The sequence below is a fragment of the Polyodon spathula genome, chromosome 3 (genome assembly GCF_017654505.1).
Source record: "Polyodon spathula isolate WHYD16114869_AA chromosome 3, ASM1765450v1, whole genome shotgun sequence".
NCBI lineage: Eukaryota > Metazoa > Chordata > Actinopteri > Acipenseriformes > Polyodontidae > Polyodon > Polyodon spathula.
The window spans coordinates 14,897,290-14,969,378 of record NC_054536.1 but is presented as its reverse complement, the minus strand read 5'-3'; the positions used below and the strand labels follow the sequence as shown (position 1 = coordinate 14,969,378).

General features: G+C 37.9%; 2 protein-coding genes across 2 annotated transcripts; one reads left to right on the top strand and one right to left on the bottom strand.

The window, feature by feature from the left end:
* Positions 1 to 11,948: 11,948 nt before the first annotated feature.
* On the bottom strand, positions 11,949 to 42,274 carry LOC121312748 (glutamate decarboxylase 1-like). Its single transcript, XM_041244478.1, has 15 exons — positions 41,874 to 42,274; positions 34,440 to 34,595; positions 32,017 to 32,259; positions 29,595 to 29,685; positions 29,322 to 29,434; positions 28,608 to 28,723; positions 24,003 to 24,082; positions 23,396 to 23,450; positions 22,253 to 22,369; positions 20,829 to 20,893; positions 20,414 to 20,492; positions 20,014 to 20,163; positions 19,350 to 19,457; positions 18,836 to 18,925; positions 11,949 to 13,188 (listed from the first exon to the last, which is right to left on the bottom strand). Exons 1-15 carry the CDS (start codon positions 41,887 to 41,889, stop codon positions 13,015 to 13,017), a joined length of 1,653 nt encoding a protein of 550 aa, XP_041100412.1. The 5' UTR covers positions 41,890 to 42,274; the 3' UTR covers positions 11,949 to 13,014.
* A 25,150-nt stretch (positions 42,275 to 67,424) lies between these two features.
* On the top strand, positions 67,425 to 69,280 carry LOC121308181 (melanocortin receptor 4-like). The gene has a single exon (XM_041240457.1). It carries the CDS (start codon positions 67,587 to 67,589, stop codon positions 68,715 to 68,717), a length of 1,131 nt encoding a protein of 376 aa, XP_041096391.1. The 5' UTR covers positions 67,425 to 67,586; the 3' UTR covers positions 68,718 to 69,280.
* The last annotated feature ends 2,809 nt before the right edge of the window (positions 69,281 to 72,089 follow it).

Sequence of the window (72,089 nt, the reverse complement as noted above, 5' to 3'; positions counted from 1 at the left end):
GTTGGCAGATTGATAAGAAAAAAATCAGGACAGTGTCCTAGACAATGGGAATAACCATAGGGCTGGAACTGTGGGCAATGGAATCGCTTGGATAGCTTGTCTTTTCTGAGAAACATTACATACACTTTCATGACAGCTTCATTTCAACTTGTTATCACCTTTAAGGTTAGATATTGAGAGGTCCTTGTCCAGTGTATTTTTGCTGAGGAAGGGGTCTCACAGCCAAAGTATTCACAATTTAATGAACTATCCATACATTTTAAGACTACAGATCCTTATTGCAATTTTTTTAAATTAATTTAAATGGTTATATTTACCTGTATATATTTTAAAATATCGAAAGGAATAATAATAAAAAAACAAAAAACATCAAGCAATGCTTGTGTAATGCTGAGAGAAAAACAGAATAAGAAGCCCTGTGTAATCTGTAGTGAACAGTAAACAAGCAAAAACAAGCATATGGGCACTTACAAACTGATGTGATTCCCAATGTAATATTAAATAGGTCTCATACGGTATATATTTTTCTCATAAAATAAAATTAAAAAATCAACATCTCACTTAATGTTCTAACACTAATAAACAGAAGTGTGTCTGTTCCTCTTTTTTTCCCTTTTAAAATAGGAAATCAAAATGGCTACCAAGTTATTGTATACAAAGAGTAACGGGCAGTGTTGTATGTTACACTGCTGTTATGGATTCGGTTGACAGTCGGAGCCCGGCTCTTTAAGATGCTGACTGGAGGTGTGCAGGGCTGCCAATTCACTTCCAGTCTCCGCTCTATTACAAAAGCCACATGCATGTGCTCACCACACACACTCACAGGTTTGCAAGCAAGCTTATGCTTATGATTGCATAGTATTTCAGTTAATTATTTACTATACACAAGTTGGGAAGTGATACAATGGCTCTCAAAAATATTCACCCCCCTTGGACTTTTCCACATTTTACAACATGGAATCAAAATGGATTTAATTAGATGTTTTTGCCACTGATCAACACAAAAAAAGTCCATAATGTCAAAGCGAAAAAAATATATACAAATTGTTCTAAATTAATTACAAATACAAAATAGAAAATAATTGATTGCATAAGTATTCACCCCCTTGAGTCAATATTTGGTAGAGGCACCTTTGGCAGCAATTACAGCCATGAGTCTATTTGGATAAGTCTCTACCAGCTTTGCACATCTGAGTACTGCAATTTTTGCCCATTCTTCTTTGCAAAATTGCTCAAGCGTCAATTTGGATGGGGACCTTTGGTGAACAACAATTTTCAACTCCACATATTCTCAATTGGATTGAGGTCCGGGCTTTGACTGCGCCACTCCAGGACATTGACCTTTTTGTTTTTAAGTCACGCCAGTGTGGCTTTGGCTGTATGTTTGGGGTCATTGTCCTGCTGGAAGATGAATCTTCTCCCAGTCCCAGGTCTCTTGTAGACCTCAGCAGGTTTTCCTCCAGGATTTCTCTGTACTTTGCTGCATCCATTTTGCCCTCTATCTTCATGAGCTTTCCAGACCCTGATGCAGAGAAGCTTCCCCATAGCATGATGCTGTCACCACCATGCTTCACGGTAGGGATGGTGTTCTCAGGATGATGTGCGGTGTTAGGCTTGCGTCAAACATAGCGCTTAGCGTTTTGGCCATAAAGCTCTATTTTCGTCTCATCAGACCATAGAATCTTCTTCCACTTGGTCTCAGAGACTCCCACATGCCTTCTGGCAAACTCTAGCTGAGATTTGATGTTTTTTTCAACAATAGCTTTATTTTTGCCACTCTCCCATAAAGGCCAGTTTTGTGAAGCACCCGGGCTATTGTTGCCATATGCACAGTGTCTCCCAGCTCAGCCGTGGAAGACTGTAACTCCTTTAGAGTTGCCTTAGGCCTCTTGGTGGCCTCCCTGACTAGTGCCCTTCTCTCCTGGATACTCCTTTTTTGAGGACGGCCTGTTCTAGACAGATTCACAGTTGTGCCATATTTCTTAATAATGGACTTTAATGTATTCTGGGGGATATTCAATGCCTTGGAAATGTTCTTATATCCTACCCCTGATTGGTGCTTTTGAAGAACCTTATTCCGGATTTGTTTTGAATGTTTTCATCTTAATGATGTAGTTTTTGTTAGGAAATGTATTAACCAACTCTGGGACCTCCCACAGACAGGTGTATTTAACCTGAAATCATGGGAAACATCTTAATTGCACACAGGTGGACTCCATTCAACTAGTTATGTGACTTCTAAAGACAATTGGTTGCACCAGAGCTTAATTAGGTATGTATTAGCAAATGGGGGTGAATACTTATGCAATCAATTATTTTCTGTTTTATATTTGTAATTAATTTAGAACAATTTGTAGATTTTATTTTTCACTTTGACTTTATGGACTTTTTTTTGTGTTGATCAGTGGCAAAAACTCCTAAATAAATCCATTTTGGTTCCATGTTGTAACACAATAAAATATGGAAAAGTCCAAGGGAGGTAAATACTTTTGAGAGCCATTGTATATGTTTTCCCTCACCTAGCAATTCTACTACGTGTATTATTTGTGGAGGTTAAATACTGTAAAACATTATAGAGTGGGGCTCAGATCTTTTTAGATCAACTAATACATTTTTTAGTTCTGATTAATTAACCCATTACAAAGTGTACCACTTATAACAAAAGAACACTGGGGTGAACAGGGTTACAGTAGTTTAATCTTAATGCATGCTATGTATTCGGTATCTGCATAATAGCTCATATGACAGATGGGAATTATCCTTGTTGTTGCCATGGTGACAAGTCTCTTCAGACAGGTCCCTTTGTCATTTGACTGCTGAGGTGTCGGGGAGAGAAAGCAAGGTTGATGGGAGGCTTACATTTTATACCAGTCTCACTCTTACTACAAGATGGCTGAAACACGTAGCATATACTGTTCTGCAGATTAACCCCTTCACTGCCACACAATTTTACATTTTTTACAAACCACCACATCAAATTATAAATATAAACTCAAGAGAAAACACTCCCATTAGTGTCCCATTATTTCCCATGGAGCTCAAAATGAAAGGACAGCAAAGTAGTTTCCCTGGCTATTGGAGAGCCGCTCGAAGTGGGAGCAGAAAGCCTCCCTCAGGGAGGCTGAAAACAGGTGGAAAGTAGAAGGTTAGTTAGGACATTAAGCGCTAAACACATAGCGGAAATAGGAAGAGAGAACTGAACCTCTGATTTAAGGTAAGTAATAGTGCATGAGCTGTGAAAGGATAGGTGTGGCCGGGGGTCCATGTTGACTCATATGATAAGAACACACCTTATCCAAAGGCAGAGGTGTCATAGCCTTACCCAAAACCATGCGACAAACAAGAAAAAGAAACAAGTACCAATGCATAAGAAAAAACACAAGACAATGATAAAAGGGGGTTAGATAGATGTATGGATTATGTGTATGTATAGCTATACCTATATTTCTCACTCAGTGGAGAGGAAAATCCCCATTCCTGGGAGGAATAGATAGCCCCCACTCAGGGCAAGCTAGCAATACTTTGTTGAGCTTTCTAAATATCAGAAATGGAAAATGGCCAAGTCAACTGCTGAAGAAGACCAGCACCCTAGACTCATAATGAGATGGTGGTTGAATCTTACCTTGGCTGCTAGTATTGTTGCCCCAATCCTGAAGGAGTGAGTGGTGTAGAACTGCTGTGGGATGCCTGCCTTGGAGGTATCTAAACATTGAGCAATAAGTGCAGAGAGGAGAGTTCATCTTTGACAGCTGAATAAACTGGGCTTGACAAAGTTGATCTGTCTTGGAAGTGCGTAGTAGGAGGATGAAGTGGGATCTGGAGGCCAGTGAGAGGTCGCAGGAATGGATGCCAATAGAGGGAAAACTGGCGATTAATGGAACTGTGACTCCTGAGGAATCTGAAAACAGAGGTTAAACACATTGTCTCCATGCATAGGTCACTGAAAGGATTGAAACAGCCATTTTTGAAGGATTTGTATTGAAGTAAATAAAATGTCCAGCGATGGGGAAGCTGGGGCTATGCTTTTAATGATTCCTCGCAGTGTCGTACGGACTGCCGAAACGGACAGAAAGATGGGGGAAGAAACTACCAATGAACGATAGTGATACGGGATACCACTGATGTATGATTTAATTGTGCCTGGAGCCAGATGGAGAGAGTCCCTTGTGTGTGCGATGAGGAGAGGTGTGTCTTGTTTATAGTTATCTTTGCTGGAACTATCTATGATTATAATATTACATGAGTACATCCGATAGAATTTACCTTAAAGAACTCAGTTTCATGGACCTCTATATAGTGTAGTAGGACTAAAAATAAACTTAAGTAATACAGTAATATCCCAAATTGTTCTGCAACCTTTTGTACAGCATATTGTTTTACAAGAATAAGCTTGCATATGGCCCTACAAAAAAATTCTGTTTTAAATAAAAGTCTATTTAATCTACATTATTCCATCTTAACTGCTTCCTGAAAACTGTATTTCCCATAAAAATTGTGCTAACACTGAGAAGAAATAAAAGTATATAAGCCATGTTAAAGGAGAAGAAGAGTCTGACCTAGAAATGAATAGGACAAACAGATAAGGATCAAGGCTTGGGTGCCTTGCCTTGGGCTAGAAGAAATAACAGAAATATCCAATAAAAACAATTACTAAACTCAACTGGAACAGCAAACTTTTCTTATGTAATGGGAAAGCACTGAGAGAGGATTTGATTAGTCCTAACCCTATTTGCTCTATAAATAGATCTCAGTTAATCTGTTATCAAAATGAAAAAATCCCAGGACATATCCCTATGTTAAAACATATATGCATGCATTTTTTAATTCAGTCTCTTTAATTATGATAAAAGTTCAAGTACTCCAGATAACTGTTAACTCAAATGTTTGCTTTATCCCTTGCAAACATGCACTTTCCCCATCTGGTATCTTGATAGCAAATGAGATATTCTTTCAGGTTCTGGGGTACATATTTCTCCAAAAATGTATTTCGGTTTTATTCTGGAATTATTCTGGTTTTCTAAAAGGTATTGACAATGACAACCCAAGGGACTTTTTTGACATGAAAAAAGAAACAAAGACGAGGGGTCACAAGTGGAGGTTAGATAAAGGGGCGTTCACAACAGAAAATAGAAGGCACTTTTACACAGAGAATTATGGGAGTCTGGAACCAACTCCCCAGTAATGTTATTGAAGCTGACACCCTGGGATCCTTCAAGAAGCTGCTTGATGAGATTATGAGATCAATAAGCTACTAACAACCAAAGAAGCAAGATGGGCAGAATGTCCTCATCGTTTGTAACCTTTCTTATGTTCTTAATTAAGATTAAGAATGTAAACCACCTGTCCTGTCTATTGAAAACATGTTTTTTCTCACTTAATTACCTCTTTAGTTGTGCTGCAATACTTAACTGTGTTGAAAAAGTGCTGTTTTTCTATTGTATATGTTGCTCAGGTGTTGCTTTTGTAATCTTATTATTTTGTAACATATTTTCTTTAACTCAATGTAAAGGCAAGCATGTGGAAAGTTACTGATAAGGACACATTCTTTATTTGGGTATAATATATGGAGGTTGTCAGTCTTGTAATCTTCTTTACCAAGGTCTGTGACTTTTAATCTCTCCCAGTAATGTATCTTATTAGCACGGTGTGTGTGTGTGTGTCAAATGCATGGATTGTGAGTATGTTTACCTCAGAAAATGATAAAGACAAGAGAGAGAAAAGATACCAGAGGACACCAAGCTATACTGAAGAACAGTTACAAAGAGAAAGAGTTGTTGACGAAAAAGGCTTTTTTAGAGCTATTATCTTAAAGCAGAGAAGACTGCTATCGAAATTGGTAATTATGCCCTTTTCATGTTGTATGGTGTTCTGTCAGTCTGTGATGGGGTACCCCCCCATCCTCCTGATTACACCGTGTAACAATTTTTTTTTTTTTTGGTTCCTGGGTAGTAAGTGTTATTTCCTAATTGCTTATGCCTCAAAAGTATAGAAAATGACTATTATTCCCCACAAACTTTTGTGACCAGGACAGTGATATTTTGAAATTTACCTATTTTCCAGAACATTCCAGATAGATTCAGTGCTGAGTAAACTTGGAGTAACTTCTAGAACTTTCTAGAACTTTCCAGTAATATAAATAGTAGTATAAATACAGGGGCCTTAAGCCCACCAGTTCAGTTTAGTTCCAGCTGCCTAAATGGATACATATCTACATTTTTCTGAGATGATATCAAGAGGCTGTAATGGTGGCATTCCTGATGGGTCTCCAAGGCGGTTTTACCAAGTTTCCCTGCTGTCTTTGCCTTTGGGACAGCAGGGACACCAAGGCGCACTACCACAGGCGGGACTGGCCACAGCGGACCGAGTTCTCTGTGGGGAGGAACAACGTCAAGTGGGAGCCACTGGTGGACCCCCGGAAGGTGCTGATGCCACCACTGCACATCAAATTGGGCCTTATGAAACAATTTGTCAGAGCTCTAGATAAGGAGTCGGGAGCCTTCAAGTACCTTCAAGACTTCTTCCCTAAGCTGTCTGAGGCAAAGGTCAAAGCCGGTGTCTTCGTCGGACCACAGATAAAGAAGATCATGGAGTGCAATGAATTCCCCAAGAAGCTCACTAGTAAGGAGAAAGCGGCTTGGAACAGCTTTGTTGCAGTGGTTCGGGGCTTCCTGGGCAATCACAAGGCCGAAAACTATGTGGAGCTGGTTGAGACTCTGGTGAAGAACTACGACACAATGGGCTGTAGGATGTCCCTCAAAGTCCATATCCTTGATGCTCATCTTGATAAATTCAAGGAGAACATGGGAGCGTACTTGGAGGAGCAAGGCGAGCGCTTCCACCAGGATATACTGGACTTTGAACGCCGCTACCAAGGACAGTGTAACGAGAACATGATGGGAGACTACATTTGGGGGCTGATACGTGAAAGTGATTTACAATATAATTGTAAATCTCAAAAAACTACTCACTTCTAAATCTTTTGTAGTCATTTTTGTATTACTTTAGTATAAATACATGTTAATTTGGATTATGGTTGTTTTTTTCTGACTTTCTGTGAACGAAAAGACACAAATTTGCCCGTTTTCTCATTGGAAATAGGTAAATTTCAACATATCACTGTCCTGGTCAGAAAAGCAAAGTTTGTGGGGAATAATAGCCATTTTCTATACTTTTGAGACATAAGCAATTAGGAAATAACACTTACTACCCAGGAACAAGAATTGTGTTACATAGTGTTAGCAATCTAGTCCCGGCACAGCTGTATATAAAGAGGCATGGATTGTTCATTCTGGGTTGGGTGTTCAGAGGCGGAAAGTAAGCTAAAGAGAACTAAAGCATTCTAAAATAACAATTGCTACTTGTGCTGGCTTTAAAACCAGCATGCTTGTTGTTTGGTTCAGGGTTTTGTGTTTGTCTGTTTGTTTTGGCCAATGTGCCGTTTTCTTTTGGCTCAGTGTTTTGTTTTATGTTTAAACATTTTGTTTTCATTAAATCTGCACACCAGCGCATGACACTCACAATACTGTCTCTGTATTTTCTGGTCTGACATCACCCGCAAGCTATCCTTTCCATAAAGTCTAATAAAGTATTAGTATTAAACTGAATAATTTTTGTATTGAGTGAATCATTCTCAGTTAGTCAACAATATAAGACTTACACCAGTGAGCCAGTTAACAACTGTACGTGCTTATTGTGCATAAAAAAGTGGCTTTATAAAACAGAATAAAGTGTGTGATCTCAGCATTTACATGATGAGAACTCATCTACATTAATCATGTCAGAGTGAGGTCATTTTATTTGTAGTGATGCATTTCCACAATCACTCAACATATGTCTCAGCAGATGTTTTGCTCTAAGACCAGGTGGAATAATTGAAAAGTAATAATCATACAGATGAAAAAAGCTTAGTCTAATTGCTCAAAATTATACTTGAAAACATGATAAACAATGCTAGTCTGGACAAGCTACTTTATAATTAAAACCTAGTTTAAACTAAGCCTTATATCAATACATATTATAACAGATGTGTGGCAGGGCAGGGCCTGCACCTGTAAATAATACATTTTTGTTTTGTTTGTAAATAGAATGTGTTTAATTTGAAGTTTTTTTCAAATAAAGTTTGTGTTAAATATGGCAGGGCTAGGAGGTGAGAATTCCCTCCCTGCCTAATTCAAACTCATGTGTAGCACATGGCCAGGTGTTGATTGACTAAATGATTATCAATTAACCCTGGCCACATGCCTTTAAAGCAGGGGTGTCACACTCCAGTCCTCGAGGGTTGCAAGGTCTTCTGGTTTTCATTCCAACTTAAGCTGTCAATTAACTGGTTTTAAAAATGCACTTGATTCAAGGTACACTACCTATGAAACATTTTGAGGCTTGAAGAGAAGTGTTAAATGTGTCCAGTTAATCAAATAATTAGACCAATTAAGTAAACGAGAGCTCGGGTGGAACGAAAGCCAGAAGACACTGCGGCCCTCCAGGAACTGAGTTTGACACCCCTGCTTTAAAGGGATGAAAAACCAGTCCTGGGTTGTTCTTTGTCTCAGCAAGCTGGAAATGAATTGACTGGGAATCCTCATGACTATGTGTTTGAGCAGGGTTAGCAAACAATGCAACCCACCACTAGAGTTCACTGTGTGTCTGCCAGGATTCTAGTGCAGAGCAAATGGATTTAATTTAGGGGATTTTAATCCCACCCTAGTTTATGTAATTATGTGTCAAGGAGAAGGATTTTGGAGCGGGAGGCACCACAGCACTATTTTCTAGCTTTTGGAAAAGTGTTTTGTTTTGCATTTTTGTATTTAGCCTAGTGGTGGCCACCAACCACAGTAACTGTCTGAATTAAAGTTAATTAAACCTGAACACCTGAGTGTCGTTTCAATATCAACCTCTGTGTCTCTATCAGCAGATGCCCGCATTCGTACCAGAACACCCTTGTTACAAGGAGTAAAACTAAAGGGAGGGCAGAAGGGAGATTGAAAACAATTTATATTCAACATGTTTGCCATTGGATATATTATTTTTATTTTAGTATTTATAGAGGGGAGCAATGGGGGCATATTCCAACACATAGACAATGCATTTGTCACAGAGTCTTTCTATCACATATCCAGGGAGATAACCAATCTCTGCCCTGTCTATAAAGAATATCAGGTCTCTCCACTTCTAGAGCAGGGGTAGACACTCAGAATCCAGCCACCTTAGCTGTGCATTTGGCAGGTGTAACCAATATAGCTATAACAATACATATATGAATAGATGCATTGTGTGTAACAACAACAAACAACATGAATCAATTAGAACTTGGAGGTATACTCTCCAAAAGCTGGTATGGAATGGAGGAGAAAATGCATTACTAAACCAGCAGATGTCACTGTTGAATCAAATGTTGCACCAGTTGCAAAGTGCAGACCATAGGCACAGATATTCAGTGTATTTGGCTTTTTAGAAACACTGTTGACAGTGTGTTATACACCACCAAAGTTAGTGACATGAGTTTAGGAGATTTAAGATCATTACCTCCTTGATAACTGAGGTAGGGTAATGCATTTTTTTTATTTTTGCTTTGTACTAAATTAATCCTTATGCTCCACTTGCTGCCCATTTGAACCAAGTGTGACGACTTGTTTACAAAGTATATGGTTATCCCAGAATAGATCAGTTTTCTCTTCAAATCTGTAAAAGTATATGATGTGCAGCAGGAAGTTGTGGTTGTGGCTCAATAGGGGGCGCTTTTCCCTTGACAATGATTACAACAGAAACAGTGCTACACTGAGATGCTTGTTTTTGGAGAGTTTACAACAAACCTGTCTGTAGGTGGGCAACATGGTATTTTATTGAGGTGGGGTTATGCTAAAATGGTAAAGATTAATGAAAGTTAAAAAAAGAAAGCACTACTAGGACATATGGTTTGTCTTCCACTCAGTGTTGGAGTCTCCTTTGAAATCTTTTAACAGGTAGGATTCTGCCTATCCTGTAAAGCTGCAATGTTGGTGCAGTGGTAATGTAACAAATTTGTAAGGTAACTACCCCATAGTATGTGAATCACATCTCTTTTTTTCTTTCTTTTTTTTTAAACCAATTTTAACAGGCTATTTGTAACCTGTTCTGTCAAATAAGAACAAAATTACTTTTTTAAGGGCGAAAAAAGTCTGCAAATGATTTAAACATTATACAAAATGATGTAGCACTAGATATTACAGAACTAAAGGTAGAGCTCCATTACCTATCCCTCCAGGAACACATTGGCACACGCCTTCAAGGTCACCGGGAGGACTGAGCGCATCTCAGAAAGTGCTTGTGTGTACTCCCAATTTATACAGACAAGCAAGCCTATGTGCTGTGCAACAATGACCTGTGTCTACATTGTACCTTCCCCTTTCTCAGCACAGCCGTTTTCATAGAACGTCACCCTCATCACTCTCACCACCTGATATTCCATCAATTGTTGATTGTAGTCAACAGCAGTGTTTACTGTGTAAGCAGGCAGGTGTTCTTGAGTTCAACTAAAGTACACCCAGTTTAGAAGTTCTGTCTTGCTAAAATGTGTAAACATAGCCAATGTTCTATGTTTTAATGGATGAAACATAATGCCTGACTGGTTTGTTTGGGTGTGTCTGTGAAGGAGTATCATATTTGTAAAGAGAGAATATTTTTGTTCAGCTCTGCTTACACTCTGAAGGATGAATGTAGAGATGTTTTTAATGGTCTGTTTATATTAAGATTATCACAAAGCACTTCATGGATGGGCTAATTGTGAGCTTTTAATTCAAATTTGTTTTTCTTGCAGTCAGTTTCATTTGACATGCTTTCATTTCAATTTCTTGTTTGGATTGATGTTTTGTTATAAGCTTTTCAATTGCATCTATTCTCTTTCAGTACATGAAAGTATGCAGCTCCTTCATAATTCTGATCTTTTGCAACCAAAAAGCTTTCATTACAAGTTTAATATACTGTAAATCACCTTTCATAAAAACAATGTTGGTGCAGGCTATAGCTACAGGTATAGACTGCGGCCATGTGTTCTTACTTTTGGATTTAAAAACCTGACTGTGGTGCAACTCTCTACATTGAGGGTTTCCTTCCCTTAATCAGAATCTATGTGATGCAGATGAACTAGATATGAACAGTTATGCCCAACATGAACATGATAGCCAGCAGATACATAATATATTCACATTACAATTTGGTCCATGGCCTTATCTATTGGAGCTCGACAGCCACTCCATGCTGGCAGAGCTGAGATGAATGCAATACAATGATTAAGAATGGCTTGGCCAGCGGGCAGGACCAGTGGCACTTTTGGCCTCCTCCCTAGAGGCAAGCTGCAGGGTGAAGGCAGGGAGGAGGAGAACCAAACAAAGAAACGACAGGTGTTTATGGGCAGAGAGACCTATTTAACTAGTTAAACTGGTAACGCATGAAATTGATGGGTGGAGTCTCCATTCGGAAAGACAAGTTTCCAATTACTGTATTGCGAGTTGCTGAAATGAACGAGGATTTATTTTCAAGTTTATCTCACAAATATCTTACTCAACATGGCAAAATATACCACCAAAATAAAAATGTGGCATGTATTAAGGCCTACAGTAGAGGATCAATCCAGCAAGAAGGTAAAATGTAATGCCATTTTTAAATTAATAATGTATATAATTTATACTAGTTATTTGCATTCTACACTTTAAATGAAGTCACTTCAATGGACTAATAAATGATACACTGAAGCCCAAAACAATGTACAGTGCTAATAATAATTTTGCATTTATTGATACATGAAAGTGGGGAAATGACAACTGAATACAGTACACACTGAAGTCCAAGTAATAAACAAAAGCTGTTTATCAGTGTACAATTGTTGCTGACAGTGTACAGTTATGGTCAAAAGTTTTGCATCACCTAGAATTTATGATTAACACATAATAATAATAATAATAATAATAATAATAATAATAATAATAATAATAATAATAATAATAATAATAATAATAAAAAACTACAAAATGATATTGCAGAAGTCTAGTGGAAGCCATATTAGCAGTTCAGTATTTCATGTTAGATTTTGAAATGTCCAATTTTTTAATTTGTATTAGTGTTTTGTTAAGCATATGGAAAACTGCAAAGTGGTATGTAATTAAATACGTTAATGCAACACTATTCAGCAGGTTTCATTTGATTTTTCTGAAGTTAAATGAGTTAGTTCTACAGTGATGCAAAACTTTTGGCTATAGATGTATGTTAGACTGTGGTTGTCACACTCAGCTAAGGTTTCACAATATTTCTGGCTAATCAGTTGAGACTCTTATGATGAAAATGTTTATCAAATAAAATATTGATTTATGGATTCGCAAAGGGCACAGTTACTGCATAATTCAGCATAACTAAGATGTGGTAAATCAAAGTGTAATAACTTTGTAATAATAAACAGTAATAAACTGTAATAACTGCTTTATTACACAGCAATGGTAGCGGCCTGGACCCTTGACTTCTATCAGACATACAGGTTCTTCTTTATCACACCCTAACTCTGTTATGATTGTTACAGTACAACAGATTTTCAGACCAATTGCAATGCATGTATATAATTTGTAAACGAATCATTTATTAAAATGCATATAGATCCTTGATGTGCGTTACCATTTCTAATCAACTTTGCTAATGTAATTACAATACATACAATATGTGCAAACTGGAAGATTATTACATCAACCTCCTGGAAAAAGTGTGTAATGTTGTGCACCCATCAGTAAATACGACCCTAAAAATATCTTAACTGGAAGAAAGTTTAGTTACAAGTTAAAGTTACTGAAACTTGACCCCCAAGTGCTTACCTATGCAATGTCACGCAATGCATTTACTGCACAGTACCTTTAACAAACATTTTGAACCTACAGACTTGTTCATTAAAATGATTTCTGCTTATCAAGAAAGATCCCATAAGAACATGCCCAGTTAAATGCAACGGGTATCCCCATTGTCAAGCAGAATCTAGAGGCTCTAAACAGATGCTATCATTCACAGATCGTTTCCCAGCCTCACTATTTCCTCAATGAGGAAATCAACATCTGCCTTGCTTGTAGCTGGGTTGGAAAAAACACACCTGAAGAAATTCACATTTTCTCCTTGTGGCTGGTAGCCAATCATTGTTGTTCCTTCTTCCATCATCTTTGATTTTATCCTTGGGGCAACCTATTATAAAATAGACCAAAACCAGTTTAAGTGTCATGTATCTGGATTTCACTATATATCTTATCTGGCATCAAAGACTTAATCAAATCAGAGGCTACGCTGTAAATAATGGCTATAAGACAGGTTAGGTGAAATGGGCCAATGAGTTGTAGTGAGTCAAAAGAGACTCAAACATTATTTTAGTTGTTTTACATTGTATATTTACCTTACCATGTTATGATTCGTAATAATCTGAATGGTTCTGATTTCTTGCTCCAGTATCAAGAGCGCTAATGAGCAGATTTCATCTGTGATCTGAGTGAGCAGAAAAATTCTCACTCTGAGCTACTCAGTTACTTAACACTCACTGACTGTTGTTTAAGGGGAGTCAGACAATAAGACTCAACAGAACACATTTTTAAAAAACGTCAGTACGTTGACATCGTTGTCATTGCTATGCTCAAACTACTTTTTTTTTTTTTTAGTTCTTAAAAAAATAGACCATCATAAAGCTTAAAATTGTAAAGTTAGAAAAATTAAGAGAAGCAACCAGAAAATTTACCTCATAATTTTTTTAAAACAATTGTAGGACAGAAAACAAGTCATTTGTATTGGTTAAACTACGTTTGAAATGTGTGTCTACACCTTCAAATTACAGTTTTAAATTAATGCAGGTTGCCTTTTATGTAGGGGATACAGGAAGTGACAATAAGAGAAACCTGAGTGAGACTTGCACTAAGTCTAAAACAGCTGCACGAGTGAAGCTGCACTAAGTCTAAAACAGCTGCACTCTCTATTTTGTTCTGTGTACACATCCTCATACCCTGCACTTTCCCAATAAGCCTTTTGAACCACCTATTGTGTATCGCAAATTAATAAACATGCCTTACACAACCTTTTCAAAGACAAAGGAATTTGCTAATAGAAGCCACCTCAGAAGAACAGCTACTGTTTATTTCTTTTGGGGTTGGGTAAATTTAGCAACGGTTGTTTGGTAATGGAACATAAAATATCACAGAGCAGGTTGACCTTTCTGTACTGCTAGTAAAAGGCAGTTAAATACATGTCCCACAGGAACACATTATCAAGGAGGTTATGTGCAATTACTTGTCCTGAGTGCTTTTTAAAAATGTATGTATTTTTTGGTTGATCATAAGTGTCTGTTGTTATTGCCTTTTAGTTATCGAGAATAATAGAAACATGTTGTAAACGGAAATAACTGATTTTGCAGGGTGGCAGATGTTGCCACTTGAGTGCTGTATCAACATCTTTACTGTACTTTCCTATTGTTTTGTACTTTGTGTATTTTATCCTCCCACTGGAAATTTGACAGATCGCACTCTGCGTTGGAGGATGGCAAATGGTGAGGTGATGAAGATGATGGAGGGACATTGAAATTAACGAATGTGGTGATGATATATAGAGTGGATGGTGAAGGTGCATAGATGAGGTGAGGTGAGGATTGTCGGGTCTTGACTGACTATATGGAGCTGTCAAGTTGCGATTGAAATTGAAATAGGTGGATTCCCTCTGCAGACTGGATGCCAGGTGAAGTTGTCAGAGAATACGTCTATGTGGGGATATATAACCTTGACCGAAAGGCTTAACATGGAAGGCTAGATTGCAGTTGCCAAATTAAACTTAATTCTTTTAAAGAAAACAATAAAGAAAATTTATGTAAGTGCTTTAGCTTAAGCACTTAGTTTCTCGTAGCAACTACCAGCAACCGATCGCTGCTGCCCTGCTACACTCCCTCTGTCACTCTCTCAACTGTCAGCCAGGGTTGCCAGATGCTGCTCATAAAATCCCCCTATTGGTCAACCAATTTCACCCCATTTTTAGACGTTTCTCCCGATTTACACCATACCTGTATAGGAAAGGGAGGGTTTCATAGATAGTATTTACTGTCAAATTTTCAATTTAATAAATTCTTTGGTGCAATATGCATGGAAGTGACAGAAATAGAATGATCATCGGTAGTAAATCTCCTTCCCGACCTGTGAGGGCGCTAAGTAACGAGAACAGAGTACCCAGGATTGTTTGGCCTGACACTTCATTCCTAGGGTTAAAAGGAAATCAGTCATCTAGAAAGAGGTCGGAGCTTTGGTGCACTAACTCATCGACACGAACTGGAGGAGTGGCTGCAATCGTTTACTAAGTTGTCATGTGTGACGGTATAAATAGTGGATGAATCGACATACTGTTTTTTGCTGTGGTTATGCAAAAGAACTGAAAGGGCCAGTATTCTGTGTTAAAAGAACATGTTTTGGGGCTCTCAAGTGGCGCATCCAGTAAAGGCGCTCTGCGTGAGTGCAAGATGCGCCCTATAGCCTGGACGTCACCGGTTCGAATGTGGGCTATTCCACAGCCAACTGTGCATGGGAGTTCCCAGAAATTTTCTCACCCGTACTTTCTTTGTCTGTCATTTCTTGTTGGATTACTGCACTGCACCTGCACCTGCACATACCACTTTGCCACAATGGGCATTTATTAAATACTGAAAATTTTAACTAAATAACTTTATTAAAGGTGTGTGTCTTATTGACCAGGCACCCATCCCAGGTAAGGGCACAGCAGATGAATCAGCCAGTCATTCATGGCTCTGATGTTTAGAGGATCGGTTCAGATGAGGCTTTAGTCCACTGCACAATTAGACTATTTATGAAGGTGTGCAATAGGGGCGTTTAAGACAGGTTTCATGTGTACGTAAAGGAAAACAGGGGGATGTTGCCAAGATGCTTGCAGGCACAGTCCATCTGACATTTTGCATCCATAATATGCATTAATATTTCATTTCAAATAATGTGTGTAATTATTCTGTTAAGGTTTGACTTTAGTTAAAAAAAAAAAAAAAAAACACACACACAATGTGCTCTTTGAGGGCTCTAACGTCTGCAGACTGAAATATAAAATGTGTGGCTTTCAAAAATGAAATAAAACATCAGTCTGGAATACAAGTATGCTGGAGGCTATTATTGTGCAAAAAAATAAATGATATAGATGACATACATTAATTGTGTGAAATTCTGTTTTTTGCAAAAAAATAGTAGAGCAATAAAAATGATTTAAAATAATTTTGGTGGCGCTGTAATTAACTAAAATAGAAGACATCAGTAAGAAGGTTTTTAAGGCAGTCCTTGCTGCTAGAAATGTTGTAAATGTGGCTTGTGAATTTTTGGAGCATATGTGTGGTTGGCTGAAAGGTCCTACAGACTTGGCTCTTCCACTGCAAGCCATATTTAACATCCAGAAGGCTTTCTAGTGTTTTACTTTTAAGCCGATTTATCAACTTTGTCTTCATGTTACTGACACTGCTGAATGTTTTTTCTGCTGTTGCATTAGATATGGGTAGCGTGTCAGCATAGCCAATGCAAGTAAAGACACATGACAGAATCTTCTGTCTCCTGCAGCATCTCTGTGTTCAACAAACCAGAAGGATTAACCTGTTGCTTGTTTCTGGGTCTTGTTAGTTAAATTTCACATTTTGAGCATAAATATAATTTACATATTGCATACATAGAATTTATAAATGCTGGAAATGGTTTAAATGAATTTAAAAAGGTTAAATGTACTACTAGTAATACACTGTAAAAGCAACACCCACTACCTGAAGAGGGTAAATATTGTCTCAATACTCCACTCTACTGTAATCCATTATTATTAGTGTTAGTAGTAGTATTAGTATATATGTATATAGATTATATGTTAAAAACTACATAACGTAGCATAACATTTTTCAGATTTAATTTTTTAAGTAAATGATGAGGCATACAAAATCTGTATTTTGCCTATCTACAATTTTCAATAGGGTAGAGAAGTGCACGTGTGTGGACTGTGGAGGAGTCAAGTGTAAGTTGGGATGTATGGTAAAAGACAAACACTATTGCAGTAGTCCATCACTGTCAGAAGGCGGGACAACTATGTTTGAAAGATCACGAGAATACTATGGGAAAGTATTAAGGAGCTCATTACAGAGGACATAAAATCCACCAATTTTTAGCTAAAGCCTCCCATTAGAAAAATATTTCCCCCTACGTTTCGCCCCATGCAACTTTTCCCCCTATTTCCCCTACATGGATTTCGACCCCCCCCCCACATATTGGGGGGGTGTTACCCTCAATCTGACAGCCTTGATGTCAGCTCCCCACCTCACCTTGAGCACAGCGTTGCCTTTGATCTCTGCACTTACCATGCTATCACACCACCACTCTCGAGTAGAGATCTAATTTAAACTTTTATGATTTCCATTACATGAGAGTAGGTGTTACAATTTCATGCTGATATTAGACTCGGCTCTCGCCAAGATAAGCACCAACTAAGACAATGCTTATTTTACTGTAAACTAATGTGATCCATCTGCATTTCTAATGTGATCCATCTGGCTGAAGTGTAATGCCGGCTTCACAGATCAACCTATTTTGCCTCCCTGGCGCATCAGCACACACAACGGCACAATGTTGGCTCCAGGGATCAACCACAGTGCGGCCTCCCTAACGAATCAGCATGAGCTGAATAGGGTACTTCTCTGTGGTCTTCAAGTGGGCACCTTCCATCCTTGGTATTTCGTCGACTAGCCCATGAGACCTTAAGAGGGCTCGACAGTGATTCTGGTGTCCCAGCATCACCCTCCTCTGTCCCCCACTCAGCTAATCCCAGCTAACTTACCTTCCTTTACATCAGTGTTGCTTTCTTTCTACAATGCTTGAGGTCCCCAACCAGAATCTTTTTGTCTCAACCAGAGCCAATTGCTGCTCCTCTCTGCTGCTTCAGATAAGTTATTCAGTTATAAATTATCACACTAAATTACAGAATTGGGAACCACTTTCTCTGAGCTTTCAGACAATACTCATTTTAAACCTGAAAAAGCCAATACAACTATTGCTGGGCTTCATGATTTAATGGTGGCAAATTAAAACTACATTTTGTTTAAAATAATCAATATATGATAAAAAAAAAAAAAAACAGGATTCAATTATTAAACTGCTGGTGGATAATGCACAGTTATTGTTTTAGAAGACAAGGGACGATTATATAATTCCTAATAAGAAATAGTTATAGACCATGTTTGTAATTAAGTAATTAAAGCTATGAATACATTTACAATTCATTTTAAAATGTTTTGTAAAGCTGCCAGGAGATAATGAAGGTGATTGACTTTGTGAAATTGTGTACACACGTGAATGAATCACTGACAAATATAGCCACTTTATTGTTAATAAATAAATGTTGGTGTAAAAGAAATCTATTAACTTTTAGAACTGAAAAGAAAAACAAACATAACAGGTGGTAGTAAAGGGGTTAAAAACAATTTCAAAGCCTGAAAAGGCTGATTTAGAGAACAATTTATATATAATTCAATACTGGAACAACACAGTCCAGAACCACCAGAGTGACTGTGAACAGAATACAATAGTAAGGAAAATGAAATACATAACAATGTAAAATAAAACTGCATTTGAAACAAGTCAGCACAATGCTGTATGCTGCCATATGTACAATGCTGTATGCTGCCATATGTACGTATGTACTGCATAGGTAGTCTTTTGAAGGTCACATTTTCTACAAAATTAACTGTAAAATAATAATAATAATAATAATAATAATAATAATAATAATAATAATAATAATAATAATAATAATAATAATAATAATAATGCTAATGTCATACCTCATGAAGTCTCTTGCTTCTCTCTTGGCCATTTGGCAATTCTCTCAGACTTGGTGGAATGTACCAAAAGCAAACATTGCTATGCTCAGGCTGAAATTAGACAAACATTTCAGGAATCATTTACTTATAATGATAAACTACAAATGTATATATCCAGCACACAGAAATTAAATGGGTGGAAACCAAATGTGCTGAGGTTTTTAGTTCTTTAGTTCCAATCTTTAGTTCATCGTGACTTGATGCCGGACTGTACAGTCGAATTAAATTGATTTACAGGTCCCGCAAAATTATGCAGAGGGGCAGGATTAGACATGTTTTACTGTGCTTGATTAATGTGGTTACTGTCTCTTTAAATAATGAAAAGTAAAACAATCTGTGTATTTTTTTTATTTTTTTAAAAAAAATTTTAAACATTTTGTTAAATCATGTTAGTATCAAAGGCGTGTTATACTAGTGAAAACAGCTGCCACGTTTTGCTTTCTGATGGTAGTTAAATATCTTTAAAGAAACTTACTTTGCCGTCAAACACAAGTTTAAAATCAACTTTCTGCTTCAGTTTGTTGTACAAGTACTCAGCATTATCCAGACACTTATTGACTTGTACTTCAAACCCTGCTGCACCCTGTAAAAGAAAACAAATGCCTTTGACAGCAAACTCTCAATTTGCTAAACAAATAGAGGTGTCAAGGGTAGTGGTATGCAATCTAAGGTCCTAATGGCTTAAAGCACAAAATAAAAAACGTATCTTGAAGAATGACAATCTGGTACAGTGCAAGGTTAAATACTGTCTGTTCTATGTTGGAGTCCTGCTGATGTACAATACGGGAACTAACATGAAATGTGCTTTTGTGTTGCTTTATCCAATTATGGCACATTCACTGCAACTTTAAGACAACAATTATATAGGTGCGGTTTGTGTAATTGTTTGGCAGAGGTTATTTCTTTGGATGTGCCTGACCCCTAAAGCCATTTAATCTTTCTCTGCTCACATTACTAGTTTGACCTCCTATGACATCATTGGCCTTCTATTTATGCCACAGGCACTTGTCATGTACCATCATGCACAATATTGGGCCCCATTTACAACTTGCACTCTTGTCAGCAGTAACCTGGTATGATAACATTAACAGTAACATTGGCCTGCAGAGATCTGTGACCTCCTTTCCCTCTGTTCTTACCTTAGCCTTCCACATTAACCAGAATTTAAAGACGTCAACGTGCCTGCCGCACTGAATGGCCTTGTCTCCAGTGTCATAGGAAACATCATAATGTTTGTCAGGCTGAAACAGGTAGTCTGCACAGAGCTGGTTACACATCTGGAGGAGACCCTGCAATATAATAGTTACTGATGACTGTTCAAAATGAATTGGCACTGTACACATTCAAAAAAGAAATCAGTAATGACAATGCCAGACTTCATTAAACACTTTGCTCTGCTATATTTTTGTAAAATATATTCAACAACTTAACAGTTCGAAGCATGCAGACTAGGGTTTCACAGATGTTTTTTTTTCAGATTCTAAATGGACATTATATATACTTTTTTCTTGAGTTGAGACATGACAATAAAGCCCTTACCTTTTCTCGAATGAGTATGGCAGAACACTGAAGTGGAGCACCCATGAGTTTATGAGGATTCCAGGTAACAGAGCTAGCTCTGAAATATAAAACAATACGTGTGAATTATCTCAGCAAAGCTAGCCATAAATGTACAGTACACAGCAGGTCTCAGTGCAGTACCAGTAGTGTCTGTGTTATTTACTTGCTATAAATGAAAGGGGATATGGACTCGATTTTTAAACACAATGCTACACGTTTAGAAAGTTACCTTTGTCTATAAAAACATGCATTTATTCATTCAAAAGACAGTAATAGAAAACATAGTTGGCTGGTGATAATGTTTCTTGTGCTAACAAAATATATTTAAATCTTTTATCAATACTTTTAAGTATTGTTTGTGCATCAATAAATTGTGCCTGCTATGTTTAAGTACCTCTCTATTCCGCTGAGTTTCACAGAGTGCTTTCTTGACATCAAAAGACCACCACCCCATGCTGCCTATAGAGAAAAAAATATTCTTTTTTATTTGTTGTGCTAAGCTCATGTAAGATTTTTCCACATAATGTTGGTTTCTATTCTGCTTTGTTTCACTCTCCTTATATCTTATCCATTTTCATCTTTAACTTATATGGCAGGATTATTTCCTAACAATGCAGTGCAATCCAATGAACATTTAATGCAGGGAATTGCAATGTGTGTATTCCTGTGCAGTATACATACTATCCCTAAAATTAAGTACAGTAAACGCTTTATTAAGAACAATTTCTGGATTTGTATGTACGAAATATATTATACAAACAGATAGAAATAGCGAAAGGTAGTAAACTAGTTAACTGAAACTTACTGTTAAAAAGTAATTTAAAAATAATATTCTATATTTGCTGAAGCCAACATTGATTCCTTTCCTCTCCCTTTTTTCTTTGTATCTGTAAATGTCTTTGGTTATATACATGTAGATTAGTAAATAGGGAATCTGATATGTGTTGTTCAATATTACAGTAAGGGCAATCTTTTTTTTTTTTTTTTACTGTTTACATGCAACCAAACACGTGCTAGTGTTTTTCTTGTATTTTGAGGCGACCGGTATTGACTAATTATTTATTACCTTTCTTACAAAATGTGATGAAATCTATTAATGCATATCTATTATTACATAGAAACATACCACAACAATACCATTTATTACTATTATACAACTTTTTCTTTTATGTTTGTATTTTTTATTCTGGTAAATTACATCACCAATGATTTAACCATCCAAACTAACGAATCTAAGAAGAGTTCAGAAAATATGCTTGAATGTTTATTTAAATACAGTGATTTATTTCTGTCTGGCTTCCTCTAATTTTCTGTAATCAATATGTTTAATGGCTCCTGTCAGTTTTATAGCTATTCATACATAAACCTCAAATTAAATGATGCATCTCATACAATGTGTGATACACTGCTGGGTAAAGATAGGGACTAATTAGGCTACCTAAATACAATCCCAGCTTGATAGATGCGCAGGAGGACTAGCCTGCTGTTAAATGGGAGCATTCTCTAGTTTTTCCAAATTGAAGGTCAACTTAGTTATAAAGGAGTACACTATACATATTCCCTGAAATACTGCATGTGAACGTGGAATACTGCATGTGAACGTGGAATACTGCATGTGAACGTGGAATACTACATGTGAACGTGGAATACTGCATGTGAACGTGGAATACTGCATGTGAACGTGGAATACTGCATGTGAAATGGAATGTAATATTACTGAATCTAAATAAAAGTTAAGCCAGTTTACGATATTCTATTTTGCATATCCCTAGTATTGTTTGACGTAACATTTAGTAAAGCTCTCTTCAATGTTCTTACATCAACATGCATCCACAGTTTGTACTTCTCGCAAATGTCTGCAATCTCACTTAGAGGATCGATTGCTCCATATACTGTAGTACCAGCTGTAGCATTCACATAAAAAGGAACAAAACCCTGCTTAAAAAAAAAAAAAAAAAAAAAAAATGGAGAAAGTTATTGCATATATTAGCTTTATTGGGCCATTAACATTCAACTCATTGTCTAGGGCTGATGCAGAAAAGCTTACACATGCCTTTATTTCATCAAGACTGGATTATTGTAATGCTCTTTTTGCAGGTATCTCCTCTAAGGTTATGAACAGGTTACAATATGTTCAAAATACTGCTGCCTGTATTCTCACTAAGACCAAGAAACATGAGCACGCATGCTTCTCTCCACTGGCTGCCAGTCAAGTATAGGATTTTAATTTTATATAGATTTTAAGGTTTTATTACGAACATATAAATCTTTACACTCAAGGTCCTGCCTATCTTAGGGATCTCCTTCAGTACCACATACCTAAATGAAAATTGAGATCTGGCACAATGTTCTTTTGTCTGTGCCTAGGGCTTGTCTGCGCACTGTGGGTGATCAGGCTTGCTGCTCTTTAGCCCATGCCTATGAAATGTCTGTTTTTATGCTGCTTTGGGAAGTGCTTTGTGATTTTTAAATGAAAAGTGCTATATAAATAAAATATATTGTTATTATTAAATTAAAATATTGCAATGATACATATAAATAAACTACTTACCAAAATGTAAAGTGACATTTGAAAGTTAGAAGAAGCACACCTTTTGCAAGATTTATTTACATCAAAACACCTTAATAAAACACACCCCTTGTACAGTACTTTTAATAAGATTTGATTTCAAGAGTAGATAATGACATGTTTGTCATCAACAGACTTGTACTATTTTTTTGCCATTCTGAGGATTATTTAATTACCCAATACAGTCAGAATGTCCTTGATTCTAATAAATCTAATAAATTCTACACAGTACAAACACTAGAAGAAATGGAGGTGGTTTTGTGGCTGACTATATCTGTATTACATAATGCATACACACAGGATAATGGAAGAACTTTTTAGAAATTATGTCTATGTAAATTAAACAATAACAACATTGCCATCCATCTAACCAAACCAGAAACAGCACGTGCCTTCATTTCAGTTTCCACAATTTTCGATTCCAGTTCAGAGGGGATCATCTTTCCCCCTTAAAAAAAAAAAAAAAAAAAAAAAAAAAGCAAAAATAGAAAATTGTACATTACATTTTTCTCTGCTGTGATTTTTAATTTCAGCAACTGATTTTTTTGTGTTGTAGTTTGGCAAGTTAGGCCTCACTCCTGTTAGTTACCCAGCTCATATGTTAAAATCCAAACATGGTTTACAGAACATACAGCACATGATTTGTACAACTTATAGGGAGATTGATCAGCTTAAAAGATGGGATCAATAAATGCTGAATGCTCTACAAGCCAGTATTACCCAGCAAGTGTTATTAATCACTGACAAGGGTGTCAGAACCCTGTGTGTTACACCAAAAATATGATCTGTGAAGTAATTACCTCTGGTCTTTGCTAACTATTCTCTGAACTGTTAGTTGGTGACAATGGTTTGTGGGGATCTAGTCACCTAATTAAAAAGCAAATTAAGACTGTAGACAGAATTACATTTTAGATGAAGCTCAGTTTTTTTTTTACTCATCTTTGTGCATTACTACATCAATACATGTATTTTACAAACAACTTTCACTTTAAATCTTACCTCTCGTTACATTTGACCAAAATAACATTTTCTGTTCCAATTCCGAGTACTGCAGCAGCCTTTTTGATAGAATAGTGACTCTGAAATCAATGAATACATGTATATAGCAACAACCAAAAAAGAAGAAGGAAATCCTCAATATGAAGATTTGATATTTATAAAGTGTTTCTATTTCTTTGAGTTATCCCTATGTTTTACAACATGGACTCTTTTGTACATCTTTACATGGCTGATGCCTTTATTCTACTTTGTTCTAATTAATATTACTTGGAACTGTCAATTATAGGGAAGATGTCACAAGAACACAAAGGGATTATGGAGTTATTCACGTTTTTTTTTTTCTTATTTGGACTTTTAGGAAATTTAGGAAAATATTTTTAGGAAATATTTACAGCAAAATAAGAAATTCATCCATACTTATACTGTGCAGTGTAAAGAAACACATTCATTTAAAACACAAGTAATAGATTTGGTTAAAGAAATCTGCTAGCTTGTGCTTCCTTGGTCATTTAACCTTGAGTGTAATTGGCTCTATCACTTCAATGCCTTCTTTCCTGTCATTAACCAACCAGCCCCCAGCCCCCATGCTTTGCCTCCAGTAACTTGATTTTACCCCTGAAATGACCTTAGAAATGAAACATTAACAGACTGCCAGAAAATAAGTCAAGAATGTATTTCGTTTTTTGCCTGGATTCTGCACACATGGTTAACTATGCACACATTTTGATATGGCTCTTGTATTTTCAGTTTATGTAAATGTAGGTACAGTATAGCCCCCAATTAGTTCTTGCTCATTGCCATGAATAACAGCTGCTTGAATCTCTTTCCCACAATCCTACCAGAAAACAACATTGTAGTGAGGTCGGGAGTTCATCTCTAGGCATGTGCATTCTTACACTTTGTATGTAAAACCAGAACCCCTGCAGTCGTGAGATGTGAAAATGACAGCTCACAACATAGAATATAATGGCCTTTTGAAAAGTATTGAGTCACAGTGAAAACAAATCTGATTCAGGGTTTCACACTGGCTGAATTAATTAATTAATTAATTAATTAATTAATAGCCGGTTTCAAGACAAACATTTTGCCTAAAGAGCCAAACAAATTGGTCACCAAATCAAATTGCTGGAGCCACTCCAGGACCAAGTTGATTGCCATCATATTCAACTGCTTAAAATACAACAACTTGCTAAGATGCTAAAGTGATACTAAAACAGTAACGTAACGTCTGTACCCATGTGTTTGTTGTCACATTGTACTGAATGCTTAATCTATGCAGCTGATGACTGAAATGAACTAAGCATGTTTATATTTGAAATATTTAGCAAATGTTGTGTATGGAATTGGTGACTGCGCCTTTAATTGTGTACAGTTGTAATATGAGAAATAGCAAGCTGCAGCTCCCATGCTCAGTATCAGTCCTCATCATGTTACCGTTTATTTATTAGTAAAACGAGTTTAACTTGCAATGAGTTTGTTCTACTATTTATGATATTAAATACACCACAGCAAGCACAATGTCATATATTTTTGATATTTTCATTAGCACAACCTGAGAGCTAAATTTAGTGAATGGCAGCTTTTTATTGTGTTTTTTTTTTTTTACTGCAATCAAGTAGGCTGCAGTACATTTCATTTTAATTCCCTAAATGTTATGTTGTTTTTCAGCAGTACGCCTCCTAGTTACATTCCCAAGCTTTCTGCTTTCACCAAAATGGTAAGTTTCAGAAATGAACTTAATTTCACCTGCAACAGCTGATCCTGCTTTTGTTCAAAACTCACACTAGATTACTGTTTTTATTATGGTAAAATGCGCTTGCCACCTTGGTGCACTGACCACAGATGTGCAACCATTCTCCAGCATATTGCTTACTGCATGAAAAAGAGCTCTTGCAGTGCTGTCAAAACCCAGGGACCACACATGGTTATCATGCTGGATGAAGCTACACTACAATTAATGTGTTGTGCTCTAACTTCGCTGCAGTCTTGAGAATCAACTTCAAACCCATAGTGTGGAAAACATTTTCCTGGGTCTCTTAGAAGCAAAAGACAGCAAGAATGCTAAAGGCATAATGAGCACTGTGGAGGAGGAGCAAAGCCAAGCTGGCTTCCAAGAAGATTGGCTGCAGAAGAAATGAAGGCACTGATAAGCCTAAGTAATGATAGGGCACAAGAGTGGATTAGCTGCTTTGTTTAAGGAAAAGTATGACAAAAATATGTATCCATTCCATTGCATGGCCCACCGTGTAGAGCTTGCTGTTGATGATATCCTGAAGTCTGTGACCAATTACTTCCAGGCCTTCGTATCAAAGCTGTCCTCTCTCTACAGTCAGTCACCGCAGATTCAAAGCCAGACAGACAGACTGATAGAGGCTGAAACTCAACTCCTCTCGAACAGTCCTGTCTTTAGCATAAGATGGGTTGCAAGCAGTTTCCAATCAATATGAGCTGTTTGGGTAGACTTTCCTGCACTCAGCAGACACTTCACAGATAGCGAAGCAAGTATGCAGGACTTCACAACAGTCTTGCCTCAGTGTAATTTAGCTTTTTTGATTTGTCTGATTGGCATACATTACTTTCAGTCAGTCGCAATTTATGACAGATGATCGTTATTGATTATTTGTGTTTGCACACTGTAAAAGTGGCTAATTGTACAAATACTTTAAAAGCAGGTTTTTTATTTTTCTTTAATTTAATCAAGCTAAATATTTTAGGTTACCTATGTGTTGACTGTCTTTGTCTTCTGGAAGAAGAAAAAAACACCAGCATAAGCTACAAGCACACGTACAACACTTCACGTGGCTTTAAACAGCCCTGTTCCAGTACCTGTATCATTCTTTGCACCATCAATACATTCCTTATACTATCCCTTGTCAACTGGACCTGCCCTGTTGTGTCAAACAGATATTTGTGGTTACTGTTGATAAGAGTATGGTGAAGTTATATTATGGGAAAACCTTCTCTTTTGTGTCCTAAACCCAAACAGACTTAAAAAAGCTATCATGAAAAGCTTCTAAAACAAAAAAAAAACTTGCAGTTGTATTTCAGATTTATAGAAGACAGTAACTATAAAGCACAAACAAGCTCACACCATAATATTTCTGACAGTCGTCATCTGATCTCCATGTTACGAGACCAGGCAGGTGTCTCCCTCTGTGCTGAACAGTATTGGCAGTTTTTTGCTCTATATTATTTTGTATAATTTCAGAAATTAATAGATATATTGTTCCGTCTTCAATCAGAAAGTTAAGTATTTCCAATTGTTTACAACTAGAATAAAAAAAAGCACTGTTATTTATCAAAAATGTAAAGCCAAACCAGAATTTGTGTCTGAAGACATTCACCCTTTAAAATATACCTTTGATTTTAATAGTAATTTAACTAAGTGATGTTGGAATACTATGTTTGTATTTACGCAAAAGCACAATACACTATATGGGACGAAGTTAATAAATGTTTAACTGAATCTGCACAGCATGATTTTGCCATATTTCCCCAAAATCTTTCACATATTAAAGTACAGCTACCAGTTAATTATAATGAGGTGAACAACCACTGTCTGAGTTTGTCTCACAGACCATTTAGGTCTTTAGCCCGACTCCACCACTTTTTTTGGTTATGACTGGTTTGACTCATTTGTGCAATCCGATGAACAGAAATAGGTTGTGCCATGATACTAGTGGTGCTTCATGCATGACTGCTGTGTAGGTTTTTTGCATAAAACCAGACACATTAGGATTTCCTAAGTTTGATTTTATCATTTTATTCCATTGATTTGCATTTAGGTACCAAACGCTATTTGCATGCTGCATTAAGTTTGGCACAATTGACTATCCGTAAATTGTTGACGGCGTCATGCAGAATTTTGCATCCTGCTTTATTTTGAGATATGCGCATGGCGTTTCATTTAATTTTGTCCATCTGTTTACTTATGCTATTATTCATTTACTCACCGCCGTGAATTTTCTTTTGAACTCTTTGGTTATCAAAACAGTATGAAAACATCAAAACACATCTCAAAATAAATGTAAAATTCAGCATGACACCATACTTAATACTTAGTTTTAGAGGTGTCGTGAGTCAGCATTTACACACAGAGCAGCTTAAGATTCAATTACATTAGAATAGCTAGAAAATGAACAACCCTGAAGTCTGTGCACAGAGAGGTATGGAAATATTACGGTTTTGATGTGGATGATGATGAAATCGTAAAAGATAACACAACCTTGTTTTTCTCCATGGATATTAAGAAGCAAAGCAGCAACACTGACTTCATGTAGTTTAGTGATTTTTATATGTAAATAATTGGTGAATGTCTGCACTATATTAATGTTTATAACTTAATGTATATATTTAATATTGCAATTGTGTGATCATATTTTTCTGTGTTTCAGAAGACTTCGATATTATCTATATTGAAATTCATGCACGTTATCGATATAACATTTTTATATCGTTGTCCACCACTGTTAGCAGGTGAAAATTCGTCCACTAAATAAAAATATATATATATATATATATATATATATATATATATATATATATATATATATATATATATATATATATATATACAACAACAAAAAAAAAAAAAAAAACACACACATGTTCAGATGTAAATAGCACCAGTCTGGGGACAGAAGCCATTCCTTTCATCTTCACCTCAGGAAACCGGTAATATCGAGCCAGCAACACACTGTAAAGATTAGATATGGATCCACCTAAGAAAATCAAAAGAACAAGATGTCATTCTTTTAAAGCTTTATTAAGAACTTAATGACATTAAAACTTCAATTACTTACAATATGTATATTTAAATAGCACAGAAAAATAAATAATTAAAAAAAAAAAAAAAAAACACACACTTGACAAAAACAAACTATTTATTTTTGTTTGTGTGTGGTCTGAATCTAATGCCCTATTCATGGACATATTGGAAAAATGAGCAGGATTCAAGATGAGCTTCATGCACAACTAATTTCTAAAGCATTTTTGCACAGACAACAAAACAGTGTCTTTATCACAACTGTATAAGAATAGTGACACCATAATGAGAACCATAATAAATTACTAATTAAAGAGTTGCATTTCTTATACCAAAAAAGATCAAACATCTCTAGTTTAGACTACATTAGCGGTCTATCATGTTGATTGTTATCTCTCCAAACCTGTGATCGCTATAGGCAGTTTTGTGTATTATTTTGGCTTTTGAACCTCTTGTTAGTTTTTAATTATTTTTATTGATTTTTTTTAATTATTTTTGCATTGCAATAGGTCTGCTTACTACAGTAGGTTGCTTACACACAATGGTCTACTAACCAGGTGAGAAAATGCCATCTCCCTCTTCTGATGTCCAGCCAATCTTTTCATACATTTTCTTGAGGAGGATTTCTTCCACCATTATAAAAACTGGTGATATTTCATATGTAAATCTGCAAAAGTTGCAAATCAATAGACACAGTACCTTCATATAGTACATTTATCCTTTTTGGCTTTTCTGTTCTTTCAAAATGCCAAACTGTTCCAGTCAGTCTGTACATTTTGTCAGGCAGTTAGCCAAAAATGTTCAAAATACAGTACAACATTGCTTACATGTTTGTGTTGGCAGTTGCTGTCAGCCATTCACCAGCTAATCCAATAACATCAAGCCCAGTTGACAGCTGGTTAAAAAAACGAGGGTGACCTGCAGAAAACAATACATAGACAGAAGGTAACAATGGAGCTAATGTTATTGGGAATAAATGGGCACTGTAAATCAAATGGGCCGATATAAAATTTCCATGTTGTGATAACCGTCCAAAAAATACCTTGGTAACCTTAATATCATGGTATACAGTCAAAAACTGGATGAGGTTATAAAAAAGTTGTATTAAAAAAAACAAAAACAAAACTGTGCTATGAACAAATTATACACACATTTTCAAGTTAAACAATGCACAATAGTTGATGATATAACCCTTTATATTTGTTTTATGTAACAGACCCTGGTTGATCACCTACAGCAGGTCCTGCCTATGCCACATTGATAGCAGTGGATTAGAATATATACCCCTGTCCTTTTTTTTTTTTTTTTTTAATCTGCAATAGTCTGTTTGCTTCTATGTTTAGATTAATTACCATGCACTATTTCAGGAAAAAAAAAAAAAAAAAAAAAAAGTTATGAAACGCCTTATCAAAGCTGAATAAGAGGACGTGTAGTGGAATTATGTGTTATAAGTGTTAAATCTTACACCAATTTTTCATCATAGCATGATTCCCCCCCCCCCCCCAACACTTTCTGGCAGTCAGCTTTGAGAAGTATTTTCAGAACATTTTTAATACAGATTTCCTACTCAGCATGGCAAATACTTACATTATTTATAAAATTGAAACGTTCCAGTTTTTACTCGATTTCATAGGTTAAAATAAACAAATCCTAGCTCCCGTTTTGTAGCGCTAACTAAACTTAGCAGGATATGTAACTTTCAGACGATATCCGGCTTACTGACTTAAATATCTTATTCACAAATGTAATATACTTTGATTGAACCTACACAGTATTGAGGTCTATAGAGGAGACCAGGGTTGGTTGTCACACGGGTTAGTTTTCAAAGTGCCTATAGCTTTAGCACTAGATTGTGCTCGCTAATGGGATGTGTGTTTAGTTGGACGGAAGTCCACAATCTTTTTGCTTTGGCAAGAATAGCATATTAATTTCAGCATAGTATTTAATTGGCATTGGAATATCACATAAGGTATAGGTATATGTCATTCGAGCTGATTAGGAAAACCAAAAAGTAATACAAAAATATACCGTCATTGTATTTCAATTAGAAAATCACAGACATTTTTTATTTACAGGTATAGGGACAGTGTTAATTGTTTTTTTTTTTTTTTACTGACTTTTTTTACTGAGGAAGACAAAGACATTATAACAGCTCTGGTCTGGCTTTACTTGGTTACAAAAGTAGTCAGTCAATCCTTCAGCCAACACCTCAATTACTAGAATAATTATTATTGTTTTTGTCTGGAAGAATAAACATTTATTTAGGAAAACAGCCATAATGATAATTCCTGTGGGTATGTAATGCATGGGGAGGGAACAATACACTGATGTGTGATTTAAGACGATCAGAGTAGTTTTAAATTCTCGTCTTGGCACTTCTGCCTCTGTCCGGCAACATTTATGGTAAAAAAAAAAAAAAAAAAAATTTTCCCCACCCAACTATTACTTATATTCCCCTCATATATTATATTTTTATATAAAAAAAATAATATAAAATTGGTTGTTTAAGTTGTGCTGCATGTGGGCTCATTATACATCATGTTTAAAAAGAGTCTGGAAAGTGTGAAGTTCACCTGCATTTGTATCCTGTGTTTATGTATCTGTGCAGGGGTGCCCCACCCCTGTGTGTATTTTGTGTTTTATGTTGTATGTGGGATGTTTCTATGTATATGTGCAGTAGTGCAGGAAGTGAGGGTTATGTAGCACAGGTGATTCAAATGTATATTTATATTTAGGTACGGGATTGCACAATCACTTCACGTGCAGATTAAAGTGGGTATTTGAATGTGGGCAAGAGGAGTGTACAATTAGTTCACATGCAGACCGTGCCGAGATTCAGTTGAATGATTGATTAGCAAAAAAGTCTCGGCACAGCTGCATATAATAGTGAGTGTTTCACACACACAAGGTTGGTGTTCAGTGTGGAAAGAGAGAGAGAGAGAGAGAGCTGCATGTACACGCAGCCAAATTTGTGGACATATTGATCTTACGCAGGTCAATAAGCCATCCACTGGCTCATTTCGAGAATATTTTAATGAGTTTATTGATGTGACGAGACTGCTTTCCAACAGAATGTACCGGCATCAAAATAAGTCCCAGTCAATAAGTACGGATCACAGAATTTTACTCCTGGTTCCAGACCCTTCTTTTATTTCAATAAAAGGGAGTCTGGTTTGATAAAATTGTAACAAGTTCTCCCCAGAAGATAATTATATTATTACTATTATCATTTATTTGTTAAAATCATACCTGTTTTAACTCCATATTTTAAGGTGTCTCTGCAGTCCACAAGAAGCTGTTCTAAATTTTCAGGATTATCAGACAGCTCCAAACTAAATCCTTCAAGACCGTCCTTGAGCTGATGTGGGTAGTGGAAGTCCAGAACTTTGGTGTTTCTGTCAAAGGATTTGCTGACATAGTTTAGGAGTATGTGGACCACTTCAGAGAGGAATTGCTTAGTGTTTTCCTCACCATTCTTTGCTGGCAACAAGTCTATGGAAAAGTGTAAAAACAATTTAATAGGCAGGAAACATTTGAGCGATAAATTATCTATGCAGAATTCCAGTTCCAGTAACATTCTGAAATACATACAGCATAGTTATATAGACTCCCTAGCACCTGCCTTAATTGTCTTCCACACTATTTGCTGTAAAACAGTGTGTACTGTATAGTGGAACATGATGTGGTGGTAGTATGTTTAAAATACTCATTTTCATATTCTGTTTGGTCATGTCTTCTCGAACATTCAGGCAACTCATCATATTTAAACTATGCTACGTTTTACCACGAGTTCCCCTGCACGCATAACATTAAATGTGAGAGCTGGTATGAGACCAATGCTGTCTAAACAAGGTAGTACATGTGAAAGCCGATATGGCATCAACTCAGAACTATTCCTACAATGTAAGACAATTAATTGCCCAGTAAGAAGAGACACTGTTCATCTGGTTGCCTCAACTTTCTTCAATATAATTTTCTGTGCATGGTTGTGAGGTATATTGAAGCAGTCCCTGAGGTTCAGAATGCAGAACTGGCGAGCATCAGGGTGCGGAAACCTTATGCACAGGGAAAGATTGTGACTCTGTGCTAACTGCTTACTAGGCTAGTGTCTTACCACTGTACCAGCTGGTCTGGATTTTAAGAGTAGTTTTGACAAATCGTATTTGGGTTTCACATGCAGAATCTCATTTTAAAAACTCTATTCAAATATCTACATTTTTCTGTGCATTTTGAGCATGGTTGAATATATAATAGATTGAATTGCAAGAATACAATAACAAGAAATGATCATAAAGAATATAAATTCAAACAATAAAAAGCAAGGACCACTGGTTTTAGGTACTTAAAACCCCTAGCAGTTATTTGTACACCAAATTTGATGACCAAACAAGGAGACTGATCAGAGAGGCTACCAAGAGGCAAGTGGCAACTTTGCAAGGGCTACAAGCTTTTATGGCCAAGACTGGTCAAAGTGTGCAATATCGCAAGCACTCCACAAATCTGGCCTGTATGGTAGGGTGGCAAGAAGGAAGCCATTACTCAAGAAAGGCCACCTTGAATCCTGTTTGAAGTATGCAAAAAAACACTCAGGTGATTCTGTAGCCATGTGGCAAAAAGTTTTGTAGTCTGATGAAACTAAAATGGAACTTTTTGGCCTAAATGCAAAGCTTTATGTTTGGTGCAAACCACAGAGCATCACCTAAAGAACACCATCCCTGCTGTGAAGCATGGTGATGGCAGCATCATGTTATGGGGATGTTTCTCATCGGCAGGGACTGGGGCACTTGTCAGGATAGAAGAGAAAATGAATGGAGCAAAGTACAGAGAAGTCCTTGCGGAAAACTTGCTGCCCTCTGCAAGAAAGCTGAAACTGGGACGGAAGTTCACCTTTCAGCATGACAATGACCCAAAGCACACAGCCAAAGCTACACTGGAGTGGCTAAGGAACAAAAAGGTAAACGTCTTTGAGTGGCTCAGTCAGAGCCCCATCCTAAATCCAATCAAAAATTTGTGGCATGACTTGAAGATTGCTGTCCATCAATGCTCCCCAAGGAACTTGACAGAGCTTGAACAGTTTCGTAAAGAAGAATGGTCAAATATTGCCAAATCTAGGTGTGAAAAGTTGGTAGGGACCTATCCCAACAGACTCAAAATTATACTTGCTGCCAAAGGTGCTTCCACCAAGTATTAACTCAGGGGGTGGAGACTTATCCAATTATGATCTTTCAGTTTTATATTTTTAATATATAATTTTTTTCTCTCAATAGAAGCGTTTTGTAACGAGTATGGTGTGTAGATATGTGGGAAAAAATCCTCATTTAAATGCATGAAACTCTGAGGCACTGACACAACAAAATGTGAAAAAAGTTCAAGGGGGTGTAGACTTTCTATAGGCACGGTATATTGTCCACACAAGATTTATGTCTTAAGTGTGGATTACCACTGTGAGCAGAAGGAAAGCCTGGAGCAAGTACAAACAAAGTATAAAGTATAAACTCAGTGTATAGAAATTAGAGACACTTAAAACTGTATGTACTTATGCAAAAATAAAATTGTCTTTTCTAAAGAAGTTTCTCCACTTCCACCATCAGTTACACTACACAGTATGTACATAGAACACAGCGGAGAAGGAATTATCTGTTATTTTGATCCTAACTGAAGAATTCTCTTACCCTGGCCATACATTGTAGAAAAATTAGTGTTTCTGCTCTCAGTACCAGATTGCCTTTCTCTATTTTCATTTTCTGATGGTAGGATATGCTGCGGAGTTTTTAGCCATAAAGGGTCCGCTTTATGTTTTCCTTCAGCCTTCAGTGTCTCAATTAAACCTGGGAAAGAGCAGAAAATAAAGAAAAGCACACACCATTTAACAGGCACATACATTCATCTTATTTTACAAGGAAAATTATACAAGCAATATTTTGTAAAACTGAATACTACTTTTTGTCAAGATTAGCAGTACAATAAATAAAAACATTTTACATAGAGTTTACAGTTTGGAGGTGAAACATCTAAGCTGTACAGGAGTTTGGAGAAAGACACAAACATATTATTTTGTATAAACATGGGAGAGAAGGTTTGCTCAAACAGGAACCAAAGGAAGGTAATTGCGAAAAAGAAAACGCCAAGATATAGTTTAGAATAGTGACACAATTGATAGTATTAATAATATTAATTGAAACTCTAAAATATAAATACTTCCAAAATATTTGGCATTGTTCCAAAAAAACTTTAACTCCTCCAATTTTGTGGATTTTTAGAAGCATTCACTGGGCCAAACCAATAAACTATTCAAGGCACACCTGAGCTATAGCTGCTTGACATGATTCTTTAGTAATTTTTGACCATTCAATGCAAAATTGTTCCAGTTTATTCAAATTCCAAGGACTTCTCTTGTGCACAGCCGCCTTCAACTCATACCAAAGATTCTCAATCGGATGCTATTCCAGAACCTTGATTTTATTCTTCTGCAGTAGATATTGATGTGTGCTTTGCTTCATTGTTGTGTTGGAACATCCACATGCGCTTTAAACCTAGTTTTGTAGCGGAGGGTTTCAGGTGATTGGACCATATCTTTTCTTATGCTATGGAATCCATTTTACCATGTATTTGAACTAAATTTCCTGTGCCATTAGAGGAAAAACACACCCATAGAAGGCTATTGCCACCTTAGGCTATTTCCGTTGGTTATTTCGCGCCCTGTCATTTGCTTATGTAATACCCATCAATATATAGTCATGCATCAGCGTTTATCAGACCTTCTAGGTTTAAGAGACCAGTGCCCTTCAACAACTTCAGATAAATCTTACTGTATTGTGTTAGTCAAGATTTTCCTTATCTATTCCTTATAATTTATACTGTAGGCCAGGCTATAAACAATATAAACCAGATAAGGCAATGTACAAACCGTGGGGAGCCACAGGGCGCTCATGATGTGAGTACTGGTGGGGGGTTGTTTAAATGGTCATGAAAATCGGACTGTCCAATCACACTTTACATACAGTAACATATCTTTACAATACTACACTTGCACCAGTCAACTAATACATCTCAGAAATACTAACAATGATACCATGTCTGATCGCCCTTTATAATAAAAATAGAAAGCAAATATATTTGTCCTAATATTTTCCTGACAATATTCAAACGACATCTTGCAAACCAATAATTATACAAATCCCACTGTAATGCTATTAATTTTAATTTTATTAAAACTAGAGAATGTTCTGAAAATGACTGCACAGCAAGCATTCAAGTTAACTAATGAAAGCACGTCAATTAGTGATCGCTTTATTTATGTTGCATAAGCATATTATTAAGTGCCTGATTAAAAGTGTAGCAGTGTCGAAATATGCATGTTCTAACTCCAGTGTGTTTAAATGTAAATGAAAAGTTTCTCAATTAAATATATGGCATGACAGTATATGGAGGGAAATAAACTTGTGCATATCCAACATGCCATCTTTGAGAGGTGTGCCATAGGTGTACTTCTTACTGTTGCCAAACAGGTTTTTTTGTAAGCCAAAATAAAAACATTTTTGACAGGTTTGCTTTCTTCGCCAATTTCCTGTGCCTGAACACTTACTTGTGGCCATATTGCTAATGTTTCCAAAAAAATAAAAAAAATAAATAAATATTATGGAAACGGGGCACGGTACAAAGACAAAAAAACACAATTTACTTTTTTGTTTATTACTCTCCTCATAACATAAAATAAGTTCACAACAAAACAAAACGTTGATCACTACAGGTAACATTTACCTTGCTAGTTTGGCCAGTGTTTGGAAAGTGTGCAGCCTTTTCCAGTGATGTTCATTACCTGCATCTGTATCCCGATTCTGACTCACTTGCCAAATCTGACGCATCAGTTTTAGACAGACGTGAATTTTTGCCTTCAAATTAACATACAGCAATGTTTGTAAGAATAGTCAGACAGTTTCTCTGCACTAAATAAAATAATATTACTCCATACCGCTGTTTTCATATCGCACCAACACTAAACTAAATGGGCGGAGATTTGTGACCATGTCAAAATGAAATCTCATGAGAATGAAAGCATGATATTTTGATATTTTATTTCTTAACACGGTAATAAGACAAATTGTATATGCCTCACACTGACAATATGTTGACTAAACATGAAGAAAACTTTTTTTCTAACAGTTAAGTTTTTGTCATGACTCCTTAAACATTATTATTATTAAAAATAAACATAAAAAAATAGAACAGCGCTAGGTCAAATGATCACAGTGTGAACGCTGGAGAAATGTGACAGGATGGCGTGTGGTGATGTCAGGCCAGATGCAGGAACCAAAACACACACAGGCAGTACTGTGGTGAAAAAGACGCTGCGCGCCGTTTATTTAAATAACAAAAATAAAAAATAAATATTTAAAAAAAAAAAATAATACTTGCTCACAGAGCTCAAAAGAAAAGGTGTAAATAAAACAAATCACAAACACGAAACACAAAACCGAATAGATCAGGCTGGGCAATCGCCTTCACTGTTCCTAAATATTTTTAGTTTCAGTTTCAGTTTCGTTTCGTTTCTCTCCTCTCGGTCTCCTGTTCCTCTTCCGAACACCCATCAGGAGTGCAGAGAGCTGCAGGTTTATATACAGGGATGTGGAAGGGTGGTGGGTAATTCACTGACACAGGAGACAGACAGGTGGATTTGGCAACACCGCACAGGTGCCCAGTTTTATTTCGGGGTGCTCTTTTTCTTTTCGCCCGCAGATTGCGCTGTGGGTCCATGGTCCGCTTACCAACGATGGTAAACAGAGCCACGGGAATACCAAGCGATGGTACACAATATCGGCACCCTTGCAGGTGCTTCGAAACAATAATTCAAAACAGAAGACACAAAGAAACATGGAAAATAAAACAGTAACAAAACTACAAAGAAAAAGGGTGCTGCACTTGACAGCTATATCCCGGTCGCCGCTACCCGTGCGACCCGGATCACTGTCCTACACTGCCGGCTAACTAGCCTGCTCTTTTACAATACGCTGGGGTCTGCCCAAGGGTTCCCTGCTCTCACTGTCTCGCTGTGAGACTCTTTCTTTTTCTACCGGCTGATTCCCGGTCCTGAATCAGAGCTTCCGCACTCTCCGCGCGTCTAAGTGGGCAGACCTGAGGAAACAGCGGAGCATTATTTTATAGGGCTAACAATCTCCCAAGACTCGCCTCTCAGCCATTCAGAGAGGAGGAAAGTCCACACACCCACTTTCCCACCTCCCCGTGTCACTGCCATGACTCACAGGCGGTTGTTGGACGACTGCCGCCCTCTTCCTGCAGCCCTGTGAACACGCCAGCAGAGTCAGTACAGATCTCCCCCTGCTACAAGGGGACCAAATCCTGAATAGCAACAAATTAAATTTGGGAGAAGGCCAACTTCTGCACGAGTTTTCTAAATAGTGGATAGTGGAAAACTTCCTGTGGACAGCAAGGTAACCTGGGACAACCTTATATTTTCTTAATCCCCAAAAATTATAGAATTCAGGGATGGGTAACACAACCCCCACCCCTAGTCTGCTACACATAACCCACACCGATATTACACCAAACTACTTAAAAAGTGTTAAAAATGACAGGTTTATATTTAGTTCCACAACTGTGTTCCAAAGGATGCATACATGAACTGCAAATGTAGAAGTTCATGTTCAGCAGGTTCTAATGTTTGCATGGATACCAAAGATGTATATTTAGTATATTGGGTTCTTGCTTGTCACACTCCCCCAAAACCCATTGACACCCCTGAAAGGATATTTCCATGCAGTACCGGATGTTACTCAAGCCGTTGTGGTATAAGTGATAGGGAGATTAACTGTGGGACAGGCCAGATAGAAAACCAGAAAGGAGCAGCGGCTTCACTAACATCCCATACTGTATGGAAATATCAGGTCATCTGCGAGGAAATACTGGAGAGGGGTGAAGCTAGCAGTATCCACCTTTGGACCTGGAGTACCAATAAAGCCAGGTATGACCATCTGTACATAATTGTGGGGTGGGGGGTGGTCCAACTGTACACTGTCACATACTCCCTTGACCTCCTGGTATGTGCAGGCTGTTCCTCAGACTCAGTTTCTGGAGTTCTAACAGGCTTTTTGGTGGAAGAGGGGGAATCCTCTTCCTCAGTGACATCACTGGGAGTGTCACTGGGGTAAAAGTCGCTGCCAGAGTCAAACATAATCAAACCAGGGTCTTACTCCGGAGTCACTGTCAGTTTCCATCACCATCCTTGCCACCTCCTCTGTGCACTACCATTTGACATGAAATTTTATTTACAGTAGTTACTGCAATATGGAGCAATCAATGCAATAAACTTCATACAACAGCAAGTAATAATAATAATAATAATAATAATAATAATAATAATAATAATAATAATAATAATAATAATAATAATATGGGAATTAAATGTAGTCACAAATGTATCTGACAGCTAGAAAAATTCTGAAAATCACTAGGATAGTGTTGGCAAATATATAACAATTATTTCACAAATTTAAAAAAAATAAATGGTAAATGTATTAGAAACTAGTTGTGGGAATTAAATTTAATTGTAAATGTATTTACCAGCTACAAAAAGTCTGAAACGAACTGTGACAGTGTTGGCAAATAATTATTTCACCAAAAAATATATGTGTACAGCATATGAGAACAAGTGATATAGGGAATGAATTAAATGTAGATCAGTACATATATTTGACAGAGCTACCAAAGTTCTGAAATGAACTGTGACAGTATTGGCAAATATATAAGAAATAATATTAAGGCACAAGCATTTCACACCAAACAAAAAAAAAAAAAACATGGACACATGCGATTATTTAGAATTGCGGAGGACTGTAACTCCTTTGCCCCACTGTTAAATGTCATTTTTTAGTGTGTGGTGTACCCAGACTATTTCTTTGTTTTATTTATTTTATTTCTTCTCCACAAAAGGAGCAAAAGCAGGCAGTATAGACTGACTATAGTTGTATTTTTTTATGCACTCGTGCTGTATTGGCGTTGTTTGCTTTGCTCCCGGTGTACATTGCCCTTAAATCTAGGGCAGTTACATAGCTTTCAGCCATGTGCAAAAATCTTGATCCCTCCTTGCCCCCAACAAAATCTAGTGGTCTAGGTTAAGGTTTTTCATCAATCCCAAGGTTTTCCAGCAGGGGTCTCACTGATACAAGCACTTAGGGTTGACATGTCTGAGCACTGTCCAGCCAAATACTTAAATATTTATAAACTTCTACTTGCTCTAATTCAGTCTTACTAAAAGTAAAAATGTTGCAAACACTATCAGGCGTACCTGTCGTATTTATTCTAGTAAAATGCACACATTTAGTTTTATCAATGTTCAGCAAAAGACGCAAGTCATAGAAGGCCATACAAGTCAAAAAAGAAAAATCTGCATTATTACACAAGTAAAATCAAAGGGCTAAAAATGAGTTTTTTTCTGTCACATTTTAAGATACACAAACAATATTATTGGGTAACAGTTAACACAAAAAGTATTTATTGTTGTTCTTGTTACACTTGTTGTGTCTCTATGTTGTACTTTAGTTTATAACTTTAATTGCTTTTGAACAGTAACATTGTATTACAGTGTAACACGTGTAAGTAACTTTGGATAAATGCGCCTGCTAAATAAATAAATAAATAAAATAAAAATGGTTACACTTTCAGATTTTAAGCAAGTTACATGCTTACCAGCGCCATTAGTCAAACGTCAAATTCGTTCTTGCCAAACTTGTTGAAAAAAGGTCATATGAACTGTAGTTAGCGTATTTACAACAGTATCCAACAGCAGCAAATTACAATCACATAAAACACACAGGATACACATTTAAAACTGTACACAACATATTATAACCAACAGTAGTTTAAAATATTTGGTACCACAAACACTTTGTAAGCTGCAATCACAGATAAACTCCGGGAATAGATTATTCAAATAAACAGGCAGTTTGTTAAACGCCCCTTTAAAAAGAATCTGATTCCAGGGAAAGTTCCTTGTATTATCAGGTCACAACAAGTTTAACTGGAAAATAGGTACAGTGATGTTCTGAAAAAGTACACTGAAGAACAAATCTACATTCCTGTTAAACACTGTGTCAATCTTCTTCAGTGACTCCTTACTAGCAGTCATATAAATGACATCACTGTAGTCCAGAAAAGGAAACAAAAAGCTGCCTCGCTAATTTAACCCTTGATGCAAAGTTTACGCAGTGACGCAGGCCATACAACAATCCGATGCTTTCTCCCCATTTGATTACATATTTCTTTTTATGTGTTTTTCAAATTTAAGAGTTGTATCAATATTGACACCTAAGTATTTAGAAGTATTAACTCTCTCCAAAGCAGCGATAATAAAATGGAATTCTTGTTTTGTATCATTTTCTCTGAACCAAATAACAGATTTGTCTTTTTTTCATTTAAAATCAAACCATTTTTAACAAACCATTCTTGAAGTTCAAAAAAAAAAAAAAAAAAAAAAAAACATTCTGTAATGTCCTAGTTAAATCCTGGACATTGTCAGAGCTGTAGTGAACCACAGTGTCATTCGCATACATATGAACAGAACATTTTCCCAAAGAAAGTCAATGTAAATTGAAAATCTTTTAACAGGGGGGTGATATATTATCCCCCACTGGGGATAAGTACAGAGCCAGGGATAGAAAATAAATAAATAAATAAATAAAATACTGAGCCATAGATAAATTAAAGACTAAACATTGAATAGGATGATTAATCGATTAATTTAATCTGTAGGGTGAAAATCTACAGTATTTAGTACTACAGTAAATAAAAGATTCAAGGGTTAAAACGTGTTTCCATGTTAAGAAAAATATTACAGAAGCAGTCTTTAAAAAGCACTTGCAAACTGAACACCAACTCATAAAATATATTACTGTATGGAAAAATTGCTTGCCCAAAAGCTCAAAAATACATTCTAACTAATATATTGCATGTCTGCAAAATAAGAATTAACATATTCCATGACACTTTTGTAAACCCTGCACAAGCCTAAGCAATTGAAGCAGTAATTTACACTTAATGTTTGCATATTATCAAACATATACATCCCATAGCATGATATGTATAGCACTTACTTGCTGGGGTTTCCATAGCAATGTCTTTCTGTCTCTACTGAATGAGTGGATAGTAAATGTCACCAACATGAGCTCCTGATCACAAGAACTGAAGTATTCTGTCTCTTGGCAAGTGGTTTAAATAAGGTGTGTGGTGCAGGTAGGAGGAGATATGGAGACTACTCTCATGTTGACTTGGAGTTGTCCAAACTGGTATGAAACTGGACTGAGGTTTATGTATTAGCTTTGATTTGTTTGTGGGAGGTTTTTTTTATTTTTTATTTTATCTTGTGTACACTCAGCAAGTACTATAATTAAAGCTGGGATTTTGTCACGGAAATGTGTTCGAAAGCAGAGGAAGGAGGAAATGGTCTGTGTAGTTACGGGAATTGAAAATGTAACAATTTATTTTAAAATACAATTCTACATAAAACGAATGAGTCACTCTGAAAAGTAGAAGAAAAATCGAATTTCTCCTCAATGTTTTTATTTATTATTATTATTATTATTATTATTATTATTATTATTATTATTGTTGTTGTTTTCTCAACACCATGGTCAACCGAAATTATGAACTCATCACTTCATTCAAGTCTTTAATCCTATAAAATCGGTAAACTTCAGAGTATAAATGTAGCAGGTGGACTGCAACTGCAACCAACGATTGTTTAAGTGTTAGCAATGTGTTATACAATTATATAAATGCGCCATTTCAAGTAAAAGGGGATCGAACACTGCATGAAGTTAGGACGCGGTTGTGGTTTGCTTCGGTAAAAGAATGGAAACAAAGTTCGCACACACATGGAGAATAACAACTGTAGCATCAGTGAGTTCTGATTTTACTCTGTCGTGATTATAAGTGTACATAAAACAAAGTAAGAGTTATTACCAGTTTGTTTTCTGCTTTCTTTTTCTTTCCTGGGAGGGATAAGCGCCTGATTGTACAGTGCATTCAAGTGTACCGTAATGAGTATAAGAGCAGCGCATTTAAAATTGTTAACACAGTGAAGAAATCATCTTTACCATGTTGTATATTCCATTGTTTTACAGTTTCAATATTTATAACTGAACAGCAACTATGTCAACTGGGAAAGGTAGGTATTTATAGAGTGTCACAGCCACTGTGTCAATTAGTACAGGTGTTAATAAAGTGACAGCCACAGGAACAGGTGATTACACAGTGACACAGCCACTGTGTCATTGAATACAGGTGTGTATATACGGACACAGCACCTGTGTCAACGAGTACAGACCATTATATGCTGAAACAGCCTATGTGTCAACAAGTCTGTGCGTTTATATACTGACAGCCCCTGTGTCAAGAAGTGCAGGTGTTTATGCACAGACACAGACTCTGTGTCAGTGAGTACAGGTGTTTATATGGCGACGCAGCATCTGTGTCAACAAGTACAGGTGCTTATATACGGACAACACCTGTGTCAATGAGTACAGGTGCTTATATACTGACACAGCCCCTGTGTCAACAAGTACAGGTATTTATATACTGACACAGACTCTGTGTCAATAAGTACAGGTATGTAGTGACAAAGCATCCTTGTCAATGAGTACAGGTCATGTTATGGTGACACGGCCACTGTGTCAACAGGGACAAGTGTCCTTAATGCATAGAAAATATTATATATGTGATTATAAATGATTACCATTGTATTGTTCACCATGCACCAGTAAAAAAAATGGTTTAGAAAAAAAGTGGCAGAATAGGGGGAGAAAGGAATAAAATTGTAGTCCAAGGAGGGAGCTGCAGGACTACAACCCCCAGAATTGCATGGGAGGGAGCCAGGATGGGGATCATTATCACCTGCCTGTAATTAGCAGGCAGGTATTTAAACCAGCAGAAAGGTTTGTTCTGGACAATCTCCAGTTTGTTTGAAGTGAGGCTGTCATAGTGAAGAAACCGGTGTGGTTTGCAAAGGTACTGTGTGAGAGAGAGAGAGAGAGAGAGAGAGAGGCAGAAACTGGTAAACAGCTTCTGTTCATAGGTAGTCGAACTGCAAAAGCTTAGTTAGCGCTCCTGTTTGGAGTTAGGCTTTTTTTTTTTCTTTTTTTTTTTTTTGTGATGGTGCTTGTTTTTGTGCCCAAAATATAATTTCTCTGTTTCATTGGTGTCTGTTTGTTTAAATATGTGGGCTTTACTTACATTGAAATTTACTGTGTGCTAAGACAAGTTTGTGGTTTTAAAATTCTAACATAAGAGAAAAGGCACACAGACAAGAATACAAAAATCATAAAATGTTTATTTGTCATTTAAAAGTAAGATAGTAAAGTTTTGGGGTTTTTTTGTTCTATAACATCAGCTAATCGTTAACAATCAGCAATTTTGAGAAATACAGCAGTTTTGTGCTGTACTGGATAGTACCAATGTAGAAACATGTGCTAATATTACTTAAACACAAATGAAAAGGGAAAAAAAAACTTAATAGCAAACCAAAATGTATCAAACCAACAAAATCACAAATGTGCAAAAGTGCAAACATTATATATATATATATATATATATATATATATATATATATATATATATATATATATATATATATATATATATATATTAACAACTAACTATAGCTGTCTCCTCACAGCACACACAAAGCAGTGCTGTCATATAGCTAGTTTTACCTAAAAAAAACAAGACAAATAGTTTACTGGGTGAATTATCACCTGCTAACACAGTACAGATGTATTTAATTGCAGTGTTTCGTTGTAATTGTAGATTCATAGCCATTACATTCCAAGCCAAGTGCGTCGCAGGGGACAGAACCATCTGGTTCGGCAACATAAGCTCAGCCCATGTCGACACCTCTCAAATCAAGAACGTCCTTCCACCAGGGGAAGATCAGTGAAAATAAAAATAAAGTGCAACATGAGTGCGTTGTGCTTTTCCATTGAGGAGGGCGATGGAGACCTGGAGCAGAGGAAGGATGACGCTGAGTCCTTGTGTAGCATGGGCTCTGAGAATTTGTCCAACTCTTCTCCAGACATCGCTGCAGTGGAACGTCTAGAATTCCCCAGTGGGAAACCCTTTACTCCCCATTTGCCCTAAAGGAGCTGGGGATTTAGGATGGAAGTGTTGCACAGAGCTGTCGCGTCAAGGGAACTCCTCAGTCACTTCACCGACTTGGACACTGCATGCTCTTTCTGCGGACAGTCCAAATCGGTGTTCCGCATTTATTTTTTGTTTGCCAAATTGTTAAAAATGTAATAACCTAATAATAGCTTGTTTTATGTATGGGAAGTCTATGTATAAGGTATCTAAAATGTGGTCCTACTTGGGAATGTTTGTTATAATAGTAAACATGTTTTCTTATACAAAAATGAAAAGTTGCACCACAAATAAAAATAAGTTTTTGGTTTGCTATTTAACTTTTAACTTTTTTAGACATACGGAGACGACTTCAATGAAAAAAAACATGGATATTAAACCTAAAAGTGTTTTACTTGATGGTAAAAGCTGACAATTCCTAAGAAAGCGGGAAATTGTGAGGCAAAATCGCCACTGCGACCTCACCTGATACACATTGCTTAACTGATACAGTAGGTGGGTTCACTTTACATGTGTGGGTTGCTGAGTATTCAAAAGTTCACTAAAACTGCCTAATAGATATTCTTTAGAAGTTTAGAAGAGTCAATGTCATAAATTAATAGGAAAGCTCTATAAAGTTCATGGATTGATTGATTGGAAAATGTTTGTGTAACATATTTATTGCCTCCTTTCAATGATCTCATTACTATGGAACCCCTAAAGGGACATGGTGTAAATTAAAAAGGGAGGATACTATCTCATGTACATGATTTACTATCTCTTAAGCATGAGATATTATAGCAAGTCGTGCACACCTTTAGGAGTTCCATACATTACTATGCCACACATGTTTTTTGTGTTCTTCATAAACAAAACCAAAATAAAAAAGAAATTGTTGACAGTTTTAAAAATGTGTAAACCTCAAAGTACACAATAAATAACTTGTCTCACTCCAGATGTGTCAGTATTCCAACTATTCTAATTAGCTTCTCCAATTCACATATAATTCTATGACAACATGAACACAACCATGGTTGTTCTGGTTTTAAACCTGCCCTGCTCAGTGGTGACATGTTGTCAAAGCATGGGTCAGGCAAGGGCGCAGTGATGGGCTTATCTGACAATTTCACATCTTTTTCAGAATTGTCAGCTCTTACCATTTTAAATAAAACATACTTTTTTGTGTGTTTAATAATAAGTTACTTCAGGCTGACACTGAATCCTTCCACACTTCTCACTGCACTACAGACGTGTTTATGCGCTACTCTATTGACACCTAATGGCAGTAGTAGGTACCACTGAAGAGAAATTCACAACTTCTCAGGTTTTTTTGCTAATTGGAAAAAGGAGGACATGTTTACCTTACTTTGGCAACTTATTTCTCTTACATTTCGCCTAAGAATGCTGGGAACTGCAAATTAAAATTGTGCTCTGGGCTGATTTACTTTTGCTGCGTCAATACCTTGAAAACACATAAACTATCTTTGCTGTATAGAGTCCCTGGCAGTTCTCGCTGATAAAGTGGCTTGAGGAACTATCGTTCCTCTCAATTGAACTATGAAATTCAAGTAATTAATTTTTTTCGCAAAAAGTTTTGTACTCTGTTCAGACTGGATTGCTTTCTTATAGTTTGGATTTTTGTAAATCATACAATTAAACTGTGCCTCTGTATTTAAGTGAAAAAAAAGTTTTATACAATGCATTGTGACAATTCATCCAGACAAGTATGTTGTCCCCTTGCATTGCTGATGAATGAAATTCAACAATGCATCCATACTGTTTTCTTGAAATGAAAAGGTGCAGACAGCAAATACATTGCGTTGTTAGGCAGCAGATCTGTTAATCTGAAAAATTGTTAATACTAATATTGTTAGTGTAAAATAGGATTGTCTTGCAAAGATACCACTCATGAATATGACAATATTTAACCATTACATTTTCATTACATAACGTTACATAAATAGTTGTTATCTGTTTCAGGCTAATATTGGACTCTGCTTTTCTGCTAATCGGGATATTGATAATGAGGGTTGCTGCTTAAACAGTATAAAACTCTGGGAGAGGTTTCTTCAAAATGCTATTCATGTTATTTAATTGGGACATCACTTTGTTTAATTGGGATACAGTATTTTCAAATGATGAACAGAGATCGCTTTTCAGAACAGGACAGGCTGTGTAGCAGAGTGCTGTGAGTGCGCGATTATGCTGTGACTTACATAAATTGTCTAAATCATGTTGAACTCTTGAAGGAGGAGTCTCCTATGATTTCACAGGCTAGTGTTGCAAAGAAAGTTGGCATGTCAACATCGCAGGTGTGATTTATTTTTGGTTAGGGATTAAAAAAACTCATTGACTCTTATTTTTAATTGTATTTAACATTTAATAATAATCTGGTGTAATTTCATTCTTTTTTTTCATTAAGAATCAAAAAAGTGTGACGAAGGTCATCCCAGCTGCTTCTCATTAGCTACTTATTTGGGATATTTTTTCCTTCTCCCAAGGCATCCTCGTAAAGCGGCACTGACTGTAGTAGTGGTGTGGTCAAACCAAGATATAGCTTTGCTGTAATATATGAGCCTTCAGAGCTTTTCCTACGCCAGGTAACGTGGAATTCCTTTTGGCCCAGTGTTGATGGCTGGCTCGAGGGATCACTCTATTTGTGGCCCCCCTGGCACATTAGCACACACAATAGTAACAATGCTGGCTCCAGGGGTCATCCAAAATATGGCCTCCCTAGAGCCTCAGCATGACAACTGTCTGGAATGGGCTGGGTTGAGCACTTCACAGGGGCCACCAGGTGGGCACCTCCCGTCTTTGGTGCTTAGTTGACTAGCCTGTGATATCTCAGGAAGGCTCGACAGTGATGCTGTTATCCCAGCACCACGTCTCGGGTGGGAAAATAAGGCACTGACCAACATCGATCAGTGATCACAAGCTGAAAGTCAGAGCAGCTAAATCAAATTCAGCGCCTTTCTGAGACAAAGGGGTGGGGTGGAGCTACCAGCACAACAAAATATAACAAAGTGAGATAGTTCTTCCATCGACAGCATGGGAGCGACATTGTGTGAGAAGTGCATCGTAGAAGCAGTAAGGTGAAATTAAACTTGGAATTGCTTTCATCAGAAAATGCATTAATTGGGAAATGAATGCAGTTTAAAGTCTAACAGCTGCGTTTCTTTTTCTGATCACAAACCGAAACTCAAAGCAGCTGATTCAAACACAGCGCCGTTCTGAGCATGGCCATAACCAGAGCTGTCATTCTACCGAGGTCAAACGGAGGTTTCAAGCTATAGCTGCAGTATTTATATGACTGCTTCATATTTACTATTCAACCTGCAAATCTGTGTTACACGGCAAACCAACAGAGAAAATTGAGTCTTTTGGTACATTACCAGAATATTTACATAAGTATCAGCATTGATGATACAAAAAAACACCTGAGGACACGATCTATCTAGTTACGGCCATGGATCTGAGGCAAGGGGGTGGGAAGAACTACCAGCACAACAGAACACAACAAAGCGAGGCAGTTCTTCTAGCGACATCGTGGGAGGGACATCATGTGAGAAATGTATCATTTAAAAGTGCCAACAGGAAGCAGTTTGAAAGCAGATTGACAGCTGCAGAAACTAAACTTAAACTAATAAATAATAATAATAATAATAATAATAATAATAATAATAATAATAATAATAATAATAATAATAAAATGGCCTGTAAGCCAGAAGTCTGTGACACGTGCATGATGTGGGAAATCCAAGAAAACCCAGCAGACCTAAACCAAGTTTGTGTAAAGTGCTGCACGATCCAGAACTTGCTTGAACTGGTAAGTATGCTAGTAATTGAGCTGCAGGAAATGAGACTGCAACAGGATATTGAGGAGCTGACACACCCAATTCTTGGAAGTCTGCACCCATCAACATTAAACAAATCTGAGCCACTTCAAAATTTAGATGATCAAAACCAACCATCAAGAGAATGAAAGGAACAACATCCAGGACCCTATTATCAGTGATGGCCAGACAGCAAAAAGAAGGGAGGTCATGACTGTTGAGGACTCCATATTGAGAAACACTGCAAATTCAGTTTGCAGTCTGGACCCCCTTACTACAACAATGTGCTGCCTTTCAGGATCCTCTGTCACACATCACTGAGAATGTGGACAGGCTCCTAGAAAGAACAGGCGACGACCTGGTAGTAGGGTACATCGATGATGTTGTCATCTACAGCCAGACCTGGGAAGAGCACCTTGTAGTAATTTAATCAAACTCTCAAGAACATGCTGCACAAGTTTGGACAAGGCCCATATGAAGTGCTGCGGAAATTGGGAACAGTCACATATGAGATTGCGAAGCCAGAGAGTAGAAAAGAAAAACATTTTTCACATAAGTTTATTAAAAGAGTGACTATTACGGGAGGAGTCCACGAAAATTCAGATGTTTGTTAGAGACATTGCTGAAGAGGAAGAACAACCAGAACAATACTTATCGACAACACAGGAGCAGCCCACCAGGGTTGACATATCTCATCTTTCAGGAGTACTGCAAGAAGAGCTGGCAGCCTGTTTTCCAGAAGGGTTGTTTAGTGACGTTCCAGATCATACTAATCTGGCAAGGCATTATATTCCATTAAAGTTGTCTTGTCCAGTAAGACAACCCAGTTACAGGACTCCTGCCAAGCTGGTCCCCGTGTTAAAGGAGGAGGTGAAGATGATGGAAGATCTAGGAGTCATCGAACCATTGAGCAGTGAGCAGTGCAGCCCTGCCGTGTTGGTTCTAAAGAAGGATGGGAGCCTAAGGTTTTGTATAGATTTTAGGAAAATAGATGCCAAATCCACCTTTGATCCTTATCCCATGCCAAGGATTGATGAACTCATTGAATGTCTAGGTAAAGCTAAGTATCTCAGTATGCTAGACCTTTGTAAAGGGTACTGGCAAGTTCCTTTGACTGAGATGTCGAAAGAACTGACAGCATTCCAGACACCCTTTGGGTTCTATCAGTTTACGGTCATGCCGTTTGGACTTCACGGAGCATCCGCTTTGTTACAATGCCTCATGGATCATGTTCTTCAAGGCACAGATGCATAAGCTGCTGTGTACATCGATGATGTTGTCATCTACAGCCAGACCTGGGAAGAGCACCTTGCACACCTGACAGACATATTCAGGAGAATTAAGCAAACAGGTCTGACCATAAACCCAAAGAAATGTTCCTTAGTTAAAACTGAGGTAAAATATCTGGGCTATGTTATAAGAGGTGGAGTCATCAAACCACAAGTGGGGAAGGTAGCTGCCATTCAGAACAGTCCTGTCCCAACCACAACGAAGCAAGTCTGGTCCTTTCTGGGATTGGTCGGCTGGTATAGGTGGTTCATTCCAGATTTTTCCAACTGCGCTGTAGTGCTTACTGAACTGACCAGGAAATCTCATCCCAATAAGGTAACCTTGTGAGATAGTCTTTCAAGATCTGAAAGGGTGTTTGTACCAAGAACCCATTCTCCAAAGTTCAGATTTTGATCAACCTTTTACAGTTCAGACTGACGCATCAGGGATTGGTCTGGGTGCGGTACTTTTGCAGGGAGAAGCAGGAAACCAACTACCCGTCATCTACCTCAGTAGGAAATTGTTGCCTTGAGAGACTAAATATTCTACTGTGGAGAAGGAATGTTTAGCAAGGCAACCCCAGCTCAACCGAGGAAGCTGGCAGTCAACGAGGTGCAAAATCAGGAGAAGAGGATGAGGTGTGTAAAGGCCATTTCCAAGGCCAAACAGGAAGAATGGATGAGATGGGAAAGTATGGAACAACGCAGGATTGGCCGGCAAGACATATGGACAATGGAACAGAGCAGGATAAGTTTCCTCATCAGATCAACATATGATGTTCTCCCATCACCACAGAACCTAAACCTCTGGGTGGGTAAGGATCCCTCATGTCCTTTGTGTTCATCACCTGCAACATTAAGGCACATTTTGACAGGATGTAAAGTGGGTCTTAGCCAAGGATGGTTTACTTGGCACCATGACCAGGTGCTGCGATGTTTGGCCTTAGCATTGGAAGACAAGCGTAACCTGACCAATAAGTTGCCACCAGTTCCATCAAAGCAATACACACAAAAGACAATACTCCTCCGTCCAGGAGAGCAACCACCAAGAAAAGGTGTTAAAACTAAGCCTCGCCAAGGATAACTGGAAGCTGCTAGAGACTGGAAAATGCTGGCAGATGTTGGTCAACGGTTTATTTTTCCACCTGAGATTGCCACCACTAACCTTCGACCAGACATTGTCTTGTGGTCTAGATCAGCATGCATTGTTCATATGGTAGAGTTAACAGTGCCATGGGAGGATGCTGTGGATGAGGCGTATGAGAGGAAGAAACTTTGGTATGCTCAACTAGCTGCTGAAGAGGAACAGTGAGGATGGAGATTCTGAGTTTACACAGTGGACGTGGGTTGTCGAGGATTTGTGGCACACTCTACAATCTGGTTTCTCAGAGATGTCGTGTTCAGCAGAAAGAAGCAGCAACTGGCAGATTCTGTCCGGAAAGATTCTGGCTGTGAATCTCAAGCACAATAGGAAGAGCAACGCTCATATATAGGTAAGTAAGCTGGGCTGATTTGAGTGGGGGATGGAGGGGGATGATTTTGGGACTCCAGAATCACTGTCGAGCCCTCTTGAGGTGAAATACCGAAACACCAAGGATGAAAGGTGCCCACTTGAAGAACCCTGATATGTACTCTACTTAGCTCAATCCTGACGGTTGTCGTACTGATGCGCTGGGGAGACCGCACTATGGTTGATCCCCAGAGCTAGCATCACAGCCCTTGTGTGTGCTGATGCTCTGGGGAGGCAAATAAGCTGATCCCTGTAGCCAGCATTACACTTCAGCCATCAACACCAGACAGAAGGATATCTACATCATCAGCTGGAAAGCAACGCAAATGGATGGAGATGCAGATGGATCACATTAGTTTACTGCAAAGCTACATCTTAGTTGGTGCTTATCTTGGCGAGAGCCGAGTTCAAATAAGCATGAAGTTTTAACATCTACTCTCGTGATGGAAATCATAATCATGGCAATTGCGGAAATCAACGCCATGTTTACAACGCGGTGCACTGAAGCTTGTCGTGGTTTGAACACTTTGTGCATCAAAATAGCCCACCTGTATTTCTTTAAGTAGACATTTTATGTTGTTTTTAGCAATAATGAAATAGTCAGCACTCGGATATCCGTTACCAGATACACGTCAGTCGCATTTTACCATCCTTTTATTAAGAATAAAATCAATCTCCATTTTATATATATTCTTCTGCTGTCTTTTTACTGCTGTGTTATACCCCCAACTTGTGCGATAACACATTTCAATAAAAGAATCAACGTCTCCCTGTACAGTTCCTCAAACCCAAGTCATATTTTTTCTTTCTGTACAAAATGTGTGTGTGTGTGTGCACGCACTGGGTAGGGGGTTGTTTGGGTAGTAGGGGGGCAGGTTACAATGTGCTCACCTACATACACGTCAAATCAGATGAACTAATCAGATATGCGTCACACTCGTTTAACCATCACTAAAGTCAAAATGTTATAGGGTGAGTGCTGACTGTACAATAGTTTCAGGTCTCAAGGTGCCCATTTAATTTCTTAATTATTATTATTATTTTTTTTAAAGTACATGTATTTACACTGATAGTTGAGTACTGTATATGATACAAATAGGTTAAATCAATTACAAAAAAAGATTCACATCCTTGTTTCATTTTACCTTTCTTCTAAATAAGCTGCCTTAAAGGCAGGATACATCTCTTTTTAATTTGGTGACCCCTTATTTTTATTTCTCTGTTAAATGTATTATAGAAGAAGTATATTGCGACAGGCTGGCAAGTGGATCGAGGCCCAGAGACAGACTGCAGTTCAAAAAAATATATACTTTTATTATAAATAAACACAAAAAAAAAAGTGCACAAGGGCGAAAACAAAGATATTTAAACACAAACAGAAAGACACAGAACAAGACTTACAAAAATAAAAGTTTCCAGGCTGGGCAATGCCTTCACTGGACTAGAAAATACAAAACAGCAAACCAAAAAAACCAGCAAGCACAAACAACAGCTTGCTTCCTCAGCTCCCTCCTCTGCTCTGCCACATATATTTTATCCTTTAAAGTTTAAGAAAAAATAGACAAAGATTAATGTTATCTATTGCATACATGTGATAGCTATATAAGGTATTTTATATTTTTATATAAATATATTTTATCACTTTATTATTAATAGAAAAACAACAGAAAGGAACCTGTTAAAAATGTGTTAATTGTATGATGACATTTCTAGCCCTGTCTATGCAGTTTTTCAGTACCAATCAATGATAATGAGACGGTGTCTCTTGACAATCTAAAAACTTCTCTGTACATTTTACATAGGCTTTTGCTTATATTAAGGACAATTAAATAATATTCCTTTCATAAATAAAGAAGTGGCAACATTTCATTTGATCAAAAAATAATATAATTTAATCTTATTACACCTTGATCCATGTCATGTTTTCTTGCAGAAAGGGCCTGGTTTGCAGATTGGACACTGGAGGATAGCATAGTGATAGAGATAGAGCAAGATAGAAAGAGGAAATCAAAGAGAGAAGATTAAGTTTCTTAGGCAGAAAAGGGACTGGATTTGCAGCAATAATCAGCATTTCTGTACTTGTCTAGAAATGAATTTACAAAGACAATAAGATAATTTATTCACAAAAAAATGTTTTGGCAAGTAAAAGATTCCACTCTGAATATCACCATGAGTTTCTGCAATCACTTTCAATATGATATTAGATCAAATATTGCCAAAGTGAAAATAAAAACCCTAGAGCTTCCCAGTAGCTTGGAAGTTGGAAGTTATTCATAATATTTTCATACTGTCCCATTTTAAGAACATTAAAAATCTGGTCACTTTAAGAACAGCACACCCTACAGAGCTTGATATGGAAAAATGACAACTGCAAACCAAGAAGGCACAGATTGTTGAGTTGGTTAGTGTTGCACCATTCTGTATTAAATACATACATTGTCACAAAAAACCTGCAGGAGTCTCTCCTAGTCAGTTCTGTCCTACCTCATTGCAACAGCAGCTGTTCAGAATTCCTGAGCACATCTTGTTCAAATTCAGTGCAGGGGGTTAGTTTCTGTAATATAAACATTAGAACATACAAACTGTCTCCTGTTTTTTTCCCTTAATCTTGTTTAATATCTAAAAGGATAAAAGAAAGAAATGTTTATAATGAGGTGTCACAGAGACGGCCGAAGTGGGCGGCGTCAGAACCAGGAAAGGTAATGAAATACACAAAACACAGAACGGATGAAATGAAGTGATGAAGACGCCTGTTGGCGCCGGTTTAATACCAAATAAAAGGTTTACACAAACACGAAAAACACAGGACACGGCACTCTACGCCAAAATAAATAGACAAACGAAAACAGACTAAACTTAACAAAACGGTGCACGCACAGACACTGACAAACACGGTGAGCGGATACTTTCTCCTCTTATTATTATTATTACTATTACCACTACTGCTTATTTCCTCCGTCTCCAATCCCGTTCTCCGCTCACCGAACACCCAACCCCAGTATGTGACAACGTGCATCTATATATACTATTGTGCTGGGATTCAATTACCAATTAATTATTCACTTGAATCCCAGCACGTGAATTAATAAAGTGCAGTTCCCCGTGCTCACATATTACTACATTTTACTTGCACGTGAAGTGCTGTGCAATCCTCGTGCCTAAATACACATATACATTTTTTAAACACTCGTGTTACACAGACCCGTTTATATCCCGTGTACCAATGTCTATACACCAACATTTAAACACACCACACGCAACACATAACAGATAATATACACAGGGGCGGGCACTTTGTTACATGAGGGTATACAAATGTGGGTGCTTTTGGGACAATCTGTAAAAACAGGTGCCCAAACTAGCCTCTTGTTACTGAAGTAAGGAATATTTGGGAGTTCCAGTGTTGGCTATGCTGTGTGACGATGAGAGTGAGTGTAGCTCCTTTATATACATTCATGTTATTCCTATAACCTTTATTAAGTAAATCACTACCAGGAATCAACTCTATACTGTAAAAACTAAAATGATTAAAGTTATTTAATCCCATTGTATACATGTGTGACAAAGCAATTTTAAAGGTTTTGAGAAATCTACAATATGTATTAACAGCTTCAATCCTAACTTGTTCATTTTTCCTTCTTTGAGCAGTTTATTTGCATTTCCCCAACTTCTTGTGAGCTAAACATTTAAACTAGTTCAGCTTGTTTCTAAATTAAAGAAATACTTGTGTGCAGGGGTCCCAAGCAGCTTGAACTTTGATCAAGTCACCTTATGTATTCAGACGGTGTCGAGCCCAACAACACATTTTCTATATTTTTCCCTGTGAATATGCTGGGATTTAATACTTTTCAATTGGATATCATTTTCAATGGATTATGGGGAAAGTTGTTTTTTTCACATCTAACATGTACTATATATATAATGTCAAATTCTAAAGCTGCACTCATCATAGTGGATGGCCTAGTGAAAAGTCATTTTCACCTGTTCAGATTCTTGTTTATTATGTCCACTCATGGACTTGTTGAGACAGCCTTAGACCAGATACATTAGGTCTTGGAGATCATAAGAGACAGATATGGCTTTTTTTTTTGCCTTCTATTATGAAGTACTTACTTAAGCAGCTTTAAAGTCAAAGGATGATCATTCGGGCTTTGTTGAGCCCCAAAGCATTAATTTAACATATATTCAATTGTAAATCTGTGAGATAGGAAAAAACCTTAAATAAGATTACCGGTGGACAGGTTATTGAACATGAAGTGATAGACAATTTAATTTTATTTTGTGCACAGAACTACAATAAAAGAAAACAAAAGAAAACAAAAAAAACCTTTTGGTTGTATTATCAACAGGTCACAAAAGCAAAAGGGAAGTATAATTTGGATACCTACATTTCTGGCAAACTGGACTCTTAAGCAGTTTTTCAAAATGCAACTAATAATGAACCTTCCAAGCCCTAAAGATGATTTACATTCACAGACTGATTTTCCTTTTATAAAGTCACATGAAAAATACACATATTTTGCAAGATGAAAATGCATTATTGCAGGAATTTATTTTTCATATGCTACCCAACTTGCATTTATCTTGGTTTTATAGATATGTAAAGTCAAATCATTATTGGTTTCTGTTGTTGTCTGTAAGAGCTCTCTAAATGCAAAAATAACTTGCTTCTTGAGGATCTGTTAAGCAGTCATGCAAAGAGTTCTCAATGTCATCAATCTAATATGTGACTCTTATATTTGTCTCACCAATGCAATTGTTTATCACCACAGCCCTACAATGTTTTCAACGTTGGCTGAAGGGGACACATTTATCACCATCAGCAGTTTTTGAAAAGACATCTCATTAACAAACAATTCCCCTTCTGTCTAAGCCAAGGAACTGTCTTAAAAAAACATCACGACAATGCATTATCACAGTGTAATAAAATGTCAGTTATAAGAATGACTATGGTATAATCAAGAGAAAAATAATATATGATTTTACTTCATTGCAAATTTAATTTGATACTCCAACAGTTTATTTTAAATAGAGTTGATATGCTTTCATGTTTAGTTTATGCCAGTCAGTTGGCAAACAAATGCATTATTGTAACTGTTTTTTAATGTCTATGTATTCATCGTCATATATTTAATTGTTGCTAAAACCTATAACTGCTGTTTCAAGATTACAGGTTTGCCTTTCACCCACATTGGGACCACACCAACGTTTCTTATCACTTGCTTATTCTGACATTCTGTTTCAATTATCAACCAAAGCAATAATATCTTGCTGTCAGTATTCTCTCCCTGGGACTACTAATCACCAAGGAAATGTGTAGTGCATTACATTTTTGCCAGTGGGTTTGGATTATAAAATGGGTGCTTGCCAGTCAACAAGTGACTGGTTTCGCTCAGCATTTAATGAATGAACAGACAGTAAATAAAAGGTTTGTAACAAACAAAAACACAGGACACTGCACTCGTCGCCAAAACAAAAAGACAAACAAACGGACTATACAGACAAACACGGTGAGCAGATATTTAACTACTATTATTATTATCACAATTATTACCTCCATCTCTTATCCCGTTCTCCACTCACTGAACACACAACCCCGAGTGGGTGAAAACATGCTGCTTTTATGCAGCTGTACCGAAACTCGATTGCTAATCAATTATTCAATTGGATTCGCGGTACAACTGCACGTGAATTAATAAAGTGCAATTCCCCGTGCTCACATATTATTATGTTTTACTTGCATGTGAAGTGCTGTGCAATCCTTGTGCCTAAATACAAATATACATTTTAAACACTCGTGTTACACAGACCTGTTTATATCCCGTGCACCAATGACTATACACCAACACTAACACACAACACAAAATACACACAGGGGCGGGCACTTTGCCACACCCTGGCACCTGCTGTTTTCTGTCTACAATAAAACATGAGTGGCATAATTTATAGTGTGCTTAATTTGCATAGTGCATAGTGGGTCTGAATGCAAGTCTGAATGCTTGTAGACAATATTTGTTTTTTTGCACCATTTGATGAGACTGCTTAAATGATTTTTTTTGTTTTATTATTATATGGCCTCCATTTCTAGAGGTTGTGTTGTCATATTTGTTCAAAGTAGTTTTTCAGCTTTATTTCAGGTTTATACTGTTTTTTAGGGATCCTGTTAAGTGGGGGCACCCAGAGCTGTGGGTTTGGGAATAATTGATGCATGCTACAGGTGTACTGTGTTTGGTCCCTTGGGGTTATATAAAATCATGTGTCTTGTAATTGAGTTTTAAACAAGCATTAACCTATAGAGATCAGCTCTGGGAGACCAGCAAACAGCACATTTTATTAAGCAGGCCTAGTTGAGACAAAACAGTATTTCTGCAATCTAGATGAAACTAGCTTGGGGCTATTATGGATAACTAGGTCATTGTTGCTCAGAACAGAAGAGGTTATTAGTGAGATGATGTGAAATAAAGCAAGACCACAAAGTAGGAGTGGAAGCCACGCAAACAAGAGTGTTGAAAGGAGTGATCAGAAATCACAAGGTTTTTTACTTCATGAAAATGTTAAAAAAAAGAAATCCTGAGAAACTCGATATTGAAAAATATACAGTATAAGTAACAGACAAAAAGTATTTGGGCAGTTTAAAAAAAAAAAATTGAGAAAAAAAGTGATTTCTATAATTTCTAATTGTTCTATGGAAAGGTATACATTAAAGGAGAGATTCAGCTTTATAATAAAACAACAAATTATTACATGACATGCATACAATGAAAAATAACATGCAGAAACTAATTTCATACTTTGACAAAAGTATTTGGGCACCCTTACAGTCTTTTTTGTATTTTGAAACCAGTTCCTGTCATCTTTCCTGAGATTTTTGCCCATTCTTCAACACATACAGCTTTGAGTTCTGCAAAAGACTTTGGTTTCCTTTTTGCAACAGCAGCCTTCAAGTCAATCTACAACATCTCGATGGGACTCAAGTCTGGGGACTGAGATGGCCAATCTATAACTGTGATCTTCGTTTTTTTTTCAGAAATTCCTTTGTATACTTTGCAGAATGTTTAGGGTCATTATCCTGCTGGAATACAAACTTCCATCCAATATGCCTTCTAGCACTGGGTAACAAATGAGAGTGCAAAATGTCTTTATATGTCTTTATCCTTCTACAATACAAAGGTTGCCAATGCCTGAGGAAGAAAAACAAGCCCATACCATCACACAACCTCCACCATGTTTAACACTGGGCATGATTAACTTTTCCTCTCTTCCTCCAAACATTTATTAAAAACTGCTCTATTAAATCTGTATACAGTATAATAGCATATTTTCCGTTTTGGCTGTTTTGCTGTGAATCATTTCTGAGAGAGAGAATGCCTCTGGTCAGTGAGCTACTATTAACGGACTGTGTTTATTTAAGTATGCTATAGTTACTGCTGGTATAGTCAGTGTGCAGTTGGCAAACATCACGTGCATTCCCCTTGCCTTCTGCTACATTCCCCCTGGCAAATCAGGCACGAAAGTGCATAAAAACTTCAAACTATTGTGTCTGGGTCTAATTAAAAGGAACTATAAACCTTAATATTAGTGAAATATTTCTCTGTCTCCTTCTCTCTCTCTCTGTTTAGTCAGGAGCCACTACTACTATCTCTCTCTCTCTCTCTCTCTCTCTCTCTCTCTCTCTATATATATATATATATACATAAACACACGCACACGCACACACACACACACACACACACACACAAGGTATTCCATTGGTTTTTATACAACAGCCGACATCTTGAAAACAAGCCCCGGTAGCCCTGTGAGAATTGCACTTCTTAATTATTAGACTAAATATTTACAGAATACTTAAGACTGCTGCTATAACCATGCTTTAAGATTAGCGCCCCCTGAAATTATTTTTATTTATATTTTTTTGTTTTATTTTTCACAAATTTTGTTTTATTACCGATAATAACTACACAATTATTATATATAATTATTATAGATTGTACATCAATCTACCCATAAACAGTATTGCAATCCCATTGCACTGAAGCAGGGCTCCAGTATACAAGCTTGGGGATCCTCAGTTTTTAAACACTAAGCAAAGCAGATTCATTCATTCAAATTAATTCAAAACCAAAACTGCACTTGCTCCAGTGCAAAGTTTGCTCCACTTAAAATAAAACAACAAATTAGCATACTAATACATAATATAAGCAAGTACTTCTACAAATGATCATTTTGTCACCATCAGCTGCATACACGCCCTCATGCTCAAATTTATTTGCAGCGTTGTTTAATTGTTAAGCGCGGTTTAGAAACAAACATATCTTTCATTACAATCTGAATTCCCAAATGACTCGCTCCAAATTATACATCTATGCAGCAGTGCTAGTCAGAGCTTCTGTTTCCCCTCAGACCGTGTGTATAGTAACAGCTGAGCTTTGACAACTATGATTGCAAGTATTTAAACTATTTTTTTGTATAAACCTCCCACTTTTAAAACTGTTATTCTGTCTTTGCTTTATAATTTTTCATTTTATTTCATTTTATATTTGCACTTAGTTATTTTGTGCTATTTTGTATTTGCTTCTCTTTCTCTCTCTCTCTCTCTCTCTCTCTCTCTCTCTCTCTCTCTCTCTCTCTCTCTCTATCTCTCTAAATTATAATACAGGTGCATGCTTCATATATAAATAGGACCTTTTTTGGTTATTTTAAAAAGAACCCAGGACCCTGGGATTGAAGCCAAAAACACAGACAAACCCAGAAAACCGGGATGCCATCCAAACCACAATGCTTCACGTAATTTGTTTTCTTGAGACCCAAAAAACATTCTACTGAAGCCACTTTCATACTGGCACTCTTACCCAGGTCCGGACCCAGGTCCTGGCTAATGATGTGGGTTGCCACACTTTGAACCGGATTGCGCGAGACAAAATAAACAGCCACGCCTACATGAAGCTTGCACTTCCGCAAGGAATGTTTCTGTTTATTCTGTTTAGCCATGTTTTTGTTGCTTGAGACACACCATGAGGCAGGTTGCGGCAGCGATGTAGAAACATTTGGTCTAATCAACATTTGGGCCGATGGTTCAATTAGGAAAAGCATGGATGGAAGCGTCAGTAACAAACTGCTTCAGGGCTTTGATATGTGTATTGTGTACTTGCGTCTGTCACCCAGGTCAACCCTGCTTTATCAAAAGCAGTGTGAAATCATGTACCCGACCCGCTTGACACCGGATCCTGACCTGGGTAGGTTCTGACCTGGGTAGATCTTACCAGTGTGAAAGGGGTTTTAAATGCATCTTACATTTATTACTTATTTCTAAAAATATAGGGATACCTTGCTTGATTGTTCAATAATGCTCTCAGTGTGTTGAAACATTTTGATTACTTATTTAAGCATATGACTGAGAAAGCATAAAAATAGAATAAAATATTGACATTATTTTTCAAAGGATTCCATTCAAACTTTCATATATAAAACCTTGTACCCTGTCTGGAAGTCCTGCTGTAGTTGCTAGGTAACTGGGGATTTTCAGTTTCGGTGTTCAGAAAATGGATCTTTGCTCTGCAGACACAGTTCTGTGCATATAGTAGTTAATGCAGGGGTGTCCAATCTTAGTCCTGGATGACTATTCCACTACTACTTCAGGGTCTGTATGGAGGTTTCATTGGTTCAATTAAACCATTTAGCAGGGCTGGAACAAAAACCAGGATTGGAATTACCCTCCCAGGACTGTGGTTGGCCACCCGAGTTAAGGTATTATCCCTGTGGGGAAGCATAAAAGAGATAGATAGCAGGGGATCTCAAACCCGGTCCTGGGGACCCCCATGTGTCTTCTGGTTTTCATTCCAGCTGAGCTCTCAGTCACTTAACTAAACCCTTGAACTGATCATTTGTTTAACGGCAGCATATGAGGGACGCATCAGAACTGTATAACCGAAGGTTATTGGTGCAAGCGTGCATCCTCAAGGACCCTTGTGTCTATTGAAGGCAAGGATGGATCTACCACATTCAAGTAGTAGAACCTGAAGAATGTATGCGGTGTAGCCCAGCTAGCCGCTGTACATATATAGGACCGTGAGGCCCCTCTGAAGAGGGCCCAAAATGTAGCCAACTCTCTAGTAGAGTGCGTAGCTACTCTCCCAGGTGGGATTTTAGCCAGTACTGTCATACGCCGCAGAGACTGTCTGCAATCCAATGCAGCAGTCGCTGCTTTGAGAGGGGCTGTCCTAGGGTTCATATACCATGGCAGACAAAGAGCTAGTCAGTATGATGCAGAGCTCATGTCCTATCCATATAACACCTCAATGACCTCACTGGACAGAGGAAATTTAATCTACTATCCTCCTCCGAAGCAAACGGAGGTGGATGGAAAGACTCCAGGTCCACAGACTGATTCATGTAGAAGGCTGTAATCACTTGAGGAGGAAAGCAGGGTTTGTATGCAGTGACACCCTGCGGCCAGTGTCCCAAATACACATGCAGGAGCTATGCACCGACAGCGCCTGCAACTCACTGACCCGCTTAGCGGGGTTACCAAGAGGAAAGCTGTCTTCATAGACAGAAGCTTCAACTCTATGGAGTGTATGGGCTGAAACGGGGCCATCGTGACACCTCCAGTACAATATAAAGGCTCAGTTCAGGGAGAAAAACCCTCCTAGGAGGGCATAACCACCGAGAGCCCTTGAGAAATTGGGTTACTAAAAAATGCGCACCTGGAGATGCTGAATCTATGGGGGCATGGCATGCAGAAATAGCCACTAAATACACATTCGATGTGGAAGGTGACCTGCCAGCATCAAGCAGTTCTTGCAGAAACTGCAAGATAACTAGCATGGGGCAAGAAACTGGGTCATGACTTCTAGCCAGACACCAATTCTGGAAATACTTCCACTTATAGGCGTACAGCTATCTAGTAAAGTCTGCCCTAGTGCTCTGCAAAGTACCCACAACCACGCCTGATAGCCCTAAGGCTGTCCAGTGGCCCCATTCAGGGGCCACAATTATAACTGGAACCTACCAGGTTTTGGATGCCAGAGAGTGCCTCTTGCCTGACTGAGGAGATCAAGATGATGCAGGATCTCCCAGGGCTAGCCTTGTATGAGCTGACATAGGGTCGAGAACCAAATTCTCCTGGACCATTAGGGGACCACTAGAAGAACTGTCACTTTCTCTAAACGGACCTTCTCCAAGAAGGCCGGGAGCAATAGTACTGGCAGGAATGCTTAAAGGAGCGTCCTGGGCCACTCATGGGCTAGGGCCTCGATGCGGAGTGGACCTCCGAAATGGTAGAGTGAATACCACAGGTGGCAATATGTCATGTCCACTGAGGCAAAGAGATCGACCTGCACCTTCCCAAACCATTCCCAAATGCGCTCCATCACCTGGGGGTGGAGTTGCCACTCTGACGAATGCGCACCCTCCCTCGACAGGAGGTCCGCTGCCCAGTTCACCACTATGGAAAGATGCATCGCCCATAGGGACAGCTTGTTCCATTGTGCCCAAATCAGGAGCCGGAAGGTGAGGCGATGCAACCCCCAGGGAACAGAGGCTACCTTGGTGGATGACATACACCACCACTGATGGGTTGTCCATTTGGACCAGCACATGTTTCCCATGCAACACTGGAAGAAAGTGCTGTAGAGCCAGAAAAACAGACTGTAGCTCTAGCATATTTATGTGCAGGGCTGTCCAACGGCCCAATCAGGTGCCGCGGACTCCTCAGCCTTCCCAGAACGCCCCGCAACCCAAGTTGGAGGCGTCTGTCGTCACCACTTGGTGAGTTAACACCACTCCAATCCGCAGACACCCAAGCAGGTGAGAGGGCATCCTCCACCATCGTAAGACCACGGAGCACGTGTCAGCCAACGATGTCTGTCGCACTTGGGATGTAAGTGGAATAGATTGAGCCATGCTTGGTGCGGGCGCATGCATAATAGACCCAGCTCGATGGCTGATAGGTATTTGGCTATCAGGCCCAACAGTTTTTGGAACTGCACCAAGGGAACCTTCAATCCCTGGTGGAACAGGGAGAGGCAACCCTGAATAGCAGCTAATCTGTCATCCGACAAGTATGAGCGTGACATACTGGAGTCCAGCTGGAGCCCCTAGTACATCGTGCACTGTACCGGTATAAGCCGACTCTTCGCATCATTGATGGTGAGACCCAGCCTCGCCAGATGTTGCGTCACAATCGGCGTGTGGGCCATTGCTCCCACTCATAACTGAGAAGAAATCAGCCAGTCGTCGAGATAGTTTAGTACTCTGATCCCCTGCAACCACAAGGGGGCCTGGATACCGTCCATACACTTTGAAAACATACAAGAAGCCAGGCAGAAGCCGAACGGCAGCACGGAGAACTTGTAAATGCTTCCCTGAAAGGCGAAGCAGAGGTACTTCCTGTGCTCTAGATGAATGGGAACATAAAAGTTCCGTAAGTCCACGGTGGTGAACCAGTCCCACGGTCAGACTGACTGGAGAATGTGACGGTGAGTCAGCATTTGGAACTTCCTTTTTTTCAAGAATTGTTGAGGAATTTTAGGTCTAAGAAGGGTGAAAGCCAGTGCCTTTCTTGGGTACTATGAAATATCTCAAGTAGAACCCCTCTCCGCAGGAGGTGGTGTCTGCGAGACAAATGGCTTACTTGCACAGCAAGGTGGCCACTTCATCTTTGAGTACAGAGACCTGAAGAGGGTCCGACACAGATATGTGCGTGACTCCTTGAAAGGGGGGAGGTCCTAAACGGAACTGCAGCGTGTAATCGTTTTGCATGGTAGCGAGCACCCAGGTGTCCGAGGTACAAGCATGCCGAAATTGCAGCTGCTGTGCAGTGAAGGAATGGTTCTGAGTCCTCAAGCCTTCAGGACCTCTACTGGGGCTGCTGAGGTTGGGTCGGAGCACTTTGAGGCGGCTGTCTGGAGCGATGGCTGGGGAATTGCCTCTTGGAACGCTGTTTGCATGGACACACCACGCCCTACGTTCTTTGTGCTCTGTGGAGGGGCTCGGTTTTCCATCATTGCTGTGGCCTGTAGACGATGCCTCAGTTCATCCAACAGGGCAATGGGCACGGAGACCGTCCTTGTGATGGAGGGGGGGGGGGCTGCCAACGGCTCAACTTACCCCAAACTGGAGCATGGGGAGGTACCAGCGTGGCCACCTGCCGAGATGCTTTGCGCTGCCGAAGGGAGCGCTGTAAGATCTCCATAGCTAGACCATATGTATGCCCCTTTGATATTGGCGCATCCAGTATAACCGCTTTATCCACGTCGGGTACCCTTGCTTGTGACAGCCACAGCTGTCTGCGAGCTACCACCAGTCTTGCCAGGCTTCGACCTAAGGCTTGCCCTTGAAGTCCGGAAATCTGGAGTAGCGTACTGGAGAGGAGGCAGAGCTCCATGGCCACAGGCTCTGGGAGCGAGGCCCCCGTGAGCACGCCGTCTAAAAACATGGTGAGCCATGAGGGTCACCTGCATTTCCACTGTGTAAGCCCTCCTCATATGTGTCTCCGTAACCCTACATAAGGGTTCAGGCACATAGAAGCGCATCTTGATGTGCACCGGGGTCGCATATGCACCGAGGCGCAATACGCACCAAGAGCACTGAGCACCGAGCACACTGTGTGTAGCAAATGTCGAGTGCACCAGGTACTGTGTGCATTGAGTACCATGTGCACTGGGGTCGCGTATTCACCGAGGTGCTATACGCACAGAGGGCACCGAGCACCGTGCACAACGGGTGTACTGGGCAACGCGTGCACTGAGGCACCAAAGCACCAAGGGCTGAGCGTGCACCGAGGTACCTAAGCACCATGGGGCAGCTGAAACAGCGGTGCCTACCCTAACCACGTGTAGTCGCATGCCTGGTCAGCACACAGCATATACCAGGGGACACACAGGCCGAAGTTGAGGGGGACTAATCTGTGGATGGAGTATAATGGAATTATACAATCACAACAATATTACAGGGAGCACACTGCTGTTATTCTTGATTTTTCGAAGGCCCGACGCACCAAGGTGGACAGGCTGGGGTCTGGAAAAATACAGGATGTGGAGGATAAGGCCTTCTGTTGTTGTTTTTTTTTTTTTTTTTTTTTTTTTTTTTTTACATAGCTGCTACACAACGCAGGCAAGCTGGATACCACGTGTACACTGCAGATGTGCCAGCAAGGGTATTTAGTTAACAACAATAACAATATATATTACTTTTTTTCACAATACGCTCAGATACCAACACAGAGGGTCTTACCTTACCATCTTGAGAGGCAAAAAAAGAAATGGCTTCCTCAGTATGACTGTAGATGGGACCGAGGTCGTCCTCCAAGGAAGGGGCCTATCGGCAGCTCTGGTATAGAGAGCTCAGATAGGCAGGCATATCCAATTCCTAATGTTGTTGGTGGTCATCCTCGAATTGAAAGGGAAAATTTTTGAAGGCAGGTGGATATAGAATTAAAGCAAAAAAGGTTTAGTGGGCATGAAGAAATGAGACACATTTAGTACAATTCAGTACATTTTACATTACTAATTTTGACAAAATATTTTTTTTTACCTGCCCGTGTTTGAGTTTTGCAAGCCAAGTCAAGACAGGAAAATCATTGTGCGAGTCAAGATTACCACACATCAGATGTTATATGATTTCTTGTGAGGCGGCACACTTTGTCAACAAAATGATCTTGGCGACTTGTCACAATCTCAAATGTAACTTGTTTTAAACTATATTTTATGTATAGCCATTGACATATCTCAGTATAAAAAGGAAAGACTCCTGTTATAAGCTGTATGTTAGAACCAATTTTTTGATGAAAGATGATTTATGTCTATATTTTTTTGTATTCAACAACCAAGGTAACAAAGCAAAAATTTGACTGGATCTTTACACTAGCTTCCATGCACTAAAAACTTTGCAAATATGTCACATTCATATGAACAAGCATCACCATTGGTACAAGCATTACCATACCAGACATTTTCATCTATAGCAGATGACTCTCTTTATGGATGACATTTCAACATATATTTGACATATAGTTTCAAAGCCTATACTGCATCTAAAACACACAGCAACAACAATTCACATTTCTATAGCGCCTTTCATCACGGTGATCCCAAAGCGCTTCACACACACACAAAATGAACAATTAAATCATTTAGTCAAAAACAGTCTAATACACAAATTTAAAGTGATAACAAATTAGATTTTAATTGTAAAAAAACAAAAAATGTATACAATGCTTTGTACACTATGATATTAAACATCATCTTTTTGTAATTAATTGTTTTATGATTCATACTTAACTTGAGACAATCATAGTAAAAAAGGCACAAGATTAAAAAAAAAAGTAATTTGAATGGCTTTTGAAATATAGCGAGTTATGAATTATTTGTTTTATTACAAATTTAAATTATTTACAGATTATTAAATGATTCACTTTATCAGACACTTTACTACAATGTTTTGTAAATTACGTTAATTTTAAATTACGTAAATTAATTTAATTTATTGGATGTATAAGTCAAATAAATATCTGCCAGGTTTTTTGTTCCTCATTTGATTCATAAATTATTTATTTTTTTGCAAATAACCTGCCAGTGCCTGCAGATTAAAATAATAATATTACAAAAATACATGCATTCAGCTACAGTCACAATAAAGACCAAAAGGACAAATTCAGCCAACAACTCATTTAGGATTCCCTTCTTATGAAACTGGAACAAGTATGTAGCTTCAGTGGTGATGCTGTGCTGCTTTCTTCTGCATATCCTATTTCTTATTGGTTAATAAGAATGTGGGGGTGGACTCTGAGCACACAATGCAGAATTATAAAATACCCAGTGGTAGCTGGAGCTTCAGTTTGCTTCAATGACAACACAGGATTTGCACATCACAAAGTGATTAAAATGAAAAAAAGTTTTCTACTGCTTTTTTCCTCTTTGGATAACCAGAACGCTTTAGAGGAAGCTGATGCTAAACAATTAATAAATGGCAAGAAAATAAGAAGCTATTTCAGCACGAGAAAGGTTGGCAAGTGGCAAGATTTTTCCCTACAGTCCAGTCCAGTAAGTCAATTCTGTGATCTACCTTGTGCAGTGCTGTCAATGCATGTTTTTGGAGCTTGTTGAACTGGTAAACAACACAGTGTCTTTCAGGAATGTGAGCCTCACCAGAGTTCATTCAACTGATTATACTAGAATGGTCGAAATAACAACAGGGTTCATGATTCACAAAATGAACTCCACATATCACCACGGATTAATTCTAGCCTACCATACAAGGAACCACACTTTAGGTGCTTATGCAGGCACTAATCAGTCCAGTGAAAAAGACTCCTCCTCTTCAGGGTGTTATGAGCAGCTTTTGGTCTCAACTGAGGTGTTTCTGGTCCTTGGTATTTTCAGCCTTTTAGAAAACATTTTGGTTATTGCTGCAATTATAAAGAACAAGAATCTACACTCTCCTATGTACATCTTCATCTGCAGTTTGGCAGTGGCTGACATGCTTGTAAGTGTGTTAAACGCCTGGGAAACTATAGTGATGGCCTTGATCACCGGTGGGCACCTGACATTCCACGACAACTTGATCAAAAACATGGACAATGTGTTTGATTCTATGATTTGCAGCTCATTGCTGGCTTCAATTTGCAGTCTGCTGGCCATTGCAATAGACAGATACATCACTATCTTCTATGCCCTCCGGTACCATAACATCATGACTGTAAGAAGGGCTATGATTATTATTTCAAGTATCTGGTCTTTTTGTATAGTGTCTGGTATCCTGTTTATAATTTACTCTAAAAGTACCACTGTCCTAATTTGTCTTATTTCCATGTTCTTCACTATGCTTGTACTCATGACCTCTCTCTATGTCCATATGTTCATGCTGGCTCGGCTGCACATGAAAAGAATCGCAGTCCTTCCAGGGAATGGCACAATCCACCATGGTACCAATATGAAAGGAGCCATCACCTTAACCATCTTGCTTGGTGTCTTTGTGGTATGCTGGGCACCATTCTTTCTCCACCTCATCCTTATGATCTCCTGCCCTAGAAACCCTTACTGTGTCTGTTTCATGTCTCATTTCAACATGTATCTCATTCTCATAATGTGTAACTCAGTGATCGATCCATTAATCTATGCATTCCGTAGCCAGGAGATGCGCAAGACCTTTAAAGAAATAATGTGCTGTTGCAGCTTGCCAGGAATGTGTGTGTGTGAACTGCCCACCCGCTACTAAAAACAAACGGCACAGTTTGCAGTCACTATTTTACTATAGAACAACTGCATTCCTAAGTGAAATGAACCGCCTATGTTGATTTAATTTCAACCACATTTCTAACAATCCAGGCTGCTAATTAAACAATCCAGGATGCTGCCTTTAAACAATGAAACTGTGAGGGCAAATTCATTCTCAGAACTGCACTTTTTCATTTTGCTCAGTCAGTTTGCAGAGCAAGTTATTTATTCATCTTATTTCCTGACAAACACAAATTAATCACTGCAAGGCATAAATCACGCAATGACTTATTTTGCAATTCGTATTATTTCTTTATGAAACCCAAATTGTATTATATATGATTCAAGAAGTCTGCTGTGTAAATAAATGATTAATGATCTTGTTAATGTAAGCAAATATGTATCGATTTATGGACTTGGTAGTCGAGCAAACATGTGTAGTGGCAGATGTTTTGAATGTGTAAGGAATATATTTTGGTTAATGTTATCTGTGGAATCTTAATTGTTTTTGCAGGGTAAACTCTACCTTGTTTTTGAATTGTGTCTTCAATGGTTTCTCAAATTTGCCTATTTTACTTACTGCTTTTGTCATGCCTGAGTGTTATAATGTACGAACATGGGTTTCAACGTTAAAATGTACTATTATTTATTTGAAAGAACTGTATAAATTTATTTTTTGTGCCATAGTTATTTATATTAAATACTTTTCTTTCACTGTTCTATTTGAATTATTCGATATCTGAAAATAAAAAGGATAAAGAAGAAAACAATAGAAATTACAAACTACCATTTTCAGTAACACTGTAATGTACCAGTAATTCAAATGCAATTATGTATGAACTAAATGCAAACTATTTAATATGTAAGTCTTCACTCGTGCTACATTCGATATTTAATCAAATAACTTTGTTATTGGATCTGAACCAGAGGGTCCCAATGTATAATTTGTGAAATGTGACCCTACAAAAAATGGGTCTGTCTTTCTGTTGAGAACAAATGACCTGTACCATACTGTAAATTTATTATGGGAGGACAACTTGCCCCCTGGAAAAGACACTTGGTTACTATAAATATTAATAAAGCATGTGTCAATTATGTTATTACAGTTTCTATTGTGACTTGCCTTAATAATACTTTAATGTTACCATTATTTAATTTACAAATACTAAGAAGAACTGCCAATTCATTTTTATGTTTCGCTTTTATAGTCCTGCTCACATATGTAACTGAGATGGATTTACCAGTGAGTATGAGGGTGATGGGAAATGTAGTTCTGAGAGGTCCATGTAGGTACATGTGAAGCCATCTTGAGGCAGGGAATGCAATTTAAATGTTTTTAAATAGTGGTAAAAACAAAAAATAAAATAAAACAATGGCCACATCTTATACAAACAGTTGTAGCAACACATAGGAACATGTAACAAAATAAAATAAAAATATCTTTATGTACCCTTTAATGTTGACACTCCTCTGAGACTGAGGAAGGAGAACTCAGTATTGAAAGGGTAAGTGGAGAATTTGCAGGAGCAAGTGACTGAGTTTCAGTCACAACTTAAGAATGCACAAGGAATGTATGATTGTGTGGTCTGCAAATGTATAAACAGGACCAGGTTTGAAAGGTGAACTCACAGGGTTGAAAGACAAGATACAAAGAAAAAAAAAGTTGAGAAGGTATGAAACACATGTAGCAGCAATTGGTGTCCTCATCACTCCAGCAATGGAAGACAGTGAGAATAGAGAGGATGATTGGGATGAAAGTTGAACGAGAAAAGGAACTGGGTGATGATAACACAGACACGGAGTTGTCTATAAATCTGTAATGAACTAAGATAACCCAGGAGTATTTTATTAAAAATATTTTTGTGACTAAATGTTAACAATGTGGATGAAGTGTTTATTTGTGTCTGAGTCTAGATCCATGGTTATATGTTTGCAAACCTATTTGAATAAAACTAAGTTGAAAAGAGAGTGCATGTAATAGCATCACAGTTAAAAAGAGCAATGCAAAAATCCTGACTAAATCTCTAGACAATAATATGATATATAAAAATGTATATCATGTAAAAAACAATTTAAGGAAATCTTAAATATATTATTTAAGTTTACTGGTAAATCTGTAATGATTATGAGTGAAGCCAGACATGGTTTTATTTTATATTGTTGCATTAATTGAATTAAAACATTAAATTACAAATTGGTGAGACTGTTTGAATTATAAACTGGAACAGTAATGACATACCTTTGCATCAGTAGTCTGGGTCATGACCTACTTGCTGTTTAGCTGTAATCTAACTATTTTTATGTACTACTGATCTTATGACAATGAATCATAAGATGCCTCTGGATCTGGATAAAAAGACTAACAGCCTGATGTTCCGAGCTTTATTTTCACTCTGCTAAGCCCAGAGAGTGTATCTCACTGTTGATGCTGTATACTCTGTAAACTAGAGTAAAAATAATCTATGTCAGATCTCAACTAACACATTGTGCTACATGACTTAGCACATGAGGATGTGGTAGGATTCCAGTTATTTTGCAAGGGATTCGGCTTCTGAACAGGTGATTGCATATTTAGCTGCAGCTGCAACTTCTTGCAAAGCAGCATGCACCTCCCCAGTCTGGTATCAGGCAGCTTTAACACGGCCAGTTATTGTCTCCCATCTGATATCATAAATTGGCTTGACTGTGATTTGAACATAGGTACAGATAATCTTCCATCTTTGAATTGAGACTGAAGATACTGCTTTATTGCAGGCAGCCATAGAATAATTGTGCTGTTACCGAGGATTGTGCAGCATTACTAATAATTAGGTTTAGACTATGGCAGCTGCAGGGGATAAAAAAATAAAAAAGCTTTGGGACTGATTTCAAACAAGCATGCTTGACACCACTGTGCTGTCATTATCATAGTCCTGACCCCTGCAATGAACTAGGGATATTCCTTTTTGCCTCAGGAATCTAAGACGTGTCTCAGTTAGACCTGCACCAGTTGTCACTTCTGCATTTAGAAAACCAAGAAAATGATTTTTGATGCTCACACTGCTATCCTCACTGTGCATGATCCCAAAAACAGTGGACATCATCTCAACATGGCTTATGTCAGGTGTACAATCTAAAATGATAGTATAGTACTTGGCCATCTTGATCCTGTTTATAATTTCCTCAACCACCTTGCTGCTCATCAGCTGTATCAACTCCTTCTGAATGTTATTTCCAAAGTAAAGAGTGAAGTTCTTTACTTCTGATCCAGTGCACATGCTCTTTTAGAAAAGGGTCAAACTTTTCTAGAAGCTCAGATGCTTTCAGAATACTCCCAGCAGTAAGAACAGGTTAGGAGAAATGAAAGATGCTGCTGGTATTTTGTGAAGTGCTT

Excerpts from the sequence above, each read along its gene's own strand:
- LOC121308181 (XM_041240457.1), top strand. The coding sequence starts at position 67,587 with ATGTTTTTGGAGCTTGTTGAACTGGTAAACAACACAGTGTCTTTCAGG.
- LOC121312748 (XM_041244478.1), bottom strand. Across the intron at positions 28,724-29,321 it reads AGATGGCATTTTCTCACCTG|GTGGATCCATATCTAATCTT; the intron begins GTTAGTAGACCA and ends TGATTTTCTTAG. Across the intron at positions 19,458-20,013 it reads GGTTAATGTGGAAGGCTAAG|GGTGCAGCAGGGTTTGAAGT; the intron begins GTAAGAACAGAG and ends TTTCTTTTACAG.